Below are 72,089 nucleotides of genomic sequence, written 5' to 3'. Positions count from 1 at the left end.
GATGGCTTGTGATCATCCATCTTCCTCTTTATTATATTCCAGAGGTTTTCAGATTGGTCAAATAAACTCATTATTTAAGTGGTTATTTTTTCAGAGCTGTATATACTGATCAAGCATAACATTATGACCAGCTCCTTGTTTCAACACCTAACATGCATTTTATAGCTAGCTGTAGTAGTCTTCAATGGTCAGGACCCCACCGCACCACTACAAATCTGGCGTGTTTTGTTCTAGTACAGGTGGATCAGAGAGTGGGGTTTTGGCCCTTGAAGAACAGGATGAAAGGCGGATAATAAATATATTACTGGGTATAGAAACAAGTGTTCATAATGTTTTGCTTGATCGGTGTACATCTTTCCACTGTATTCCATCCTTATTATTAAGCCTAGCCTGACGGCAGGTAGGGCAGCGCATTGTGGTAATTGTAGTCCGGACAGACCTTTTGTACCAGCCTGTAGTCCGTGCTGTAGAAGGAGATGTAGATGCAGATGACCCTGAGGGGTCTGGAGCAGATCCATGAGATGTAACTTTGCGTCTGGCCCTGCAAACAGGTCTTTGATGGGTCATAGCTGCACAGTAAGGTGCGCTCGCTGCGCTCCACCTTCTCATAGTCTACACGGCAGGTGAAGGTTTTGGAGTCTTTGGGGTAAACCACGCTTTGACGCTCCAAGTCAAACTCCACCACCTTCCCTGGAGGCACCAAGCTAACCGAGACGTTACCCTGGCCTGTGGAATTGTGACGGAAGTAGACGCTGAACGTTCCATTACTGTGGTCCACAATCTTCCCAGTGATGAGCAGGTTTAGACGTACTGTTTTGATGTTGGAGTAGAAGTCTCCCCAGCCAAACAGCTTTTGGAACTTTTCTGACTTCACCAGGGGCCACCGTTTAACCCAAGCCTGAGCTTTAGCATCTCTGGACTTGGACTCCCACTGTTCCTGCTTGTCATCCTTTAGGAAGCGACTATTGAGCTCCAGTAGGAGGCTGGTGGGAGTCTTCGTGTTGATGGATCGTTTCCTTCTTGGAAAAGCAGCAGCTCCATCTTGGAGCTTAGCGTCCACTGCCTGAGACTGGTCAGGAGACAAGCTGCCTTGGGCATCTGGGTGGCCAAAAACTGACTAAAGTGTGGGAGAAAAAAGAGATAAAGAGATTAGTGCTGCATTGTGGTACCAGAATCATATCAGGATCATCAGTTGTGTTGTTTAAATTGTTGATTTAAACAGACATTTGGCCAATACTTTAAACCAATATTTCTTGTTGTATTTACCTTAATGTTCTATACTTATTTTGCATTTGATTATTTTCTCCATAAGAGAACACCTTTTATAGAGTTCTTTAAAATACTTTTTCGTTACTTATCTTTTCAGATAAAATGCAGAAATAAAGACTAATATTTCTCTGTACTGCTGATGCAGTGAGTATATTTTAGAGTGTGTATAGATCTGCCTTAACAGATAAAAACTCATAAATTACTAGGACAATGGCTTATTCATAGTTTCTTTAGAAATAAAACATAATTCATCCTGTTTTTGGTGAAGTAACTGACTCCACTAACCAGGGAATACTTACTACTGGATTTTGGAGCACTGCTGTGAGAATTTTAACTGCATTCAGCAATAACAGCGTTAGTTTAATCCATTTTAATTCCACAGAAAACAGTAACTCAGCATTAAAGAAAAATTATAAATATATTTATTTACGTATATGTACTATATATCAGTTTGAAATATCAGTAACATTTAAACATCTCTTTATTGATTGTAATGGTCTGAAAACAATTATGTGAATAGTAATATGACTACAAATTTAAAATATGTCTTTTATCATTTAAATTTCAATTAAATGTTTGCATGACACAGAATAAACCTTGGCGCCCCGAATATTATAATATTTTCCCAATAATGTAATAACACCAGATATCCAATTGGACAATACATTTGCAAAAATAATAAAAACACTTCCACTCACAATTACAATTAAATGTTGTCCTTTTGCCCACCTTTGCAACCAATAAGCTGTTGTTAAATTTCTGTCAGATACACCGTGTGGTGTGTGATGGTGATAGATCACTTTAATTATCTGCATTACATCGCTGTCACAAACGGTTCTCCTTCTTAAATCTGTCCCTGGGGATCCCCACACTATTCACATCATTACTCTTTCTCAATGTGTCCTGATCTGGGTTGGAGGAAAATAACTACCGGTATATTGAACTATATATAGTTTTTCTGTATCAGTTAATATTAAAGTGGTCCAACTCAACCTCACATATGGTTCTTATTTTGTTCTAACCATGCAAGTTGCAGTTGGGTTGAAGTAAAAAAAAAAAACATGCTGGACCAGTTTGAGAACCACTGCCTTGAAAAGAAAAGGTCCAAAAGGAAAACTCAAAAGGCATTGTAGTATATGGTAGTTATGGTTGAGGGTTCTTTCAAGAACTGTTGCATTATGTCAATTTATTACCCCTTTATTCCTCATATTCTTCACATATAAAAATATTCTTCAAATATATACATTCAAATAGTTGTTAGGGGAACTAGAGGGGATATTATATGGCCTTGTAAAAAAAGTGAGAAAAGGTGGAAATTTAACACCACCAAAACAACAGCAGTAATGATTTAAAAATGCATCAGTCATGCCTTAAAGCACATTTTCATAATTTTTACAGTTTTAATTTGCTTTTTTAACCCCCTTTAAATATACTTCTACAATGAAGATCACAGATTAATTTGGACATAAATCCCTGTAGTTACTAAATAATATGACATACCCAATTAAACAAATTTTGAATGACTGTTTTTAAGTTGATTCTTTTTTCCCCTTTTTTCCTTTTATTGCAGTGTATGTAATAAGAGTTTAGTGGGCAGTTTTATTTTTAATTAATGATTGGGGGTATAAATGTAGTAAAATAAGTAACAATCTTTGGACATGCCATATTTTTAAAGCTTTATTACCTCCCTATGTGTTAATGATGTGAGTAAACACATTAAAATGCACAGAACTGTATTGTCTGTATATGTACTCATAATTATTTATTTTCATATAATTTGAACTTTGGGGCATAAATGTTTAAATTCTAAATTACATATTTCTATCATATTTTTTAAGATGCTTACAATCCTGTTTTGGCTCCAGCTTGATTTAAATGCTGTATTTCACTGTGCAATAATCATTTTTGATTGTCAGATCCAGGGATGCTCCACAGACCAGCAGAGTCTAGAGGAGAAATCCATGGTCTAATTCAACTCAACCATTCTGCATTTAAAATGTTTCCCTGGTTATCCCTCATGGAAGCAGTTTAAAAAGTCCTCATCAGTAGTAAAATCTTAAACTCTTGTGGCTTGATTTGTCCAGTTGACCCCTTTTGCCCTCAAATCCCTGACTGACCTCTGATTACCTGTGATATCATAGCTCTAATGAGAAGATACTTCAGAAAAGGGCAAAAACCTGGACTGGTGCCCTTTAACTAATGATCTGAGCCCATGTCTCCATCCCACGTGTTAGCATTAATAACTAATGCTTGTTTGAAGATCATGCCTTCCAGCAAGTAGGCTTAGAAAGGTGCCGCTTACCAGACACACTGTCCCACTGAAGAGGAGCAAAGTGAACCCCTCCGGAGAGCGCATCTCCTCCAGCTTCTGCTCACCAACCTCCCTTATTATTCATGCATTGAGTTCAGAGTTCATGTCCATGCCAGGGACTTCAGGGTCAGATGCATGACCGCTGGGGCTCCACAAAGTTGCAAAAAATAAAATAAAAAAGAAAGGAGACCCAAAGAATCCAAGTGCTGGAAAGACCTCATTAAAGAGGTCCCTCAAATGCAGAAAAAGCACTTTCCAGGAAATGGAAAAAAGTTGACAGCTGATAGAGGAGTCTGTGGAGTCTGTGGTGAATGGTGGTAGAAGCTGGTCCTCTTCTGTCTTGGAGGAAGGGAGAGATAGAGAGTGAGAGTGTGTGTGTAAAAGTGTGTGGTGCTGTCAGCCCTTTAACACTGCTTTTCTATGCCTCTACAGGACACCAGGTGGAACTGCAGTGGGGTGTGGTTTACTTGTTCAAAGCCACACCTCCCACAAAGAGGAATGCTTTAAAAATCCATGTAAAATGACATTTTCCTCACTTCTGCTAAATTAAATTTTGCTGAAAAAAGACACAATTTATAGTGAGATTTATACTGGTCTGGTAATGTTTATCTTATCTTATACTTACAGTATTGGTGTTGTACCCTGGCTTTAATATCATCACACATCATCGCTGTCCAATGATGCCATGTGTTAAATACCATTTAAATGCCTTGTAAAAATTTGTAATGTAACTTTGCAGAATTTCTATTGGTCCATTAATCAAGATTTTTTACAGTGTAAAGTATGTGTTTTAAATATGCAGTAAACTAAAAATAGTCAAAAATATTTTTTCATTTGAAAGCAACAGTATATTTCAGTTGAGCCAGATTAAAGGCGTGTCTCAATTGTGTACTAGTTACTAATACTAACTAGTTTGTAGTATGAAAAATTTATTATAGAGTGCTACAGTTAAGTACGCTCTATTATCCCACAATACAATGCAAAACTTACAGGGAGGAGCTACATCTTGTGGACAGGTGGCTGGAGAACCATTGTTTTTTTTATGCAGTATTGGCAATATATAATATGCAATACATCATTTTTAAAGAAAAAAGTGAGGAAAATAATTAAATACATAAATACAAGAAAAGAAAACAGCTGGAGACCACTTCATGCTGGTTTAGTGTGTTAATATCTTGTGTGCAAATCTGCCAAAACCCCACTTAAAAGATTAGTTTAGAGTATATACCTGAAAGTACTAGTGTTTAGTATGCAATTGGGAACCAGATTTAGTATGCCCACAGTTTAAGACTTTCCAAAAAAGGGGGAAAAACTGAAGTACATTCTTAGTGGACAGTCTTGGATTTGGGCCTACATTTTCTGGCCAAGTAAGTTGTTTTTTTGAAACAGCCATTAGAAAAGCAGACTTTCTCAGTTTAACCAGAAAACAAAAGCTCAAAGTTTGAGACTATCCAAAGTCCCACAAATCCTTTTTAATTTTACAGGCTTTAAATGTGGGCATATGTTATCTAGTTAAACTGAGAAACAATTTCTCATTTCAGCCAGATGACCTAAACTTAACTTTTTTTTGTCTCCAAAAATAATCAATCCTGTTTTTTTAAACAGCCATCATAGCTGTATTTCACAAAACATATTTACTTGATTTAGCTATATAATATATGTCCTAAGTTGAGGACTGTGAGTGTCTGTGGATATTTTTCTTTTAGAGGTTTGAACTTTGGTCCTAAAGTATTTGCCTGCTTTCCAGATTTCTTTTTCAGATTAGACAGTTATTCTGTTTTAGCCAGATATATTAATCAAGCCTATCAAAATAAAAGCTGAGGGGCATTGCTTAATGAACAGTGCTGAGCACAATCAAGTTTGTATCAGCTAGTATAAGTTGGTGAGGTTGAACACAGTGGTAGACCAGCTGATGAAGCATCAAACTGAAATGAAAACATACTTGATGTCCATTAATAGCTAAACTGGTCAGGCAGCAGGCTTAGAGGGTAGGTTTTTACTTGGATGACCGGCTTTGTTGAAGGCCAGCTTCTTGAGCAAGAAAATCTACAAAAAATACAATTATTGAAAAGCCTACATCACAGGAAATTGTATTTTTATGGTGTATAGAAAGTAAACTGCAAAAACAGACAGTTTCATTTTTTATTGATTCTTAAGGCACATATGTGAATCACATCTAAAGTACAAAAGCAAATATTTTCCAAACAAACATCTTCCAAGTAAAAAAAAAATATATATATACATTTATCATATAATGGTGCATATTTGTGCCAGAAGTAGTCCAAACACTGCACAGGGTGTATTGGGGGGTGGGGGTGGATGTCGGTGATGACTCAGCAGCCTAATCACACAGCAATTAACCGTTTCCCTTCGCCCAAAAATATAGGTAAATAAAAATCTAATATAAATAAATAATAAAGCTATAAAACCTATTTTATTTTGGTGTGTGATGCATTGTATTGCTACTAAATAAACATAACATTAGTTGTTAAGAGTAATTATGTTTCATTTATAAATTATTTCTGATCAGAAACGTATAAATGAATTAAATAGTTCCAGTCACAGGGCATGAGTTAATTATGCACCAATTTTGCAGAGGGGAAGACTTCACCCAAAAACCAAAAAGCGTTAAAAAAACAGCAGCTTTTGTGCAGGTAAGCTGTATTATTAAAGAATAGTTTTTAAGTATGCTACATTTTTAAAGAAACAACATATTTGTAGCTAGCTGCACGTTTTTACATTATAAAATTGTTAGTTAGCTAACGTTAAATGTCTGAGGTAACACTTAGCTAACGCTAGTGCTAGTGCTAACTAACTAACTAACTAAGTTAGCTACAGGACACAACTGCAGGCAAGAGAAAAGCACACAAACACTTATTTAGAGGAGTACTGTGTAATTTACTGATTAAAAATGTTTTTTTAATTGTTCGTTATTTTGTTTATTATTTAACCATTTTTCTAGTATTTACTCAGCCCTTTACTGAAGGAGAAGGAAAAGAGACACACACACACACACACACACACACAAAGAGATATGGGAAGAGAAAGGGAGAAAATAAATTAAGGAGGAAGATGGGGAGGAGGTGAGTGCGAAGTTGTTCGACACGCAGATAGAGAGGAAGTGACGGTTAATATAGGTTGGAGAGTGGGAGGAGTAAGGGCGTGGATCAAACTCCCACATTTACGTTATAAAACTCTACTTAAAGTAATTTGTTGACACACACATTTCTAATAGACTCCTTGAACACATGCACACAAATGTAATAATTTAAAGTTATGATATGTGCTTTTCCTGATAAAGTGCATGTACTGTTCATTAAAGTCTTATATGTTCATAAATCTGAACTGTATTATGAGTGGTTATAGTTAAAGTAACAAAACCAATACAAATTCAAATGTAGCCTTTCTTAGAGCTTGTTTTCAATTAAGACTATATATTTTGGACCATATCTGCTTTAGGTTTGAAGACGTTTTGGAAAGAAGGTGGGGTGGAACTGGGCCAGTGTCGGTCTAACACTAAATGAGTCTGTGCCACGTTTGGACCAGATATGAAAATGAGTCCTAGATTTGAGCCAAATCTGATTAAATGTAGAGCTGTGCGAAAATTCTTGTCCAGATTTAAATCAGATGTGGTTGTATCTGTGCCAGATTGAACCTGTTATGCAAAAATAAACCAAATTCTTCTGGCAGATTTGTTACAGATATTGTCACTGGACTGGGCCAGAGTAAATTTGCTATCAGGGTTATTACAACCAACAGTAATTTACAGTAATTTTACACGGTTACAGGTTGTGTGTTTTTACCAGGCGGTCTAAAGAGCTGCTGTGTTTATTTCTCTTCGCCAGGTGGCAGTATTGTCTGTGAGATTCTTCAGTGAAGCCGTTCTCAGTGCAAAACAGGGTGAGTCGACGGTTCCTAATAGCTAATTCCGATTTTCAATTTGTCAATGTATTTATTAAATACCTCAGTTTTCAGGAACTTCCCACATGTAAGAAATTAAATATCGAATAATTTCTATGTGAATTGACAAAGTGCAGTGATATTTAGATTTACATTACATTTATTATTTTTTGAAATAAAAAAAATAAACTCAAGACCAGCCCTGATAGTCAATGTATATTAAAGTCTTCATACTTAAATTTTATTTTTTGTGTTGCTTCACTTATTTTTGAGAACAACAACTTTTTATTAACTGAGAAAATGATAATTGGGACAGGTCAGTAAAAACAGTAGATGATAAACACAACTGGAAAAAGGCAACTGGAAAGTAGCAGTCGTAATTACGCTAAACCAGGATTGATTACAGAGGGAAAAAAGTAACAAAGAAATAATTATAATTTAAAAAGAGGAAACCTGTTACAAAAACTTTCAGATATGGTTGAGGATATCTGACCACAAATAAATGTTTTTTACCTGAAGCCCCCTGGAGTCCATAATTGTTTGTGAATTGCAATTGACAGAGTATTGGAAATCCAAGTACAGAATATGTGAAGAGTGGGGTTAAAAGCAAAATGGAGAATAGTTTTCTTTGCAGCTGTAAGAGTGGCAAGAAAGAGTCATCATTAAGGAGAAACAAAGAGGGTGAGAATCTGATTTCAACACCTAGTACATCTGATAAAACACATCAATCAATTGGACTTTTTTTAAACACATACATTGAGGGTGGCCCTTATTTACAGTGTAGCCAAGCCAATACACAGGGAAGGGGATTGTCAAAGAAAAAGAATAAATAAATGCAAAGACCTAGCATGACCTAGCAAGACATATAAGATATTTTAAAATAAGATACAAAACAAATAAGACAAAAATAAAACATTTAGAATCATAAAATCAAAGGTAAGAAAAAATGATAAGAATGCAACAACAGATAAATAAATAAAACTAAGTACATTAAGGAGTAAGAAAATAATAAGCAATAACCAAAAACAATAAATGAAGAAAAAAAGTAAAAGAAAATATAAAAGGAAGGTTAAAAGATTTAAAATAAACCAAAATAAAAAGTTGAAGTGTGACAAAAAACAACTTAAAAACATAACACAAATCATAAAAAAAATAATAAATTAATGAAATTAACTTTAACAGTGGCAGGAAGTGGTTAGAGACTAGGAGTTTAAAGTTATTTTGTGACACAGAAATACAGGAAACAGAAAGTGCTTTAATATAAAAAATTCTCAACAGACAGCAAGAGAAGACCACTCAATTTTTTCTTACAGTAAACAATGATGTGCACTGTACAGGTCACCAGTAATGAGTATTTAAGCCATGTGATACACAGAATCTAGTGGTAGATACTGACAAGATACTCTTAACCAGGGATGTTCATATATCAGGGGTGGGTTTCCCGAAAACGATCAATCTTAGCGAATAACGAACGAACTAACGAATGACGTGAGTAAAGAACGAGCCAGTTCTGCGAGTGTTTCCCAAAGAGCTTCGCAACGTGAAAATTAACGAACGAGGTTAAAGAACATCTGTGTTGACTCCTCCCCCGAAACAGCGCGCTCAATCGATCCACAAATATCGATTCAACACTGCAATATGCAGTATTTATTCACTATTACACCCTAAAAACGTAGAAATGTGTTGTAATTAACAACATTATACTCCTAAAGATACATATGACTAAATAAATACTCGAAAATCTAATCTATTTTAAAACATTAAACTTATTTTTTACATTTTTAAAACTATTATTGTTAATATATATTATATTAATAGATATTATACTAATATTATTAACAGTAATATTGATAGTAATATTAATTTATTATTATTCTAATTTTTAATATTATAAAAATAATATAATAATACATGTTATAATACATGTTCCTGTGTGTGTGTGTGTATATATATATATATATATATATATATATATATATATATTACATTTTAAACCAACAGAAATATGTTTTGTACTTTATACTGTGAAGCTCCAGCTCAACCTAAATCACCATCTCAGTTGGGTTTATGTCAGGGGATTGTCAAAGCCATGCACCTTTTTGTCTACTAATTCCATTTGCGTCAATTAGTTTTCATGGTTTTAATATTAATCGGCAATGTAAAAAAAAAAAAAAACATGGAATGAGACGTGTCCAACTTTTGACTGATATTTGCGAGCTGACACACCCCAGAGTTTGCCCAGATGAACTTGGTGACTTTGCAGCTTTGCTTAGACCGTGAGCATCATCTGCAGGAATTGACTGATTGCATTTCTTGCAGCATTAATGTCAAGACTTCTATCATCGCTAATCTGGATTTAAATAATTTACTCGTGGGTTTGATTGCCCAGTTAGACTACAAGCCACAGTTGGCATTATAATATAATATAATATAATATAACTTATTCACTCATTTACTCACTCGTCAACTCGTCGATGCTTGGTGGCTGGAGTCTATACCAGCTGGCATCGGGCTGAAGGCAGTATACACCCTGGACAGGATGCCAATCCATCACAGGGCAGACAGACACAGACAGACACACAGACACATTCACTCACACCTAAGGGGCAATTTTTATCCGACATCTAATTAGCCTGAACTAATTTCTTTGGACTGTGGGAGGAAACCGGAGCACCCGCAGACACGGGAAATAATATAATATAATATAATATAATATAATAATTATATAATATAATAATAATTATATAGTAATATAATTGATTATAATTAATAGTAATGTAATATAATTGCTTCAAACACGGAAATTATCATTTTTCTTCCTCAAAATTGGCGGTCCCTGGTGTTTATGGTGCTGAACTGCAAGTCGAGATCCCCTAAAGAAGCTCGTTAAAAATAACGACTGGGTGAGAGCACTCGTTAATCTGCGATCGAGTTTACGTAGTACTTTAGTTACGCACGGGTTTGGGAAACACTCTTTAATTAACGATCAATCTTAAGTACGAGTTAACAAAGTTCTTAGCGTTACGAAGCTTTCGGGAAACCCACCCCAGGACAGTTCCAAAACATGTGCAGTTTTGTACCAACTGTATTTTTACTGAATAAATGACAGTTTGGACTCTCAGCACATTTCATTTATTAAAGCAGGGTTTCTCAACCGGGGGGCCGCGGACCATCAGGGGGATGCGAAGCACCCTCTAGGGGTCCGCATGGCTCATCCTCAGAGGGAGACTGTCGATATTTATCGATATTTTGTGGCCCGCGACTTGAAATCCAAATTTAATGTTAGTGCGGCGCCCGCAAGAAAGACGCACTCTCCCCTCCCCCAGCACAGCGCGTCCTGTTCATTTCAATAGAGAGAGCCGCTGCATGAGCGCAGCCCCGCCCTCCGGCAAAAAGTTCAGAGCTGCGACTTTACACACGCATACGAGCCTCTTACACACAGAACAGCAGCCTTTCAACCCCGGAGGAGAAGCTGAAAACTAATTTATAGAACTATAGATCACAGTGAAGTTGATTAAAAATCTTAAACTTTTTACTAAACGATTTACTACACCTGTTGCTTCATTTGAATAAAAAAAACGTCACGATATGCCCACACGGCAAGAGGAGTCATCAGGTGTTCTGTTGAGTTGTGCTACCATGTCAAACCATGCTACCCTTATGTGTATATTTAAAAGTAAAAATACAAAAGAAGCACAATATAAGAGCATGTTTCCAGTAAGAAGTTCATGTACTATATTGGAAAGCATAAATCACCGTTTCAGGGTAAAGTTATGGTAGTAAGAGTTTATTATACTCTGTTTTTTTTTTAGATATTTTATTATTATTATTATTATTATTATTATTATTATTATTATTATTATTATTATTATTATTAGGGGGACCTTGACGCTTTCAAGTTGTAAACAGGTGGGCCGTAAGGTAGAATAGGTTGAGAACCCCTGTGTTAAAGCTTAAAGGGAGTGGCATAAGCTCTTGTGTGAACGTAAAATTTATCAAATGTCTGTGAGCAAAATTTCTTTAGGAGAAAAAAATATTTCCAAATTCTGTCTCGGTCCAAGGTAGTATTCAGCTGCAACTCCCTTTTCTATACTGGAGTCTGCATCAAACTTTAGCCAAGAGTCAAGAGAGGTGGTTCACTGTTTGACTGTGCAGCATTTCTCGCAGGAACGTAATCTTTGTAGAAGAGACATAGAAAGATAGTCTAAAATGCAATCTTGGACAAAAGTCACATTAGGAATGATACAGAACATCTAGAGTCAGAGCAACACATAATGTCGCTGCAAAGTGCTTCTGTATGGAAAAAGCTGATAAAATGCACAATGAGTTTAAGACACTTTGTTATATATCTTCCAGTTAGAGTACATATGCATTGTACAGTCAGAACAGGCTGAAATGCTTAAAAATAACTTTTAAAAATCCCTTTTTGCAACCCCAAATATAAAAAAGTTGTAACATATAAAATGTAAATAAAACATTGACTCAATAAAAATATTAATTCATTTAAAATGTGGTGGCAGTAAAGCATCTAAAAGAATCTGACAAATTAGACCCAGCACTATTAAGCAGCTTGAATGCTAAACCAGACAAAAACAGGACAACATTCCTCTCCTAAAACTCCAGCAATTCATTAACTCACTTGCCAGAGCTTTACAGACTGCTGTTAAAAGTATAGGGATGCTACACATTGGAAGACATGGATCTGACCTAACATTTTAAAGATGCGTTACTGCTATCAAATTCTAAATAAGCTAATGTTGTGCATCAAACGTAATGGTCAACATGTGATAAATTTGCTATTGTGAATGAAAAATGGGTCTATGATGTTTACAAATCATTGCATTTAAATTTATTTATTTAAATGTATTATTTATTTTACACAGTCTTAACTTTTTTGGAACTGGGGTTGAACATTCATGAACAAATTCACGGAAATATCTTTCAAATCTACAATCTGATGTTATAAACGGTTGGTAAAGTTTTGTATAACAAAGAAGAGATGGTTGCTTGTGTTTTTGTTCTGCATTTTTGTTTCCAAACCAAAATATGTTTGCTAAGTGATGCTTTACAAGCATGAACTTTAGTGTCAGATCTTTGTTAAAGAACTGAAAGTAACTTTGCATGACTGCCTACTACACCCACACATGGTTTTGAAAGTATGATGACAAAGCACATATTTTCTGATGTCTTGCATTAACTTTCTGAAATTAAAAGGGCAAAATACACATGATATATATTTCATGTGTGTTTGTGGCAATGAAGGCTAGTTTATTCAATTTTATTTATTTATCAGTAGATCATTGATAATAGTATTCAACCCTTTCAAACTAGTACCTGGTAAAGTCACTTTTTTATATTTTTAAGGAGTTATTCTTACGTTACATTCTTCTTCCTCCATAGAGAAGAAAGATTATTGATTAGACTGATATTTCGAGTTTGCACTGCAAATTCTTTATTGTTAACAAAATACTCAGCCATTGCTCAAGAAATGCATCCTTACAACATGATTCTGTCACTACCATGCTTTACTCAGGCCTCACTGAGGAACAGCATCCCTAAAACAAGATGCTTGCCACCACTATGCTTTACTTAGTCCACACTGAGGAACATCATCCCAACAACATGATACTGAAACTACCATGCTTTACTCAGTCCATGCTGAGGAATAATGTCCCTACAACCTTATGATGCCACCCTTACTATACTAGACAGATATATGTTTGAATTAGGCCAAGCTTGGTTTCTGAGAAACTGAAACTTAAAAAAAAAACATTTGTTCCCCAACTGGTTTGCCTTGTTTAATGGCTACATACTTAAGATTTGCCATTGTGTTGGATACACTGAGACATCATCCTCATCATATTAACTTGACATTTGAATGAGTCACGATAGCACGCACCATTTTAGTTTACTGCATTGAATAATAGTTAAACACATAATGTTGAAATAGAGATAAGGAACATGGGAAATTATATATATGTATATATACGTATATATATATATATACGTATATATACGTATATATATATATACATATATATATACGTATATATACGTATATATATATATACGTATATATATATATATACGTATATATACGTATATATACGTATATATATATGTATATATATATATACGTATATATACATATATATATACGTATATATATATATACATATATATATATTTACCGGTATATATATGTATATATATATATATACATATATATATATTTATGTGTGTGTGTGTGTTGTTAAGAATTAACAAAATTTTGGGATATGAACCATGCCTCAATTTCCCGAGCTCCTCCCCTTGGTCCTATATATACCTTCCAGGTGCTCACCTACGTGACTTTCAACCTTGCACCCGCCTCCACCCCATCACCACCCTCATTTTCATCACTCATTTTAACACAAAATCATCCCATACTTTTCAGCTACAAAATAAATGTTTTAACTGTCTTAAATAGTGGAGCAAATGAATACAGCCATTTCATTTAAGCAGAGCTACCTCTTTCTCGCATAGTTGCTCAATACAACTATGAACTGAACAAACTGGTATGAGTGATTTAAAATTAGACTTAAATGCTTGTTTACTTTATCATACAAACCTGTTTTTTTGTCTAACCAGAGTGCAAATGTGGCTACTGAAGTTCCTCACAAGTTTATTGTCAATGTACTTCAACAATCACTGCTAACACTTGACTTTCTTCTGTTTGTTAAACATGAAATACTGTGAGAGCATTATACATATAACTGATGTAGCATTAAACATTCTTTATTCCAGTAAATTGATGCTGGCAGCATAAAGGAAAATATAGTAGCATTGCCAAGGCCAGTCCAAAGTCCCAGTTAACAACCTTATTAAGAAACGGAAGAGAGTGAAAATGCCTGCTAACGAGCAGTGGTTCTTTCCTAAAATAGGGGCTCAGTTTGGTGAGGACTCGTATCCACATTCCACCCCAACAGCAGGAGGGTAAATGACTTACTACCAGATTTCTAGCAAGATATATCCGTGTCAAATAGATTTGTTGACAGGGGCTTGAGAGACATTTATATTAGTTTGTTTAGTGCAACAAATTTAATTTTAGTAGCTTGTAAACTTGAATACAGGACACTTTTTGTTTTAATATTACAATCGCACTTATGTTCAACTGGTTTATCTGGCTGCTTATCTACCGACAGGACTTTTTAGCAACTGCTACACTCTGCCGTATTCAGTTTCTAGCTCATAGGCTTGGCTTGTAGGATTTTTTTTTATTCATCAGAAAACAAAGACAATATAACAAGACAAGTGCAACAATGACAACAGTAAACCTTATTTTTAAAAACAAAGTTCATACATTTTAAAAGGCACAGCAAAACATACAAATGAAACAGGAATAAAATATTAAGTAGTCAAAAAAAAGATAAGTCTAGTAAAGTAAAGGTATAATGATTGCATTTAAAAAGTGAGAGAAAAAAAAACAAAAAAGGCAAAATAATCACAAAATAATCATAACATCAAATTTCAAAGTAAGGACGTTCTTCTAGTGGTATTTTTTAATCTAATATTTCCTGCTAGTGTATTAAAAAAATACTATTCCTACTAATGTGCACGTATATGTACTTTTCAAAGCACATTGTTTTGACAGGCATTGTTCCTTTTTTACCATGAAGGCATACCTGAACTGGTTTGAGTTCTTTTCTAGTAAGCCATAGTTGAATGTATAAACCCATACAAGAATGTTTTCAGGGGAAACGAAAGCATGATTACTTGCTCAGATTTTCCCACAGAGCATCTAAGCAATGTTTTAGAACACACTGATGAAAGATCCTTGGTGAATGCATAGAATACTAAAGTTAAATAAACAAAGTGAAAATCCAGTATTTTCGTTGGCTCAACAAACATTTTAAAGTTTTCAGGTTAAAGTTCTCTGAACTCATTTTATTGAGTTATACTGGCCAGTAAGTTCACTCAAATTGATAATATTAGTTGATCTAATTAAAACACAGTGCACAGATTGCCTTACACTGCCTAATACAGTTTATTATAAAACGGTATTGCCATCAATTATTACTTGCCAATATTTGTCAATAGTTTTTTTTTCAGTATGACTTTATGCTTGGTTATTTATTATTTTTTTTACTAAGCATGAATGCCAATATTTCAATATTAAAAATAGATATGCCTCTAATTCCTGATCAGTCTCAAATGACTTTATAGTTGGACTGAAAGGAAAACTAAACAGGTCAGACCTCATACTCATGTCAAAAGAACTCTAAAGCTTTCCTGTGATTCTATTGTGCTGCTGAATGTCCCCGTACAGCAGGTTTGGCTTGATTGATAACTGTGTATTACAAATTGGTCATGACAGTGTCATAGGTCCTGATATATATATAAGCACAATCGCTAACACTTTCTTTGTCTTTGCAGAGAGGGAACTGCGCTAGACACAAAACTGGTGGCTTGCGACCTGGTAAGACCTCAGTTATTTAATTGCAATTTGTATTTTAGAATTAGGATAATAAGAGGCAGTTTTCCAGGCAGGGATTAAAGTCAGGTTTTGCACTATACAGCACATTAAAAAAATAGGATAGTATAGTCTATTATTATGCTTAATCCACGTTTGGAGAACAATTTCTTGGATATTTGGTTTGCTTGATGTAGCATCTTTAATATTTTAATAGGACTGGATATTTTACTGCAGTGCAAAGTGATGGATAAATAAGATGAGCATAAATGGGCATAGCATTTTCCTCCACTGACATGAATTATTTCTGTTTTAAATTAAGTTTTTTGTTGTAGTTCTGTATTTATCTTTATTTACTTCATAGATACAGTTTAAGATAAGGCTATTCTTGGACTTGATACTATTGTTACTCAAACTTGATGAACAAGAATGCAGAACTACATAGTTGTGATTTATCGTTTTCTACTTCTTCTGTTTACTTCATATTTTTCTGCTGAATGTTCACAGTTTCTGAGGTATCAACACTTGTCCAACTTTAGATTGGTTGGTCTAATAGTATGATGTGGCTATGCAAAGTTTAGATATGAGCGCTTACACTTATACTATCTATTTATCTAACTGTGCAACCAAACTGCATTTTCTCCAAAATGCACTTGTCTGGATTAAGATAAGATAATCCTTTATTAATCTCACAATGGGGAAATTTACAAGGTTACAGCAGTGCAGAGGAAAGGACAGAGAAACAGATCAAGAAAAAAGGTATAAACAAATAATGATAAATCTATATATACAAACAACTATTGCAAGAAAATATATACAGATACTTAAAAAATTATATATAGTAAGAAAAAAGTATATACATCTAGTGCATAGAGATATGATTATGGTGGGGTGGCCCAGTATTATTGCACAAAGAGTAACAGTGAATAAATATCAAATAAATAGTAGATATAAAAAGGTGAGAAATATATTGCACATTAAACATATTGCACAGGTGGTGGTGATAAGGGGATCACAGTACTTGTAGTGAGATGGATATTGCATACGATAAGCATTACAGCTACACTGAGTAGTATGTAGGTTTGTATGAAGTCCTGAGATGGTAAACTAGTGTTTATTGGGAGCGTGGTGTGTTGTATAGTCTGATGGCATGTGGAAGGAAGGACCTGCGGTATCTCTCCTTCACACAGCGCGGGTGCAGCAGCCGGGTACTGAAGGAGCTGCTCAGTGCTGTCAGAGAGTGGTGCATGGGGTGGGACAGGTTCTTCAGCATGTTCTTAAGCTTATTCCTCATTCTCCTGTCTCCCACCACTATTCTGTTTTGCAACTTTATTTAATATATGCCTTTTCTTTTTTTTAAATATTTTCCCCAATATGCCAAAACACTCAAAACAAATAATTCCTGTTGTTTAGAAATTATTGAATTTCTAAACAAGGTTTAGAAGGTTCCACCGAAGCTTTGAGCACGCTACTCATGCCACCCAACCTATCCCAGCACATTTATGGGATGAATTCTGATTAAGTTTTAGAGATGAAGGCAACATAATCATTACCATGATTTGCTTCTAAAGTTATATTGCCTTAGTTTTACTTAGACTAAATTATTCAATGTTATATTTTGCCACATTTTTGATGAAATGTGATATAATTTATTAATTTACTCATATCCTATGTATATTTAAGGATACAGGATGTACAATTAAATACACATTTATTAAAAACTTTCTTCTTGTTGTTTTTATATTAAAGATAATATGGTCTTGGCTTTGTCTTGACTCACTCTTAACTACTAAAAATCTTGGTCTTGAATACAACACTCCTTTTTAAAGTGAAACCTTTTAATGAACTTTGTCTTAGATGTCTTGTATGAATAGTTATAATAGTATGTATATTAGTGATGTTCTATTGTTTCAAAATTACAGTTTGGGCAGATTTATACACTGATCAGTCGTAATATTACCACAGCCTTCTTGTTTTTATGCTTCACTGACTTTGTATGAGACCTGTGTAGATCTTATTATTAAAGTTTATATTGGCATACCAAATGTCCTGTGACAGAAACTAGTACTGAGTTCTATGATTTTTGCCATGTCCCATGGAAGAAATTCCTGCCAGAGACATTTGCACAGACAGTAATATCCAGACGGCAACGTTCACGATCATTACGACCCGCTACACTGTCCACTGTGAGTGGTAATTCGGTCTACGAATGTTAAATGCTCGCACAACTTCGTAAATGAAATGTCCTATCCATCTGCCACCCACTATTAGGCTTTCTTTGAATTTCAAAGATTCACACTGCCTTGCTATGATTTGCCTGCCATGTTTGCCAGTATTCAACCTCCTGACCATTAAAGAACAGGGTAAAAGTAATGTAAAAAAAATGTAGATATACAGAAGGACTACATTCCTTAGTGAATGTAGAAACAAGGAGGCAGTGTTAATATTATTGACTGATTGGTTTCGTAATTCGTTCTTCCTCAGAAAAAGAACACTTTATTCTCAATGCCTCAAAGCCTAGTACTGCCATTGCATTCATGTTCATGATGAGTGACTGTAAACTTCCAATCTCAGCTATAATCTATTCTGTGCAAATTTCTGTTTATACTCAAGATTTTGTGTAGTTGTGTAGCTTTTGAATGAATAATGTCTTGTAAATTTGATTGAAATGTGTGCATGTATGATAGATTTTGTTTTGTTATGAAAAATAATACAATACTTTTTCATTGTTTCTGTGTTGTAGATTTGATTCTCAGGATGGGGTATCCACCTTCACTGTGTTTGGTTGCCCTGCTCTTCCTGAGTAAGTCCATGTAGTGAATGTTATAGCAAAGGGAACAATACATTTCAATAAGTTTACTTATATGTTTTGCGTATTTAAAAGTGTCAGTTTTAAACTGTAGGTTTATACCTAAACTGTAAGCTTTAAACTCTTGTTTAAAGTGTATACTTGAACTGTAAATTTAACCTGTAAGTTTTATTAGATTATATTTAATCACAATTTAAATGAATCATGAACAAATCATAACCTAGTGGTTACAGAGTCCAAAGAAAAACTCTAGAAGAACTCTAGTAATGTAGACAAGCTTGTTTTTCTGACTTAATTTCATCGCATGTATTAAATTTTTTATTGTTAATAAATAGTTTCAAATGGATTATAATTTGTTACCTATCGATGTCTGGTATAAAAAGATATAAAATTGTAATAGATTTACTGTTCTGCTAAATTAATTTAAATAGCTGAATTTAAAATACTTTTATTGGAAAAAATTATATTTAATTTCGATTCATTTTAATTAATTAATCACAGGGCATGTTATTTTTTGGTTATTTTTTAAATTGCCTGCCAGCACTAATTTAACATACAGTTAAGCTGTAAAGTTTGAGAACCCTTTCATATTTGATATGCTTCTGCATAAATTTGACCTGAATAGATAAAAATTAGGTCTAGATAAAAAGAACCAAATCAACCAAATGCAAGTATTAGACTCGATCAAAAAGTTGGTTCACTGTAACAAACTTGTGTACTGCCCATTAAACGTATCTAACCCCTATTTAATGCTTAAAACCTTAATGCTTAAGACACAATATCACCATATGACAATAGACACATACAAACACAGAACATACACACATGTGTGTCTGATAACTAACCACATTCTTTTTCAGACATAGTCACCACAAATGGACTCCCCGCAACCACAGTTCAAACCACAGATTTGACAGGTAAGTATCTTTTTAACTCATTAAACATGTCACTTGTTAGAAAGCAGTCTCAAAAAGTCACATGATGTTCTGGTTGTCCTCTTTTCTATGCAACCTGAAACCTGAACTGCTGCAAGAACAAATATCATATGATCATGCAGCAGTTAACACTGAGAAACACAGTTAAGACAATTTGTCTGGTGAGCTGCAGAACCCCCTAAGCTCTACTTAATTCTGCTGACAAAGAGAACAATCTAAATGTCTCTCCCTTGCCATCTTGAACTTTAGGCCCCTCTCCATTCTGAAATTTGGCCAAACCATATGGTACTATAAATAATAAAATGAGGAGAATACAAAAACAGAAATACAGAAATTCCACATAACAAATAAACACAATATGGCCATTATGTCTATAGAGGAATACAAACACAGAACACACATACATGTGTCTCTGATAACTGACCACCTTCTTTTTCAGACAATGAACTTCTCACAACCACAGTTGAAACCACAGATTCCATAGGTAAGTACCTTTTAACTCATTAAGCATATCACTTGTTAGAAAGCCGTGACATACATGCATGTGTCTCTTATATCAAAAGTCAGCTGTGGTGTTCTGGTTGCAATCTGAAACCTAAACGATTGCAAGGACAAATACTTTCCAGTCACCCCTGCATTACTGTCCTTCATGTGGCTCGTTCATTGTATCTTACTTAGACTCAACTTTCAACTGACACACAGAACTGGCTTTAGGTCCTTTCTGACAAGTTGGAAGAAGTTAGGACTTACAGTATCAGTTCTGAACAAAACATGTCTTCAAGATCACTGTCTCATATTGTTCTGTTTATGTACAAAACTGCTTGCCATGGTGTAGAAGTGCGCACTCCCACGGGAGTCCCGCGGGACAGAACTGAAATGTTATTGGCGGGAGCAGGAGTGTAATCAAGACAGGCGATGTGGGAGCGATGCAGGAGTTAATGTAGTCCTGCTCCTGCAAATTGATAAATAGTTAAGAAAATTGTAATAATCACGCTATGATTTCAATGCAAGCAACAAAAAACCCTAAAAAAAAATCTCAAAACGGAACATGGACCGGCTCGCACACGCACACACACACGCACACACACACACCAATGGGAGATTTTCAGCATCTCCAATTCAGCTGACGGCATGTGTTTGGACTGTGGTATAAAACGTGACAGAACTATTCAGCACTGAATTGCTGTTTTAATAAATACGTAAGTAAATTTGAAGCACTGAATGTAATTCGTTCAATTCATATTAGGACCGCGTGGCGGGAGCAGCGGAAATGTGTATGTGGTGTGCAGGCGCGGGATTAAAAGAATTTTTGGTGGGAGTGGGGGGTAACGGGACAAAAACACGCGGGAGCGGGCAAGAGCGGGTTTAAAAAAGCAGTCCAGATCAACAGTAAAGTAGTAAAGATCAACAAAAACAACTAAAGCATAATGCCAAACAGAACTAAAGAAAGCAGGCCCAGAAACTGAGCAGCTTGCAGCAAACAAAACAAAAGAAAGGCCTTGACAGCACACCTACACAGGTGTATATATTGATTAGGTCTGTAGCCCCAACCCCTAACATCCATTTAGGGGACTGGCACATCACACTCTTAAACTGTAGGCCCTCTTAAACTTTTGCAATTATACTAAACCATGATAACCATATGCATGAATTAGACATTACCGTATTTTATGTACTATAAAGCGCACAGCATTATAAGGTGCACTATCAGTGAATGGTCTATTTTCAGTGTATTTTCATACATAAGAGGCTTATAAAATACACTGGATTATATAAATTAATATTTAATATAAATTAGTTAATATAATTTAGTTAATATAAAAATGTGATAATAACAGAAAAATAATTATGAAATTGGAAAATACCCAAATAAATTGAACCCAAAATACTAACAAAATTATAATCTAACAAATATTAAAAGATAAATGTGAAAAACTAAACACAACAGTAGACAAATACATAAAAAAATGCAAATATCTGAATTAGCAGCATACCTCCACATTAGTTTCACTTTCACAAAATCTCAAAATCTCCTTTATCTTTAACAATATTGGATTACCTTTACTCATCTTAAGTTATTTAACTGAACTGAGTTTTATATGGTTATCTTTGTCTGAATAAGGCGCATTGGGTTATAAGACACACTGCCGATTTTTTGGAGGAAGTGTGCCATATAGTCTGAAAAATAAAGTACTTAGAATGTGTTTCTCTGTTTTTTCCTCATTCATCGTTTGATAAACGTCTTTGTATATGCAGGGCACTACACCCAGAATATTAGTTTGAAAGTGGTGGATTAACCAATTAGACATAACTGTCAGCATTTTTCCTTTAGATCTGCCAAATCCACTCCTTCCCATGGGACCTGCTGCTGTTCACCATGCTGTCACCAGTGATGGAAGTTATGTACACGTGCAGCTTACCCGGCCTTTCCAGTACTTTGGAAGACAATACTCACATGTTTATGTAAGTAAAATAACTGAATGTTTAAATATGGAGATATTAGAAGTTTATAAGACATCTTCAACATTTTGAAGATTTCACTCATAGCTTGCTATCCATTTATTTGTCCCGTGAAACAGAGATATTCTTTATGTATCCAAGCTAATCAATCAATCAATCAATCAATCAATCAATCAATGGAAGTAAGCAAACTCTACCTTCCATTAGGAGGGTGCAGTATCAGTTCCACTAGGTTTGGGAAATTGACATGGTCTCTATGTCTTTGGTAAACATGATGAAATAGTTTCAAATGATCAGTGTTTAAAGTGACCTCTTAATTTGTGCCTGTTTTCCTCCCAGATGAGTATAGATGGTTTCCTGTCATTTACCCCCTTGTTCTACGATAGCTACGTACAAGTTAACAACACAGACATCATCGCTCCACTGTGGACCGACATTTACACCAGAGGAGAAATCTCCTACGAGCAAGCTACAGACGGTCCTCTTCTAGATGCAGTTTCATCTGAAATGAACAGGATGTATCCTGGCTTCTTTGCTACCTGGGTCTTTGTTGGCACTTGGGATAGGGTGGAGTCCGAGCCGGATACAGGGGTAGGTATCGGAGCATCTTCCTTTCTCCTTTTAAATGCAGTGACCTTCCAAGTTGTCTTGGTCTCTGATAGTAATGGCCGCACTTTCATCCTGATGAACTACGGACCCATTCCTGATAATCCAGAGTCATGGGTGGTAAGAACTTTATGTTACTAATAACATTCCAAAATGATGTAGACAAATTCACTAGTAATGACTCTTGTTTAACTTTATTTCAGTAATTGTAATTTTTTATTTTTTTCAGGCTGGCTATCAAACACAGGAGGACAATAATTATTTCATTTCTGTCCCCAATATCTCTGACTTGTCTACAAGTACTAATGTTGGAATCCCTGGCCGCAGGGCTTTCCAAGTTGACAGTCCATTCTTTGGTAAATTTACAGGGTTTTTTTTTATTCATGTGAATTATATTAAAGTTTTAAAAACAATGATACTTTTGAATAATCTAAAATGATGACACAATGCTACCACACTGTCATTTTAGTTCTACTGAACTTTAAAACCTTTTCTTAACCTCACTTATTTACGTCATTTTAAATTTCAGGACATAACCTTATTGGTACATTCTGTATAAAACAAATTAAAATGTTGTAATAGCAAACAGAACAACAAAACATTCTAAAAATAATTGATTTACTGATAAACACATTTATGTTAAATTTAAATTTAGTTATACTATGTTGCAAAACACAATGTGGTTTTATGACTATATAAAAATACAAACACAGAACATACATACATGTGTCTCTGATAACTAACCACCTTCTTTTTCTGACACAGTCACCACAACTGAACTTCCCACAACCACAGATTGGACAGGTAAGTACCTGTGGCAAACGTTAGATGTTCTGGTTTTCTTTTTTTCTATGCAACCTGAAACCTGAACTGCTGTAAGAAAAAATTCCATATGATCATACAGCAGTAAACACAATTTTGTCACGTGAGCCGCGCTCCATTCTGGAATTTGGCCAAATCATAAAGTTATATAGGGAATAAAATAAGGAGAATATAAAAACAAATCCCACATAAAAAATAAACACAATATGGTTGTTATGACTATATAAAAATAAAAACACAGAACATACATATATGTGTCTCCTATAATTAACCACCTTCTTTTTCTGACACAGACACCACAACTGAACTTCCCACAACCACAGATTGGACAGGTAAGTACCTTTTCAACTCATTAAGCATGTCACTTAAAAATCCATGACAAAAGTCCTGACAAAAAGTCCTGATGGCATTATACCCCTCCTCACAAAACATTGCCAGGGTAGGAGACACCCCCCCAAAAACTGCACCTGGCTAGGTTTACACTTACCCAGCATACCATATTTTTTACACTATAAGGCGCACCATAATATAAAGGGCACTATAAATAAGCATCTACTTTCTGGTCTATTTCCATACATAGGGCGCAGCAGATTTTAAATCGCATTTTATGCAACACTAGTAATAACTACTAACTAGTAGTAGGAACAAGGGTGTCACCATGTTTTGCCACTGAGTGGTGAGACCTGTGAAGTCAAGCTAAGTAAAGTGTAAAATTGTAATTTTTAAAAAACATTTCAGATTATTCAGAAAAGTCAAACAAGCTCTAGATGTAAATCTACACATATTTCTGTCCTGAAAACTGTTAATTTAAGTGAGTAAAGTTTATTTACAGTAAGCTTAGACTTACATGTTTACAAATTTATATATTTCCACTAAAGCTGGAGCATTATCATTAGCAGTTAACTGCTAGTGGTTAGCTGCTAATGCCGCCCAACAGCGCTACACTGAGAAACCCTGAGTGTTCCGGTAAGCCAAGGCGAAATTAGCTAGCGTTTTTTCCCACGTAGCTTGTTTTATCACTGTAAAAATGTAGACTCACCTCTGAACAGCAAAAGAGCTAGCGCTGGGGTTAGCAGCTAATGCTAATGCTGCTCCAGCAATGCTATCTGGGGTTAGCAGTAGGGTACAGGCCGATAATACTCATCTCTGAACGACCAGAAAAGAAATAAATAAAATGAATCACCTGTATAATGCTGCAGTTCAGCGAACTGGCTTTTGTCCCTTTACAACCTGACTGGACTGGTAAAATTCATATATAAGGCGCAATGCTGATTTTTGGGAAAAAATGAAAGGATTTTAAGTGTGCCTTATAATGTAAAAAAAAAGGTATGCTAGTCTCTTGAGCACATTGTCTAGATGTTGCAAGAGCTCATATCATGTCAAACTATATAATACAACATCATCAATGTAGGCTTCTGTACACTGTTTTTTGCCTTACAAGACAGCATCCATAAGCTTTTGTGTCCCTATTAAGCCTTCCAACTCAAAAGGCTTCTTAACAAAATGGTACAATCAGCTTGAGTTTCTCAGCTTTCTTGCTTCAGGGCTAAATTGAACTTACCAGTATCTTTTGCATATGTCCAGTGTGATTAAAATCTAACCTTGCTGAGCTCATCTGCTTGAGGAACTAGGTACGGACAAAATGCAAACAATGTGTCTTAGGAACTCCACACAGGAACATATTGTGCAGTCTTTCTTTGTGACTAAAAGTGAATGGGCTGCATCTTTCACTGTTTAAGGGCTCAATTATCCCTAACTGTAAAAGAGTCTCTACTCCAGTCCCCGTTACCCACACCTGCTAGAGATGAATGTAAAAATAAAGCATATATACATGCATTTCTTATAACCACCTGTATCTATTTCTCTTTTTACAGACACCACAACTGATACCACCACATTAGCACAATTCCCACACTTCACAAGTAAGCATCCTTTAACTCATTAAAAGTGTCTCTTAACTTTTGGTAGGATTAAGAAAGGATGTAGCCTTGGTGAGGAGTAACACCAGTGCATACACACCCCCTTAAGCATGTAATTTGTTTGGGAGCTTTTGTGTGCAACCTGAACAATTGCAAGGACAAATACCCTCCGGTCATCCTAAAAGTTAGAACAGGATAGGACTCAGTATCAGTACTGAACACAAACTGTCTTGAAACACTGGTTTGAAGGTTGGACCTTCTTCAGGAGGTCCATTAGATCTGTGGATAAAAAGTTGGGAATTAATCATCTGTATCATCTCATTAAAGCCAGGAATAAAATCAGACTTCTCTTGGTGGAGGGTAAAGCACATGCTCTGACAACGTTACCCATATCCACCTGAGGGCGTTATACCCCTCCTCCCAAAACATAGCCCCCCCCCCCCCCCCCCCCCCCCCCCCGGACAAATCACACCTGGCTGGGTTCACACTCAGCCCAGCATCTGCCATTCTCTTGCTCACACTGTAGGCTGCTGCAAACTCTTATGTGCCTTGCAAGGCAGTGTCCATGAGCTTTTGAAAGGTTTCTGACTTCAGACTTTAAAAACTTTCTAGCTTCAGGGCTGAATAGAACTTGCCAGCATCCTTTTGCACAAGTCCAATGTGAATAAAAATTTGCTTGCGACATTGGGTGGGAGTCAAGGAAGAGACTGTATATCTTGATACAAAATCACACACAACAAAACATGTAATAATTCCTTGCTCTATTTTTAAGTACATCAATTCATAGTTAGCTGTTAGCTGGCATTCTTGGCAGGTTTGCAATGATCAGTCAAAGTATTGGCTTGGCAAAGTTTCCTGCTTGGCAGTTTTTGCCTGTCTCATATTCCCTTGATTTGCCCGATAGGTTTTAAAATGAGAATACAGACAAAAATTCCACATAACAAACAAGCACAAAATGGCCATATGATTATACACACACACAAATACAGCATACATACTGTACACGTGTCTATTCTAACTAAACAGCTTTATATTTCTCTTTTTACAGCAACCACACCTAATCCCTTCATAACGACACCATTCTGGGGCAATACAGGTAAGTGCCTATTTGACCTATGAAAAGTGTCTCTCAATTTGTTGCTGGAGCATGTGTAATCCTTTAGAACTAAAATTTAAAGATGAAAAATTGAAAATCAAGTTTGAGTGGATGACGTGTTTTATTTAAAGAACAAAGATCTATCAAAATTCTGATCTACACAACATGTTTGTCAAACATGGCATGAACAAAGAAGATTTCTGAGAACTTTAGAGCTGTTGATGCTAACCAGACTGGATGGAGAAGTTTGGACTGCAGTCAGTGGTCAACCAACAAAGATCACAACAAGAGCAAGACCTGTACACAATTTGTTCTTCCAAATTGGATGGTTATAGAAAATAAAGTAAATGTATTGGGATGGCCAAATCAAAATCGTCATTTTGAAATAGAACCAATCCAATCCAAACCAATGTGCAGGAGCAGCAGTTACCATAAATGTTCATTTGCAGTTATTTCTGCACAAGAGGGTCACACCAGAATGCAAAAGTTTACGTACTTGCAGATATGTAATATTCAGTGATGGTATAGTTACTTTGAAAAAGTAATCCGATTACTGATTACTGATTACTCCTTTAAAAAGTAACTTAGTTACTTTATGGATTACTTGATTTTAAAAGTAACTAAGTTACTGTACAAGTTACTTTATTAGTTACTTTCAGCAGCTGCAGACACCACCTCTCGCCGCCTTAACATAAACATTATAACCAGTTTTGCCAATACTCCCTTTATTGGAAAATGCATTTTTAACAGCAACAATTTATCTCTATTAAGTTGAACTATTTCCTAAAAAAATAAGTTTTTTTTTTATAAAAATAAAAAAATTAACTTAACATAAATATTTTTTTATAAAAAATAAAATATGGTCTTTCTTGATTTTACTAAACATAAATATTTGTTTTTATAAAAAATATATAAAATAAAGAAAGTCTTTCTTGACCTGACATATTTAACACTGTAAAACTGAACATTGAACCTGTTGTTCTCTGCAGGGCAGCAAGGAGTGGTTTTATAAAACAGAACCATGTATATGGTCTAGACCAGGGATCACATATTTGCAGACTGCGGTCCGGGTCCGGACCCAGACGTTGTCCAATACGCACCCATACCGGACCCAACTACTGAGAAGGATTTAATTCTGACAGTGTTCATTTAAAGCACCGGAACTTTTATTGTCTTTACGGTATACGCACTCTGCGCCACAGTGAACTTCCAATCACGTGTGGTGTAAAATCTTTAAATGCTCTCCTCTGCCAATTAAATTTGTGGCAGACCGCGGCCCTGGCTAGTGAATTGGGACGCGGCCGCAAAAAAAACTGCCTTTATAAAGAGATAGGGAGCCGAGAACTGGCGAAAAACGAAAACGCGAGAGAGAGAGACAGGGGAGAAAGCGAGACGCGTGTGATTGGGGAAGAGCGGAGGGGGAATGGGTAAGGGAGCGGTGTGTGTGTGTGTGTGTGTGTGTGGAGGAGATGAGGTGGAGAGAGAGAGAGAGTAACGCACAGTGACTTAAAAAAGTAACTTTAATCTGATTACTGAATTGGAAATAGTAACACGTTAGATTACTCGTTACTGAAAAAAAGGGTCAGATTAGAGTAACGCGTTACTAAGTTATGGAACGCGTTACTGACATCACTGGTAATATTGTATTGTTGTTCTCAATAAATAAGTGGTTGAGTCTAATAGTTTTGTCTCATCTGCTTCATTTGGTCCTTCTTATCTTCTTTTATGATTTGTGTAAACACTTGAACACTTGATGAAATTTTAAGTCAAATCTGTGTATACATATTGTTGTATTCTTTTCTTGGTGCTTACTTCTGTCTTCTTAACCACACATTTAGATTTCTCTAAATGGGTCAGTGAAGCAGTGAAGAGAACACTAGATCTTCTTGACGTCTGCTGACGTCTGCTGTTCAACAACGTACCAGTTCTTGTAGATGTAGATTGCAGAAGAAAGGAGTCTCAGAGATCGTTATTGCAGGAAGATTGTAGCTTTATTCGGATAGTTGTTTAAAGCATGGACACTGAGACAAGCATGGTCCAGCCTTAGTACAGCCTTACGGCTGTCCAGCAGCTCTCCCAGCCAGCTCACCTCCAACACCAACGCCGTCTCTCTCTCTAACTCATTCACACACATTGGCTAAATAGTGTTTAGACATGGGGGAGGTGTACCAGAAACAAAGGACCTTCAACCATCAGTCCCAAAAACAGATGTCTTGCTCTGTTAAGGAGTTTTGACCTTTGCCCCATGCTCCTAACCATAGGTTATTATTACCCAGCTTGACACCTGGCACCGCTATGTCTGGTCTAAAGATTGCTTACAGGGTAAACTGACATGCTTACACTGGTAAACTAACACAAGAACTAATTAACAATGATTAAAAAATTATATTCATTACATCAATATTGACAATTTCAAGCACTATTGTAAATAATACTGTATAACTTGTGCATGACTTTGGTTATGTTGTTTATGACATACGTCTTTGTATATGCAGGGCACGACACCCAGAATATTAGTTTTAAATTGGTGAATAAACCAATAAAACAATTAGACATAACTGTCAGCATTTTTCTTTTAGGCCTGATTCCTATGGGACCTGCTGCTGTTCACCATGCTGTCACCAGTGATGCAGGTTCTGTATACGTGCAGCTTACCCAGCCTTTACAGTACTTTGGAAGACAATACTCATATGTTTATGTAAGTAAAATAACTGAATGTTTAAATATGTAGATATTAGAAGTTTATAAGACATCTTCAACATTTTAAAGATTTATTTTGTGGCTTATGACAGTCATTAATTTGGACAGTGAAACAGGGATATTCTTAATTCATCCAAGTATTTAATCAATCAATCACCAGTGGGACACCTAATATCCATAGCATAGACAAGGTCTGTGCCTATAACTAGAAGTCAGAGCTGAAATCACTGTTCAGATGTGACAGAGTGATGGTTTTATCTAAGTCAACCAGAGTACAGGCAGAGTTTCTCTTCACAGTGACCTTGTGCACTGTTCAGACCTAGATCAACCAAGCAAACTCTACCTTCCATTAGGAGGGTGCAGTATCAGTTCCACTGGGTTTGGGAAAATGTAGCCCATGGACTCTATGTCTTTGGTAAACATGATAAAATAGTTTCAAATGATCAGTGTTTAAAGTGACCTCTTACTTTGTGCCTGTTTTCCTCCCAGATGAGTATGGATGGTTTCCTGTCGTTTACCCCCTTGTACCCTGATGGCTACGTACAAATTAGCAACATGGACATCATCGCTCCACTGTGGACCGACGTTGACATTTACACCAGAGGAGAAATCTCCTATGAGCAAGCTACAGACGGTCCTCTTCTAGATGCAGTTTCATCTGAAATGAACAGGATGTATCCTGGCTTCTTTGCTACCTGGGTCTTTGTTGGCACTTGGGATAGTGTGGAGTTCGAGCCGGATACAGGGGTAAGTGTCTATTCTTATCATTTAGATAATAACTTACAATAAATTATTAGAATCATTAGAATACTATAAATTATAAAAATAAATATTGTTAAAATGTGATAGAAATATTATTATATGAATATTATTAAAATTACTAAATTATTCCAAGCAACCAATCACAACATCTTCCTTTCTCCTTTTGAAGGCAGTGACCTTCCAAGTTGTCTTGGTCTCTGATAGTAATGGCCACACTTTCATCCTGATGAACTACGGACCCATTCCTTATGATCCAGAGCCATGGAGGGTAAGAACTGTTTGATATTTTATAACATTCCAAAATGATGCAAATTCACTAGTAATGACTCTTGTTTATTTTTATTTCAGTAATTGTCATTTTTATTTTTTCCAGGCTGGCTATCAAACACGGGAGGACAATAATTATTTCATTTCTGTCCCCAATATCTCTGACTTGTCTGCAAGTACTAATGTTGGAATCCCTGGCCGCTGGGCTTTCCAAGTTGATGGTCCATCCTATGGTAAATTTACAGTTATTTTTTTTGTATTAATGTGAATCTTATTAAAGTTTTAAAAAACAATGATACTTTGGAATTATCTAAAATGATGATAAATTAAAAGAATGCTACCACACTGTCATTTTAGTTATACTGAAATTTAAAACCTTTTCTCAACCTCACTTAATTAGGTTAGTTTAACTTTCAGGACATAACCTTACTGATACATTCTGTATAAAACAAATTAAGATGTTGTACTAGCAAACAGAACAACAAAACATTCTAAAAATAATCGATTTACTGATAAACACATTTACGTCAATTTTATATTTAATTATACTATGTTGCTCTGAATGATGATTTTACCACCTTTGATAAATGAGGTACTGAATAATCTGCATTTTTCCTCCTACCTTAAATGAAATCTTTACCTGCCCACAATGTGTGATCTATAACCTCAATACTTTACTTTAATAATTTTACTAAACATTTACCTTGAAAAAATGACCTTTTGCTGTTTGACTGTTTACCTCAAATATTGAATAGAACTACAATTTAAAAATTTCACAAAAAATTTGAAATAGTGAATAGGAAATATAGATTTACACAATTATTACAAAAGATCTTACACTTTAATTTTATTTTACTCTTGACTTTCATTCCACAAAGCTGATTAATAAAGGAATAAAAATGATTTTTGTTTTTTTGCTCCAGTACTTATCTACTGTGTTTTAAAAAAATGGTTTATGGTTTACGGTTTATGACTTTTCTTCCAGTTCCAACTACTCTGTTTCCGGTTCTGTCTTCGGCTATCAGACCCCCTTTCTATGATGGAGGTAACACTCAGGTCCAGCTTTCCCATCCATTTACCTACTTTGGAAAGGAATACACTTCTCTGTTTGTAAGTAAATAACAAGAACAAGGTGTTTTAAAATGTTTGATTTTGTTACAATACATTCCAGCATTATTCACAGCTTCACTCAAGATCAACTCATGTTGGGTCAGTTAAGGTTTGTGTCAGCATCAGCTGAAGTGATGTAAAGCACAGTGATGTCTAATCTGAGAGACTGAAGGATAAATCTAGATTCTGTGGAGGACACCACTACATAGATAGGTAGACAGACAGACAGACAGACAGACAGATTCTGGACATCCAGTAGCAGCAGGTATACACAGTACACATAAGTTACAAGAAAAGAATAAGATAATATGATACAGATATAAAATACAGTAAAATAATACACTAAAAAGAGTCTTTTAAGACTCTGTGTTATAGAGGTAGTGCAGTTAACACAGTAAAACAACCATGAATACCAGTTGCTGTGCATATTAAAAAGAATGATATCAGCTGTACAGGATGTGCAAGTACGCAGTTATATAATAATTTAGCAGTGCAAATTGTAAAAATGTAAACAGTCGACAATAACAAGTACTACTAGTGCAAAATATGGTAAAACTATAAAACATATTATAAATAGGGCATCTCGAAGCGTGAACTAGATAAACTATATCAAAACTAGATTTTGAGGGTCTAGGGCTGTTTTTTTGTAGAGTTTGGGTTTGGACACTTCTTTAACTTCAACGAACATTTAAAACACTTTTGCACCCTGCATTAATATTGAAAATATTAATAAGTTTAGTCTGCACAGAGCCCTGACCTTAAATCAGCTGAACACCTTAAGGATTAACTGTACAAATCCCCAAAACGTCCTTGGGGCAAAACATCAAAGAAAATGGAGGCTGTTACTTTCCCAAAAGGGAAATTTATTTATTTATTTATTTATTATTTATTTATTTATGTCCATAATTTTAAAGTAGAAATTTCAGTTTGTAAAGGTTTACAAGATGTACAGCCATGATTGTATTGTTAGTTATTTGGGAAAGTAAGAATCCACCATCACTGCAATGTATATTGTAGAATACCAGTATTTTGAGATGTGTCACAGTTAAAGCCTGGGGCTATTTGGCACAACCAGCATTGAGTTTATTAATTCTTGCACTGCTGAACAATGCAGCTGTTTTACAACAACATGGACAGTTCAGCATTACATCATTATTTATGTCATAACAGAACATTCTTGGACCATATATTTGGTTTAAACAAATGTAATTAAAAGAAAAGGTGATAGACAGAATCAAATATGTTTAATTGATAATGTTTTTTTATTGATTTTTCTTTCAGTTCAACATGGATGGTGTCATAATGTTTGAGTCTGTCTGGCTTGATGATTACATCCCAAATCTGCATGTAGACGCCATCGCTCCACTGTGGAGTGACATTGACACTTACACCAGAGGAGTGATTAAGTACGAACAAGCCACAGATGGTCCTCTACTAAGACAGGCTTCACATGAAATTAACCGGGCCTTTCCTGGATCCAACTTCAATGCTTCCTGGGTCTTTGTTGGCACTTGGTTGAAGGTGGAATTTGAACCTGATACGGGGGTAAGTGTCTATCCTTATAATTCAGTATTTTGTAAGGGTAGACCACAAGTTTAATCATCGCTGTCTTCTTTTGTTATTGAAGGAGGTGACTTTCCAGGTTGTCCTTATTGCTGATGATGAGGGTCACAGTTTTGTTCTAATGAACTATGGACCACTTCCTGCAGACCCAGAACCCTGGATGGTGAGATCAGCCTGCCAATGCATGTTTTATAATATAAAAATTCTTCTTAACACCATGAAGGGGAGAAGCTAAATTAAATAGTACAGTATTTACATGTATGATGTATATATATATATATATATATATATATATATATATATATATATATATATATATATATATATATATATTTTTTTTTTTTTTTTTTTTTTTTCTCCAGGCTGGCTATCAGACTAAGGACAACACACATCAGTACATCATTCAGACAGCCAGTACCTCTGACCTGACCACAAGCACCAATGTCGGAATACCCGGTCGCTGGGCATTCAATGTTAATGGTACAATTTGCAGTGAATTTACTGTTATTTTGTCAATGCCCAACAAGGCAATTTTAGAAAACTGTTGTTGGACTAGTGTGAAAGTTAACTGTTTACTACAGTTTTTGAAGACAAGACTTCAACCTTTAAATATAATTCTTTAATAATCAGAGCAACAATCACAACAAAACTAGAGCATTATGTCCTGGAAGGGAAGAACCAGAGTAACGTGATTGTAAAAAGTACAAAATCAAGAAAATATGTGGTTTAAGAAGATTAAAAATAAAGGAACATATTTCATGTTTTTTAGTGTATGTAGGTTTGGGTTTTGTGTAGATTGAGTCGAGGTCTCTAGACTGCTATACCAGTTACCAATTTTGACCAATTCCCAATACTAATATGAACACGTGTTTATTTTTAAAGGTATTTGATTTTACTAGTCCTACTTCCAGTTGCACAGTAGGAAGTTTCAAAAAGCAGGAACTCTGATATGTGGGGGCATTTCAATTTCCTACTGAGAACTTGAAAATTTGAGATTAAATGGAGTTCAAATGGAATGCAGCATTTTTGAGTGTCCAAATAGGTTTAAGACACTCAAAGTTTAATGTTTTCTCTAAAAGATCCACCACAGACACAGCAACTTACAGTTATCAACTTTCTTACAGATCCCTTTCAGCTGTTCTTTCCTATTCCACCCTCTGCTGTTCACCATGCTGTTACCAGTGATGGCTATTATGCAGAGATCCAGCTTGACCATAAATTCTCCTACTTTGGAAAAGATCATGAGAAACTATATGTAAGTAAAAGAACACAACAGAAGTATCGGTAACACTTTACAATAAGAGTACATTAATTGACAGTACTTATAACAGAATGTCCCAACTAACTATTATTATTATTAGCTGACACTATTTGAGACATTGTTATTCATCACAACATTTTATAAATAATGCCCCAATTTTTTTTATTAATTACAACATTCTTAAGCATTAAAATTTAGTAATGTTCTGTGACTAATGTGCATTTCAGATATGCACATTATCCACTCTGTGACAAAGGAGATATATGTTTTCTGGGGTGTAGCACTCCGGAATAAAACTGGAGAAAGAAAACAGCATTGAACAACACAAACTGCATTTCAAAACATACAAAGTGCTTCTTAGAGTTGACTTTAAGTCAAAGCAGCTGTTAAGACAGAAAAAATAATTGGGTTTTGATTTTACAAGACACTGACTGTAAATAAAATTAAGATCAAAATAAAAATTTGAGTAAAATATGTTAAGTACTGACAGAATACTTCCAACATTTTCTGAGCTGCTTCTGTGCAGACTTTAGAGCACAACAATGTTTTAGGAATGCTGCAAAAAATAATTAAAAGAGAATAAATAATTATTACACATTTGTTCTTGAAGTAGTATGACTTTACTCTCAAAGTATTGCAACTTTCATTCTTGAAATACTGTTAAAACTGTTTTTTACAGTGCTCCTAAAACACTGTCATATTAAGGGGATCTAAGATGGTCCTATTTTTTTCTCTTTCAGCTCAGTATGGATGGATTCCTCTCTTTTGAACCTCTCTCCTTTGATGGCTTTGCCCTAAATGTGAACAAAGACATCATCGCTCCGCTGTGGACCGACATTGACACTCACACCAGAGGAGACATTTCCTACACACAAGCCACAAACGGCACTCTTCTTAAACAAGCTTCAGATGAAATAAACCGCATGTTTCCTGGGACAAGGTTCACTGCTTCCTGGGTTTTTGTCGCCACCTGGGAGAAGATGGAGTTTGAACCTGATACAGGGGTTGGTGTCTATCATAATCATTTAGTCGCTGAATCCAGGTTGTCAATGTTTTGACATCTTTTCTTTCTTATCTTGTAGGAGGTAACTTTCCAAGTGGCCCTGGTCTCCGATATTGATAGTGATGTTTCGTTCATCATAATGAACTATGGCAGCATTCCTGATGATCCAGAGTCCTGGATGGTGAGAAGAGCAAGCTTCATAACATTCTAAAGCAAAATAATAATCAAACACTGTTAAACTTGCCTTTCTGTAAATGTTGATATCCCCTGTTAAAATTTATTTTTAGGCTGGATATCAGACAGAGGGCAACAAACATCAATACCGCATTCAGGCTCCCAGTACCTCTCAGCTGTCCAAAACCTCTAATGTTGGAATACCTGGCCGCTGGGCTTTCCGTGTTGATGGTAATTTGGAAAGATGCTTATAATCCTGTTTGGAATTTGTTAAATCTTTAACTGCACATATAAATAATGTCACCATAACAGTAATTTACCATAAACCTTCCTGTGTACATGTACCTGGGTTTAGTGTAGATTTCAAGACCAAACTTTATTAACTGTTCGATTTTACACTCAATATGTGTATGTCAGTTTAAATATTTCTGGGAATTTTGTACAATTTGCCATTTCTTGACCTTTCAAACTGTTTTATAAAAGGTAAATCTGACTGTGCCATTCTGTTTGTTTGTTTCTGTCTCTCTCTCTCTTTATCTCTCTCCAGCCTGTTCAGCTGTGAACTGCACTGCGAGAGAAGAGTGCAAGGCAAGAAGTGGAATTTATGGCTGTGCCTGTGCGAACAACAATCCAAGATTTAATGCTGCCACTTTTGGTAAAAAAATAAAATCCCTTTCCTATGTAATAAAGTTTTTAATTATATCAGAATATGCTTCTGTCTTGTCCAGTACAGTTTTCAGGTTAGCTGTTTCTGCAGGTCACAATGTGGACTAAGAAATGACAGGTCTGGAAGACAGCTCACAAGATTTCTAGGCAAATCAAAAACCTTGTTTTTCTGCAAAAGACCTTCAGGAACATTTAGCATTTAGACTCTGATGGTCCACTCTTCACTAAATTTTTAATGGAAGTCAACAAGATCATTTTTGACCATTTATATTGGTTTGTGGTTATCATGAAGTACAGACAATATAAAGTACATCCATAAAGTTTCATAATTTCTTCTCTTATTTAATATAAAATGCATTTTAAATATTGCCTTTAATAGATAGAGAACAAATGACCTTACATTGTTATTCTTCAGTGGAATTGAACTCTTTTTAGCTTTTGCAATTTTAATTAAGGAAATGTGCACCTTCTCAACAACAAACATCAAGTAAAAATAAAAGTGTCAGCAAATAAACTGAGTATAATTGTAGTTGACTGTAGTGTTTAACTGCAGCCTGTTTAATCTAAATCTGTGTCTCACACTGTTTGCCTTATTTTTCTCAGATGCCTACAACTACTGTAACAGCAGTTCTGGGGTGCTGTCACTCTCTCGCTGTGAGCTCTTCGAGGCTGGATTTCCTTCAGACTTCCTTCACCTCAATGATCCTAGTTGTGGAGGGGATATCCAAGATGACAGAGTGGTGTTCACTTTCGACAACAAGTTCAGGATCTGTGGCACAACAATGCAGGTATTATTATATAGGCTCTATTGTATAGAGTATATACAATTAAATTATTTTCACATTTATCATTTAAAAATATAATAAAATTATTATGGGCCCTGCCCCAGTAACATTACTGCTAACTTTTTACAATAGTAGAATAAATCTCAGCTACATAGTTAAATTAGATCAGGGCTCTCCAAAATTGCTTCTGGAGAGTTACCCTACTGCCTCAACAGTTAATCAATCCCACCTGATTAATATTTATTATACAATTCTGTGATTCTTAGAGTAACTCAACACACTTCATCTACGAGAACACTGTTCGGGTGGCAGGAGGTGTTTCTTCAGGTAGTGTAATCAGTCGTGACAGCTGGCTGGACATGAAATTCTCCTGTGTGTATCCACTCATCCAGAGCATCTCTATGTCCATGTCGATCCACGCCTCGGGAAGGTACCGATATTTAATACACCAGCACAAGACCTTTTTACATTTTTGAGTTCTTTAAATTTTAAATATTAAAATATATATATTTTTTCTTTTACAGTGTTGTGTCCAAAATACTGCCAGGTACTGAGAGCGCATATCAGCTCCGTCTGGTGACCTACTCCGATTCTTCATTCATTACTCCCTATTCCGGAAATATTACAATTGAAGTAAACCAGCAGGTCTTCATAGCTGTGGAGGCTGATGGAATTGACAGTTCACAGTTTGCTACTGTGCTGGACAGCTGCTGGGCCACTCCCTACAACGACATCAACTATCCTGTTCGCTGGGATCTGATCATTAATGAGTAAGAGGAAAATCATACTACTAAAAATCAAACTATTCATAATTCACTCATTGACAAAATAAATGTGTATATTGTAATTGATTGCAACATTAAAGTAAAAGGATACGTTTATTGGGAAAAGCTGTTCAATTAAAAGAAGGCTCTAGTAATCTGTTGGGCTGCCTCTACCCTGGATACAAGATGAGATATGGTCGAATACAAGTTCTGTGTGTTGTAGCTTGACCTGTAGATCCTGCTCCCAGCTGGTCTCATAAATGCTCAACTGACCAGTGAAGGCAAGAAATAGTTTCAATCTGGTGGAGTCATACCTGGGAAACCATTGCTTTATGTGGTCGGGCATTATCCTGCTGTAAAATGCCATTTAATGAAAGGCAGCACATATAGCTGAGCTGTGTCCCTCATATTACTACTAGAGGTGACCAACTGTCATAGATGATGGCCCCCCAGATCATTACAGCGTCAGCTGGGCAGTGTGTGGCTCCACAGTAAAGGCAGCATTAAATGTTATACCGAGAGGACTTTATATTTAAACTCGACCGTTGTTGGATCCCAACCAGAATCTGGATTTCTAGCTGCAGATGATATGGTCCATAATATATCGCAAGCAAAGGCATTGGGGCTGTGAAAAACATCTTCTGAAAGCACTTATCACAAGAGTCATGATAATATATAGTCTTGGATAAGGATTCCATCTCTTTATTTATTTATATTATTGTGCTTTGGATTAAATTTGAAAGGAAAGGTGTTCTAACTCTATAGGACTCATTTCATGCAGGTTAAATAGTATTTAATTAGGCCAGACCCACAATTAACTCTAATTCTTCATTACTTTTTTAGGTGTCCTAATGAGAAAGATGGCACAGTGGAGGTGCTGCAGAATGGAATCTGGACAGCCAGTCACTTCTCTTTCAGGATGTTCACCTTCACTGGCATTTCTAACAACATCTTCCTGCACTGTCAGGTGCACCTGTGCCCGCGGATGAGTGGTCAGTGCTCTCAGGTAAGTTCAGATCTCCTTATCTCTCACTCTATTACTTCAGCAAATTGAATAAGATCAAAATATTATTCATGGAGTTTTTGTGACGTTCACTAAAATAAAATTATTTCTGTGCTTTCTTAGCCATGTAATAAAAATGACGACGATGATCAATTCAGAGGAAGACGTCGCAGATCTGTGGACTTCCACGACAAAGCTTCTATCAGCATGAGCTTCTAACTCTCTGGCCCTTTGAAACCTCTGTTTGTGTAACATGGCCTAGACCAGGGGTCTCAAAGTAGCGGCCCGCGGGCCACATGCGGCCCGCGACGCGGTTTCATACGGCCCCTCACGGGTTAACAAAATAAACATACATCTGGCCCGCAATTCAATTTAATTATTTATGCTTTATTATGTTCGTTTTCATATTTTATCTTAACTTGTATTTTGGTGTGTGTGTGTGTGGTTTTTGTTTTTTTTTTGCTTACGCTGCGTTGCCTGCTTTAGTAGTCTTCAGTAGCCTTCAACAGTCTAACCTTGCAGCCGTGGTGTGTCCACTAAACTCCGTAGTTATAAACATCCTGAGGTTAGCAGCGCGCTAACTGACCTGTTTATAATGTAATCCGAGCAGTGCCTCCGTGACGCTGCTCTAAACTGCTGCTGTTAGCTGCTTGGGCTGAAAGATGAACTGTAGAGAGCTGTATTATCCGGTTAGTGGGGTTATTTTATTTCATACACAGAAGAACTTACAAATTTTTAAAAACGCTCCAGACTGGCTCAGCTGAGCCCTGTAGCCCGTGGCTGGGCTGCAGCTCTGACTAAGCAAAGACTGCGGGCTTGTGGTGCTGCAGCTGCAGCTCCGACTAGTGGTTGGATGAGGAACTGCTAAATCTGAGGAAATGCTAAATCTGTCACAGCTCACAATTTTTGATTTTATATTTATTAAGCCTTATTTCAGTATCAAACGTTTTGATCAAAGTTAATATAACTTATAAATTAAAAGGATTTATGTTAATAGAGCAACAAGCAACCATTTTTCCATGCAACTGTAATATTTGATTGAATAAATAGTATATTGAGAGTTATTTAACATTAAGGAGTAATTACATTCATTTTGTATTACATCTGGTTATATTTTCGTATATTTATAAGTTACATCTGGCCCTCAGAGGACAGCCAATATGCCAATGTGGCCCTCGGCAAAAATGAGTTTGAGACCCCTGGCCTAGACTGTTTATTTTGTATGTAATCTAAGTGCTGTATTTACTAATGAACACAACTATACAACATTTTTCATGATTAAGCTACAGGTGCAGATTAGTTTTTTACAGATTCGCAGAACAAAATTATATTTGTAATGATGAAAAACATTTTGATTGTTTGATTATAGATTATATTTTCACATATTGTCTTCTTTAGTAAAAATAAATCTTCTTAAGCACGTTATTTCACAGATTCAGTGTTTCTTTACTGTATTATCTTATTATTTTATGTCTTAAGTTTGCCGGTTGGGTGCTTCTGTGTGCATAATTTTTGATGGTGTTACTTTTTACTCAGAATTATTAGTTCTATTGTAACAACACAACAAAAAAAATAGGATAGTTTGTAGCAGATTGGGTGGAATGAAGGATGAAAAAAAAAAAACCAATAAATATGCTGATCATTTTGGCTGTGGATTAAAAATTATGAACCTGCTTTAAAGAAGTACATGCAGTTGGATGACTTTCGGGCAAATTAAAAGCAAATTAAAAGCAGTACAAAACAGCAGTAAATTTGTTATAAGGGAGCTTTTCCTTTAACAGTATATCTGACCTGATTTGTTTTGTTTGAGGAGAGCTACAGTAAAGTAGAGGCAGGGTTCTAATCATGGAAAGCTTGAAAAAGCCCTTTATCAATAAAAAGCAAATAAGCTAGGTGAATCAAGGTGTGGATAAAGGAGCACCAGATCAAGATCCTGTGACCTGAACCCCATTAAAAATAAACAAGTTCATATTCTAAGGTCTGAAAGCACTACCTAATTTTTATTTGGAAGATAAAACAACAATGTTGATTTTAACAGATACCTATAAATAGTAAAAACAGAGAAACTGATAATATTGAAGTGGTTTCTATTTTTTCCCAAAGCTGCATTACATCATTATGACACAGCAAAAATCATATATCCCACAAAAATGTTTAAGTAATATACTTAATATGCATCCATTCCATGACAATTGGGCAATGTAATCATTTTTCCATGTGGTTCGATTAGATGTTGCTGAATGACAGTTGTTAATACAGTGCCATCTGAGGGATTGAAGAGCACAATTGTTAGGTTAGGATTGTGTCCTTCATACCATTAACTATATATACGTTAAACAAGTACAAGAGGTCTGCTTGTTTGATTGCGATTTACTAAGAGAAAGTACATGGGACATTTTAGTATGAAGTCCACTATATGAGGCCCCAGGAGGGTGAATAACCTGCAGCTGAAGGTCTCTGATCTCAACTGGCAAAAAAGGAAAATCTAATATACTGGCAAATTTATCCGGAATCATTACTGTGCTGTGTAGGAATATTTTCTTTTCCAGTAAGTTTTCTCATTGCTAAAAATGTATATATATATATTATATATATATATATATATATATATATATATATATATATATATATATATATATATATATATATACACAATTTGTGATTCATCAGAAAACAAAAACAATATAACAAGACAAATACAACTGTAACAACAGTAAACTTTATTTTTAAAAAAGCAGAGCAAAACATACAAATGAAACAGGAAGAAAACATTAGGTAGTCAAAAAAAGATGCTTGGTAAAATAAATGTATAATGACTGCATTTAAAAAGTGACAGAAGAAAAAAGCAAAATAATCACAAAATAATCATAACATCAAATTCCAATGTAAGGATGTTCTTTTAGTGGTATTTTTTTAAATAAAATACTTACTGCTAGTGTATTTGAAAAAAAAAAATACTATTCCTTCTAATGTGCACTTAACGTTATATGTACTTTTCAAAGCACATTGTTTTGACTGGCATTGTTCCCAGTCTTTTTTACCATGAAGGCATACCTGAACTGGTTTGAGTTCTTTTCTAGTAAGCCATAATTGAATGTATAAACCCATACAAGAATGTTTTCAGGGGAAACGAAAGCATGATTACTCACTCAGATTTTCCCACAGAGCATCTAAGCAATGTTTTAGAACACACTGATGAAAGATCCTTGGTGAATGCGTAGAATACTAAAGTTAAATAAACAAAGGGAAAATCCAATATTTTTGTTGGCTCAACAAACATTTTAAAGTTTTCTGGTTAAAGTTCTCTGAACTCATTTTATTGAGTTATACTGGCCAGTAAGTTCACTCAAATTGATAATATTAGTTAATCTAATTAAAACACAGTGCACACATTTAGAGTGCCTTACACTGCCTAATACAGTTTATTATAAAACGGTATTGCCATTAATCATTACTTGGCAATATTTGTCAATAGTATTTTTTTCAGTATGACTTTATGCTTGGTTATTGGAAAAAAATACTAGGCATGTATACCAATATTTCAATATTAAAAATAGATATGCCCCCAATTCCTGACCAGTCTCAAAGGACTTTTCATTATTGGACTGAAAGGAAAATGAAACAGGTCAGACCTCATACTCATGTCAAAAGAATTCTAAAGTTTCTCTTTGAGGTTATTGTGCTGTTGAATGTCCCCGTACAGCAGGTTTGGCTTGATTGATAACAATGTATTACAAATTCGTCATGACAGTGTAGTGGTTTCTGATATATATAAGCATAATCACTAACACTTTTTTCATCTTTGCAGGCAGGGAACTGCACTAGACACAAAACTGGTGGCTTGCAACCTGGTAAGATCTGATTTGTATTTTAGAATTAGGATATTAAGAGGCAGTTTTTAAAGTCAGGATTAAAGTCAGGTTTTGCTCTATACAGCACATTGTTGGAAATGTTTGATAACATAGTCTATTATTAGGCTTAATCCATGTTTGGAAAACTAACTCTTGACATTTGTTTGCTTGATGTGGTATCATTAAAATTTAAATAGGACTGGATATTTTACTGCAGTGCAAAGTGATGGATAAATAAGATCAGCATAACTGGGCATAAACATTTTCCTCCACTGACATGAATTATTTCTGTTTTAAATTAAGTTCTGTTTTTTGTTGTAGTTCTGTATTTATCTTTATTTACTTTATGGATACAGCTTTAAAATAAGGCTATTCTTGGACTTGATACTATTGTTACTCAGACTTGATGAAGTAATGCAGAACTACACAGATGTGATTTATCATTTTCTACTTCTTCTGTTTACTTCATATTTTTCTGCTGAATGTTCACAGTTTCCGAGGTATCAACACTGGTCTAATAGAGTGATGTGGCTATGAAAAGTTTAGATATGTGCGCTTATACCTATACTTAAACTATCCATCTATTTAGCTGTGCAACCAATCCGCATTTCCTCCAAAATACACTTCTATTCTATTAAATTATGATTAACGATTGACTTATGGTATAGCTGCCTGAACCAGATTAGCTTATTCTTCATTATATGCCTTACCTCGAGATTTCTTTAGCTGATATGTAGATAGATCTCACCATAATAGACAACAATGTGCTATTTAACTTTATGGAAATCAGAAATCAGTTAGAACATTTAAAATAAAAAAAGCCAATTATTTTTTGGGATAAAAAAAACATCAGTTCCTTAACCTCAAATCAGACATGAATTTGGAAACAGGCTTCTCACAAAAAGAAGATGTAAAATGCATAAAGCAGATTAGCATTGAGATAATTTTGGAACAAATTATATTCTTTACTCTTTTGACAATGCGTGGATTGTGCTTATTATTTGGGTGTGGGCCAGGAAACCAACAAATTCTATTAAGCTCTATGAATTATGCCAAGAATTGTTGTCAAATAGCCAACAAGAATGTATAATAATACTTATGCATATTGTACACAGCAAGCCTATACTACACAAGGCACAGTGCAGAATAATGCTGGGATCAGGCTGACTTTCCTTTAGCTATCACTGTCTGTGCTATTTCTTTCCTCTAATTCTTTTTGAAGCTTACTTTGTTTGAGAACAGAAGAAAAGAACAGGCTATTATAGTTAGATATGGTAGCTTTGTTTGAATCTCTGTGTAAATCTAAGGCCACGTCATCTACTATGCCTTTCTTTGGTCTCAATATGATTTTAGATAAATGTAGTTAATGGTAGAATGGTGACTGATTAGTGGATCTACATGTTCCTTTGCAGCTGTGGTGAAGGTTCCACTTTAACTTTGAGCACACTACTCATACCACCCAACCTATCCTAGCAAATTCATGTGATCCATTCTGATTAAGTTTTAGAGATAAAGGGAGAGATAATCCTTACCATGATTTGCTTCTAAAGTTATACTGCCTTAGTTTTACTTTACTAAAATGTTCTAATAATTGATAATTATTTAATGTTATATTTTGCCACATTTATCATGAAATGTGATATAATTTATTAATATACACATATATTCTGTATACTTATTGGAACAGGACGTACAGTTAAATTCACATTTATGTAAAAATTGTCTTCTTAATATTTTTATATGAAAAATAATCTGGTCTTGGCTTTTCTTGATCTCTGCAACGCTGGTCTCAGTCTACTAAAAGTCTTGGTCTTGACTACAACACTACTTTTTAATAAACTGAAAAGTCATAGATGGCTTGTATGAATAGTTATGATCTTGTATGTATATTAATGTCGTTCTATGGTTTCAGAGAACCTCAAGCATTCCAATTTGGACAGATTTTTTTTTTCTGCTACAGATGTAAACTGATCAGTCATAATATTACCAGAGCCTTCTTGTTTTTATGCTCTACTGACCTTATAGGAGCACTGTGTAGATCGTATTATTATAATTTATATTGACATACCGAATGACCTACCATTTGGCAAAACCTGAGCAACTTCCTAAGACACGATAGCAACCAGTTGAGATACAATGGAAACTGCATTAAAACCACCAAACACAAACACTAAACAAGCATACCAACTGCCACACATACCAAAGCAATTACCTTGCCACACTGTAGCACCATCTAGTCTCAGCTTGGCAATACCTTAGAAACCATTTATACCAATTAGCATGTAGCAACCATCTAGAAAATACTATAGTAACCAACAGTATCATAGCAAAGATACTGGGATACCATAGTGACACCCTAGCATCACCAGATAAACCACTTTGCAATACTACTTCATATCAACCAACAAAGGTTACCATTGTGTTCATGGTGTCCAACAAACCAACCACCTGAAAAAACAATGCAACCACCAGGTATGTCACAGAAAACACCTGTTAGTGTGTGTTATTACAGCAATGCTAAGAATGACCCACTACCCAAATAATACCTGTGGCGAGCCACAAAAAAATCAGTTGAAGAAAAATGAAGCAGGTTAACCTAAGGAGAAAGGAAAAAATAAATAAATAAACACACCTCTCCTCACGTGGGATTGAACCCGTGTTGTCAAGATTGAGATCCAATACACTACCGCTGCCCCTGCTAGTGAATTGGGATACAGCTGGGAAAAAAGGCCTAATAAGGACATATGGAGCCCAAGAACGGGCGGAAAAACGAGAATAAGTGGAAACTTATGACACGCCAAACGCGACAGAGACGGTGTATAAATGTGCACCATAGAAGCGTTTTATTTTTTTCATTATTGTTTATCATAGTTATATAGTTCTATAACAACCTCACGGGCCAGATGTTTTACGCTTGCGGGGCGCCTATTGTCGACCCCTGTAATACAGTATGCAGATATACAGAAGCACTACATTCCTTAGTGAATGTAGAAACAAGGAGGCAGTGTTAACATTATTGACTGATTGGTGTCATAATTTATTCTTCCTCAGAAAAAGAACAGTTTATTCTTAATGCCTCAAAGCCTAGTATTGCCATTGCATTCATGTTCATGATGAGTGACTGTAAACTTCCAATCACAGCTATAATTTTTCTGTGCAAATTTCTGTTTATACTCTAGATTTTGTCTTGTAAATTTGATTAAAATGTGTGCATGCATGACAGATTTTGTTTTGTAATTTAAAATAATACAATGATTTTTCATTGTTTCTGTGTTGTAGGTTTGATTCTCAGGATGGGGTATCCACCTTCACTGTGTTTGGCTGCCCTGCTCTTCCTGAGTAAGTCCATGTACTTAATGTTATAGCAAAAGGAACAATAAATGTCAATAAGTTTACTTAATGTTTAAAAATGTAAGTTTTAAACTATCCAGTTTACTAGATTAACTGTAACATTTATTAGATTAGAATAAATCACAATTTATATTAATAACAAACAAATTATAATTACAGGTAACACAATCGAAAAAACAAAGTGCCAATTGAACTCTGATAATGTAATGATACATTTTTTTATTGGTAATTATTTGTTTTTTAAATGTGCTATAATTTGTGACATAAAAAGGTCTGATATGTTGTGTACCTGAAATAAAAAAAATATAGAATTAAAAGTTTATATCTATTATCAATTCATATATTTACTATTCTGCTAAGTTAATTTAAACAACTAATTAAAAAAATGATAGAAAAGAAAGTTGTATGTTTAATTTCGATTCATTTTAAGTAATTATTCACAGGGCATGCAATTTATTGGGTTTTTTTTTATTAATTGCCTGGCAGCACTGATTTAATTTATAAAAGCTGGAAAGTTTGAGAACCCTTTCATATTTTATATGCTTCTGCATAAATTTGACCTGAATAGATAACAAATTTAGGTCTAGATAAAAAAAAAACAAATCAACCAAATGCAAGTATTAGACTTGGTCATTCAGACTTGGTTATTTGTTAAGGATGTTGATTCACTAGAGCAAACCCGTGCACTCCCCCTTAAACTTATCTAACCCCTATTTAATCCTTAAAACCTTATCACACAATATCATCATATGACTATAGACACATACAAACACAGAACATACATATTTGTGTCTCTGATAACTTACCGCCTTCTTTTTCAGACATAGTCACCACAAATGGACTCCCCGCAACCACAGTTCAAACCACAAATTTGATGGGTAAGTACCTTTTTAACTCATTAAGCATGTCACTTGTTATAAAGCCATGAAAAAAAGTCTGACTTGATGTTGTGGTTGTCTCCTTTTCTACGCAACCTGAAAACTTAACTGCTGCAAGAACAAATACCATATTAATATACAGTATAGTTAACACTGAGAAACACAATTAAAACAATTTTATCTCGAGCTGCAAAACCCCTCCGAGCTCTACTGAATCCTGCTGACAAAGATAAACTGAAAAATAAAAAACTAAATGTCTCTCTCCCTTGCCCTTTTGGAATTTAGGCTCCTCTTCATTCTGGAATTTGACCAAACCATATGGTGATATAGGGAATAAAAGAAGAAGAATACAAAAACAAATACCACATAACAAATGAACACAATGTGGCCATTATGACTATAGAAAAATACAAACACAGAACATACATACATGTGTCTCCGATAACTTACCACCTTCTTTTTACAGGTACCACCACTGGAAACCGCACAACCACAGTTCAATCCACAGGGTTAACAGGTAAGTACTTTTTTTTAACTCATTAAGCATTTTACTTGTTAGAAATACAGAAAATACAGTAACAAATCCAGCATTACAAATAAACACAATGTGGCCATTAAGACTATACAAAAATACAAACACAGAACATATATACATGTTTCTCTGATAACTTACCGCCTTTTTATCAGGCACCACACCTGGAAGCCCCACAACCACAGTTCCATCCACAGTTTTTACAGGTAAGTACCTTTTTAACTCATTAAGCATGTCACTTGTAAGAACGCCATGACAAAAAAGTCAGCAGCCAATCTCCATTGAGGTGGTCGATGTGGAGTTGGTCAGGTCCTACAAGTACTTAGGGTGCACCTGGACAAAAGGCTGGAGTGGTCAGTGAATACTGAATCCCTCTACAGGAAGGCACAGAGCAGACTGTACTTCCTTAGAAGGCTCAGGTCCTTCAGAATCTGCCAGGAACTCCTGCTGATGTTCTACAATTCTGTGGTAGCCAGCATCCTCTTTTATGCTGTAGTGTGTTGGGGAGGCAGCGTCAGCAAGAGGGATGCTGGACGACTGGAGAGGTTGGTGAGGAAAGCTAAATGAGCTCATAGGAAAGATAAAGAAAAACATCTAAACTAAATGTCTCTCTCTTGCTATCTTGGACTTTAGGTCCCTTCTCCTTTATGGATTTTGGCAAAAAAAATGGCACCATAGAGAATAAAATGAGAATACAGAAACAAATCCCACATAACAAATAAACACAATGTGGCCATTAAGACTATAGAAAAATACAAACACAGAACATACATACATGTTTCTCTGATATTTTATCGCCTTTTTTATCAGGCCCCACAACTGGACGACCCACAACTACAGTTCAATCCACAGGTTTAACAAGTAAGTACCTTTTTAACTAATTAAGCATGTCACTTGATAGAAATACAGAAAATACAGTAACAAATCCCACATAACTAATAATCACACTATATGGCCATTAAGACTATAGAAAGATACAAACACAGAACATATATACATGTTTCTCTGATAACTTACCGCCTTTTTTATCAGGCCCCACAACTGGGCGACCCACAACTACAGTTCAATCCACAGGTTTGACAAGTAAGTATTTTTTAAACTCATTAAGCATGGCACTTGTTAGAAATACAGAAAATACAGTAACAAATCCAGCATTACAAATAAACACAATGTGGCCATTAAGACTATAGAAAAATACAATCACAGAACATACATACATGTTTCTCTGATATTTTACCGCCTTTTTTATCAGGCACCACAACTGGACGCCCCACAACCACAGTTCAATCCACAGGTTTGACAAGTAAGTATCTTTTTAACTAATTAAGCATGTCATTTGTTAGAAATACAGAAAATACAGTAACAAATCCAGCATTACAAATAAACACTATGTGGCCATTAAGACTATAGAAAAATACAAACACAGAACTTACATACATGTTTCTCTGATAACTTACCTTTTTTATCAGGCACCACAACTGGACGACCCACAACTACAGTTCAATCCACAGGTTTGACGAGTAAGTACATTTTTAATTAATTAAGCATGTCACTTGAGAGAAAGCCATGACAGTGTGTCAGGCTGGTTGCTTTGACAACTTAAATAATGAAGACCATAGAGCAACTACTGCTGGACCACATCAGACCTCAGGTCCACCATGCTGAGGACCCACTGCAGCTTGCATACCGTGGGAAGGTGGGAGTGGAAGACACCATCCTCTATCTTTTGCACAGAGCTCACTCTGGACAAGGGGGTGGTGCTGCGAGGGTCCTTTTCTTCGACTTCTCCAGTGCTTTCAACCCCATCCAGTCCCTACTACTGAGAGACAGCTGATGAAAATGGAGGTGGATCTGCATCTGGTCACCTGAATCACTGACTACCTTATTGGGAGACCACAACATGTCAGGATCAGGGATGCTCCTCTGATAATTAAGCATGTCATTTGTTAGAAATACAGAAAATACAGTAACAAATCCAGCATTACAAATAAACACTATATGGCCATTAAGACTATAGAAAGATACAAACACAGAACATATATACATGTTTCTCTGATATTTTACCGCCTTTTTTATCAGGCACCACATCTGGAAGCCCCACAAGCACAGTTCAATCCACAGTTTTTACAGGTAAGTAAAGCATGTCACTTGTTAGAAATACAGAGAATACAGTAACAATCCCACATAACAAATAAACACAATGTTGCCATTAAGACTATAGAAAAATACAAACACAGAACTTACATACATGTTTCTCTGATAACTTACCGCCTTTTTTATCAGGCACCACAACTGGACGCCCCACAACCACAATTCAAACCACAGGTTTGACGAGTAAGTACATTTTTAATTAATTAAGCATGTCACTTGATAGAAAGCCATGACAGGCTGGTTGCTTTGACAACTTACATACTGAAGACCATGGAGCAACTACTGCTAGACCACATCAGACCTCAGGTCCACCATGCTGAGGACCCACTGCAGTTTGCATACCGGGAGAAGGTGGGAGTGGAAGACACCATCCTCTATCTTTTGCACAGAGCTCACTCTCATCTGAACAAGGGGGTGGTGTTGCAAGGCTCTTTTCTTCGACTTCTCCAGTGCCTTCAACCCCATCCAGTCCCTACTACTGAGAGACAGCTGATGAAGATGGAGGTGGATCTGCATCTGGTCACCTGGATCACTGACTACCTTATTGGGAGACCACAACATGTCAGGATCAGGGATGCTCCTCTGATAGTGTGATCAGCAGCACAGGAGAAACACAGGGAACCGTTCTCTCTCCAGTCCCGTTCACCCTGAACACATCGGACTTCAAATACCACTCGGAGTTAAAGAAAAAACTGAAACATCTAAACTAAATGTCTCACGCACTTGCCATCTTGAACTTTAGGCTCCTCTCCATTCTGGAATTTGGCCAAACCATATTGTGCTATAGGGAATAAAAGGAGGACAATACAGAAACAAATCCCACATAACAAATAAACACAATGTGGCCATTAAGACTATAGAAAAATACAAACACAGAACATACATACATGTTTCTCTGATATTTTATCGCCTTTTTTATCAGGCACCACAACTGGGCGACCCACAACTACAGTTCAATCCACTGGTTTGACAAGTAAGTATTTTTTAAACTCATTAAGCATGTCACTTGTTAGAAATACAGAAAATACAGTAACAAATCCAGCATTACAAATAAACACAATGTGGCCATTAAGACTATAGAAAAATACAATCACAGAACATACATACATACATGTGTCTCTGATATTTTACCGCCTTTTTTATCAGGCACCACAACTGGACGCCCCACAACCACAGTTCAATCCACAGGTTTGACAAGTAAGTATCTTTTTAACTAATTAAGCATGTCATTTGCTAGAAATACAGAAAATACAGTAACAAATCCAGCATTACAAATAAACACTATATGGCCATTAAGACTATAGAAAGATACAAACACAGAACATATATACATGTTTCTCTGATATTTTACCGCCTTTTTTATCAGGCACCACATCTGGAAGCCCCACAAGCACAGTTCAATCCACAGTTTTTACAGGTAAGTAAAGCATGTCACTTGTTAGAAATACAGAGAATACAGTAACAATCCCACATAACAAATAAACACAATGTGGCCATTAAGACTATAGAAAAATACAAACACAGAACTTACATACATGTGTCTCTGATAACTTACCGCCTTTTTTATCAGGCACCACAACTGGACGCCCCACAACCACAGTTCAAACCACAGGTTTGACGAGTAAGTACATTTTTAATTAATTAAGCATGTCACTTGAGAGAAAGCCATGACAGTGTGTCAGGCTGGTTGCTTTGACAACTTACATAATGAAGACCATAGAGCAACTACTGCTGGACCACATCAGACCTCAGGTCCACCATGCTGAGGACCCACTGCAGCTTGCATACCGTGAGAAGGTGGGAGTGGAAGACACCATCTTTTGCACAGAGCTCACTCTGGACAAGGGGGTGGTGCTGCGAGGGTCCTTTTCTTCGACTTCTCCAGTGCTTTCAACCCCATCCAGTCCCTACTACTGAGAGACAGCTGATGAAGATGGAGGTGGATATGCATCTGGTCACCTGGATCACTGACTACCTTATTGGGAGACCACAACATGTCAGGATCAGGGATGCTCCTCTGATAGTGTGATCAGCAGCACAGGAGAAACACAGGGAACCTTTCTCTCTCCAGTCCTGTTCACCCTGAACACATTGGACTTCAAATACCACTCGGAGTTAAAGAAAAAATTGAAACATCTAAACTAAATGTCTCACGCACTTGCCACCTCGAACTTTAGGCTCCTCTCCATTCTGGAATTTAGCCAAACCATATGGTGCTATAGGGAATAAAAGGAGGAGAATACAGAAACAAATCCCACATAACAAATAAACACAATGTGGCCATTATGACTATAGAAAAATACAAACACAGAACATACATACATGTTTCTCTGATATTTTACCGCCTTTTTTATCAGGCACCACAACTGGACGCCCCACAACTACAGTTCAATCCACAGGTTTGACAAGTAAGTACCTTTTAAACTCATTAAGCATGTCACTTGATAGAAAGCCATGACAAAAAGTCAGCCATGATGTTCTGGTTGTGGTTTTCTATGCAACCTGAAACCTGAACTGCTGCAAGAACATATACCATATTATTATACAGCAGTAAACACTGAGAAACACAATTAAAACAGGTTTGTCTTGTGAGCTGCAAAACCCCTCCAAGCTCTACTGAATCATGCTGACAAAGATAAAGAAAAACATCTAAACTAAATGTCTCTCTCTATTGCCATCTTTGACTTTAGGTCCCTTCTCCAGTCTGAAATTTGGCCAAAGCAAATGGCACCATAGAGAATACAATGAGAATACAGAAACAAAGCCCACATAACAAATAAACACAATGTGGCCATTATGACTATAGAAAAATACAAAAAACAGAACATACATATGTTTCTCTGATAACTAACCACCTTTTTTTATCAGGCCCGACAACTGGAAGCCCCACAACCACAGTTCAATCCACAGTTTTTACAGGTAAGTACCATTTTAACTAATTAAGCATGGCATTTGTAATAAATACAGATAATACAAAAACAAATCCCACATAACAAAATAAACACAATATGGCCATTATGACTATAGAAAAATACAAACACAGAACATACATACATGTGTTTCTGGTGACTAACCACCTTCTTTTTACAGACACCACAACTGGACGCCCCACAACTACAGATCAATCTACAGTTTTTACAGGTAAGTACCTTTTCAACTCATTAAGCATGTCACTTGTTAGAAAGCCATGAAAAATAGTTGTGATGTTCTGGTTGTCCTCTTTTCTAAGCAACCTGAAACCTGAACTGCTGCAAGAACAAAATACCATATGATCATACAACAATTAACTGTGAAACACAATCTAAAACATTTTCTTTTGAGTTGCAAAACCCCTCCAATCTCTACTGAATCCTGCTGACAAAGATAAACCGAAACAACTAAACTAAATGTATCTCTCCCCTGGCCTCTTGAATTTTAGGCCCCTCTCCATTCTGGAATTTGCGACAACGCACAGCGATGTATTCCATTTATTTTTAATGTCAAGCGCCACCTCCGTCAGATTCAGTCACGCAGTGCATCAGGGGTCCGATGCGTCCAGTGCGGGGGATGCGATGAAAAGTTGAACTTTATGCAAATGAATCCATCCACTGCGTGTAGAAGGGCTGCAGAGATTGTTGGGGTCTCTGGTGTGCTTTAAAAATATTAATAAATATATTAATAATATATGCTGCTCACTAGACAGTGTAATTAAGCTTAATCAAACCTTTATATTTATAAATACACATTTACATTTATTAGTTTATAGGAAATAATAATAGGTTTTATAAAAGCATTTTCTCATCTATTAAAACGATTTAATTGGACGACGCCAGGCACGCCCACATGTAACCAGTTGGAGGGAGGCTGCTCTGCTTAGTTTTGAGTCTTCTCAGCCTCGAAATAAAGCTCTGATTCTGCTCTTCCTCCTGTTATCTCTATATGAGTGTAGAGAAGTAATGTAAAACTGAGGGTGCTGACTTGTCGTTAATATTAGCACCTTGCCTGTGTTTATAGTTGTTTGGACTACAGCTTCTGTCTGGTCGCGTGAGTCACGTCACGCGGTTTCTACCGCGGTACCGCTTGCCGCGAGGTCACAGTTGAACAAAGTTGACCGCGGTGAGCGGTAGCTCGGTAGAGGTGTGGTTGTGGGCGGGGAAACGCACCGCGTTCCGCTCTGCTCCGCGGCTGAGAGGCACCGCTCTACCGCTAGAGAAACAACCCTATGGGGTCAGTGTACCGCGCCGCACCTACCGCGTGCAGTGTGTAAGCACCTTGAGGTAGAGGAGAGGAGAGGTCGTGTGTGTGCGTGTTGGAAAGAGGAGGTTATGTATAATCCGTGTGGTTCGCTTTATAGACATAAATATCTTCACTGAATCTCCCTACATTTTCCATTGTGTAAGTTACATTGAAACATAAATATTAAAAAATTAGAAGAAAAGGGAAATGACTAGCTCTGTAAGTTTAGCTATTTGCTCTCTGTAGTGTGAGCTCGACACAACAGTGTAGTTTTGTTTACTAATGTTTTAAAGTGGCTCTAAAAGCAGGTTGTTCTCGTTTCAACACACTTTTTTTATTCTACTAGTTGATAAGTGACTTACATGTTAACTGCATTAAACGTTAAATAGTTTAGTAAGAACAACTAAATCCGCTTTAATATTTTAGTGTTATGCCAATATTAACCCCCACCCCCCCAAAAAAAATTGGTTGCTCATGATATAGATTATTTTACTGTATGCTGTTTAGTTCTCCTGGTGTGTCTGACAGGTTAACTGTTTGATTTGAAACAATTTCAAGTTACTAATTTGTGTTTTTATATTAGTGTTTTAAGCTGTAATGGCCATCTCTTTCTCTTTCCTTGCAAAGCAGGTTTAGAAATCCCAGCCAACATGTTCACAGACAGCCAGATATCTGCCAAATTACATTATTTAAAAAACGATTTAAAGTTTTAAACTAAAGATTTTATACCATGTTCTTTAATGAAAGTATGAACCACTGTTTACAGGTTAAACATTAGAAATGCTTAGCAGTGTATGGAATCAGCTCAGAGGTAATTCAGTTATATACAATGGAGCTCCCAGGATTTGACACACATTTTATTATTGAAGATTGTCAACATTGCTTAACAAATTCTTTTTTTTAATATTTTTTTTAAGTAAGGTATAGCCATACTATAATAAGGTTTGACTTGGACTTTTAGTTTTATTGTTTATGTCTGCACTAATATTTAAAGAGTGTATGGTCATGAAAATTTGCCACGAAGGCTTGGAAAAGTCATGGAAATTTATTGGTTTAAAAAGTGTATGAACCCTGATATTTGTATGTCAGTTACTTGACCTTTCAAACTGTTTTATATAAGGTAACTCTGACTGTGCCATTCTATTTGTTTCTCTCTCTCTCTCTTTTTATCTCTTTCTAGCCTGTTCAGCTTTGAACTGCACTGCCAGAGAAGAGTGCAAGGCGAGAAGTGGAATTTATGGCTGTGCCTGTGCGAACAACAATCCAAGATTTAATGCTGCCACTTTTGGTAAAAAAAAAAATCCCCTTTTCTATAAAATAAAGTTTTGAATGATATGGGCACTGTGCAGAATGTGTCTCATAGGTGCTTCTATCTTTTCCAGTACCATTTTCAGCTGTTTCTGCAGGTCACAATATGAACTATTTAAGAAATTACAGTTATAAGGAACAGTGAAGGGCAAGCTGAGGTCTGGACGACCAAGAAAAAAAGTACAGCTCACAAGATTTCTAGTCAGATCAAAAAACTTGTTTTTCTGCAAAAGACCTTCAGGAACATTTAGCATTTAGACTCTGATGGTCCACGGTATTTTTCAGTGTCAGTGTGATAATTTTAACATTTATATTGGTTTGTTCATCATGAAGTACATACAATATAAAGTACATTCATTCTTCTCTTATTTTTATATAAAATGTATTTTAAATATTGCCCTTTTTTGATAGAGAGCAATTACCTTTTGAAACCTTTTTAGCCCTTTAACTTTTTCATTAAGTTTCCTTAAGGAAAATGTGCACCTTCTATTCAATAAACATGAAATATCTCATTCACCCAAATATACTCGTGCTACCCCTCCAATTTTTCCAAATACTGCTGTCAAGGGAAAATAAAAGTGTCAGCAAATAAACTGAGTATAATTGTAGTTGACTGTAGTGTTTACCTGGAGCCTGTTTAATCTAAATCTGTGTCTGACACTATTTGCCTTATTTTTCTCAGATGCCTACAACTACTGTAACAGCAGTTCTGGGGTGCTGTCACTCTCTCGCTGTGAGCTCTTCGAGGCTGGATTTCCTTCAGACTTCCTTCACCTCAATGATCCTAGTTGTGGAGGGGATATCCAGGATGACAGAGTGGTGTTCACTTTCGACAACAGGTTTAGGATCTGTGGCACAACAATGAAGGTATTATTATATAGGCTCTGTTGTATAGAGTATATACAATTAAATTATTTTCACATTTGTCATTTAAAATCAATAAATAAAATAGTACATGGGCCCAGCAATAGCTTTGCTGCTAACGTTTTAAAACAGTAAAATAAATCAGACTACATAACAAATAAAAATAAAAGTTAATTATACAATTCTGCAATTCTTAGAGTAACGCAACACACTTAATCTACGAGAACACTGTTCGGATGGCAGAAGGTGTTTATTCAGGTAGTGTGATCAGTCGTGACAGCTGGCTGGACGTGAAATTCTCCTGTGTGTATCCACTCATCCAGAGCATCTCTATGTCCATGTCTATTTACTCCAAGGAAAGGTACTGATACTTAATACACCAGCAGGAGATCTTTTTACATTTTTGAGTTCTCTATATTTTAAAGATAATATTTTTTTTCTTTTACAGTGTTGTGTCCAAAATACTGCCAGGTACTGAGAGCGCATATCAGCTCCGTCTGGTGACCTACCCCAATTCTTCATTCATTACTCCCTATTCCGGAAATATTACGATTGAAGTAAACCAGCAGGTCTTCATAGCTGTGGAGGCTGATGGAATTGACAGTTCACAGTTTGCTACTGTGCTGGACAGCTGCTGGGCCACTCCCTACAACGACATCAACTATCCTGTTCGCTGGGATCTGATCATTAATGAGTAAGAGGAAAATCATACTACTAAAAATCAAACTATTCATAATTCACTCATTGACAAAATAAATGTGTATATTGTAATTGATTGCAACATTAAAGTAAAAGGATACATTTATTGGGGGAAAAACTGTACAATAAAAAGAAGGCTCTAGTAATCTGTTGGGCTGCCTCTACCCTGGATACAAGATGGTTGAGCATGGAGGAATACGAGTTCTGTATGTTGTAGCTTGACCTTCTCTCTGTCCAGTAATGCACCTCCTCTCAAAGTCTGTCAACTGGGAAAAATGTTCTTGTACTTTATTGCTGAGACACATCTAGCAGTCAGTGATCACTCACCAAGAGGAACACTACCCAAAAGAAGCCTCTCTGAGACTCTTTTTGGTATTTTATGGTGCAGTAGGGGAAGTAATTTTACACCCTCTTGTGGCAAGGCCCAGTGTCTAATCAAACCATGTCTGTGATGATTATACTGCATTTTTAATATTGCATGAAACACAGATTCCCACAGTTTTAAGGCCATCTGTGATTATTATTTTTGTCAGTGAGTGTAAAACACATCTTTTGAAAACCCAAAGTTTATCACAAGAGTCATGATAATATATAGTCCCAGATAAGGATTTTTTATGACGTCTCTTTATCTAATATATTGATGTGCTTTGGATTAAAGTTGAAAATAAACATTCTACTAAATTTATTTGTAGCTTTATTGTTAAGCTTAAACTCAAAGTGTTTTAACTCTATAGGCCTCAGTTCATGCAGATTTAATAGTATTTAATTAGGCCCGACCCACACCTAACCCTAATTCTTCATTCCTTTTTCAGGTGTCCCAACGAGAAAGATGGCACAGTGGAGGTGCTGCAGAATGGAATCTGGACAGCCAGTCACTTCTCTTTCAGGATGTTCACCTTCACTAACCTATCTAACAGCATCTTCCTGCACTGTCAGGTGCACCTGTGCCCGCGTATGAGTGGTCAGTGCTCTCAGGTGAGTTCAGATCTCTTATCTCTCACTCTATTACTTCAGCAAATTGAATAAGATCAAAATATTATTTATGGAGTTTTTGTGACGTTCACTAAAATAAAATTATTTCTGTGCTTTTTTAGCCATGTAATAAAAATGATGACGATGATAAATTCAGAGGAAGACGTCGCAGATCTGTGGACTTCCACGACAAAGCTTCTATCAGCATGAGCTTCTAACTCTCTGGCCCTTTGAAACCTCTGTTTGTGTAACATGGCCTAGCCTGTTTATTCTGTATGTAATTAAAGTGCTGTATTTACTAATGAACACAACTATACAATATTTTTCATGATTAAGCTACAGGTGCAGATTAGTTTTTACAGATTAGGCGAACAATGAAAAACATTTAGATTGATTATTGATTATATTTTCACTTATTTTCTTCTTTAGTAAAAATAAATCTTCTTAAGCACTTTATTTCACAGATTCAGTTTTCTTTACTGTATTATCTTATTATTATTTTATGTTTTACTGAAGTTTGCCTTTTGGGTGCTTCTGTTTGCATAATTTTTAATGTTATTACTTTTTACTCAGAATTATTAGCTCTACTGTAACAGCACAGCAAAAAATTGGTTGTGCAGCAGATTGGGTGGAACGGTAGATAAAAAACTATAATTGTGTGCAGATTATTTGGACTGTGGATTATAAATGATGACCCTGCTTTAAAGGAGTATATGCTAGTGATCAACCGATATGTTTTTTTTTTTTCTACTCTTTTTTTTTAAAGCAATTTTTTGTTTTGATACATAGGAATCACAAAAGTAGAGAAAACAAAACAAAAGGCAAAGAAAAGAAAGAACTTCAAAGTACAATCACAAATATGCACACACAAAAAGAAAAGAAAACATGCACAGTGGGGTGACGGTTCCCATAATTATAAGTCTTTTGCATTAGAGTTCTTGTAGAATGTCCATTTCTGCCAGCTCTGCTCAGCCGCATTTTTTTGGATACGCAGAAGGAGTGTCATTTTTTCCATGTTATATATCTCTTCCATTATTTCCATCCATTGTTTTATTTTTGGTGACTCTTTTTTCAACCAGTTCTTTGTAATAACTTTCTTTACTGCCATAATCATTATTGTAAAGATATAAACATCCACTTTTTCAATCGAACCTTCCGGAATCAGGCCAAGATATAAAATCCTTGGATCTCTCGGAACTTCATATTGGAGGACTTCCTCTATTATTTCTAATACTTCCGACCAGAGTGGTTGTAATTTCACACATGACCAAAAAACATGCAGGTGATTGGGATTGATATGGCCACATTCTCTCCAACAAATCTGGTTTCCGATATGGGTTTTTTGATGGCCGATGCCGATATTTAGACAAAAGTAGTGGCCGATACAAAGCCGATAATCCCATTTTTTTTTTTCTGATATCTTTGTAAGTGTTCGAAGTTTGTTCATTTTGTGTTCTTAGTGTTATTCTAGTTATTCAATTTCTTGTTTGTGTAGTCAAGCTTAGTTTTGGTTTTAGTTTTCTTATTTATTAATGTTTGTTTTGTTTTCATTAATCTTGTTTATTAAATAAATTGTAAAATATATATCTGCACTTACGTCCACCCTTCTTATTTGTGACACCTGTTACCTTCAAATATACTAACATCTTTTATGTTTTTAGACTTCAGCAAATTTAAACTTCAGAAAAGTATTATATAATAATACAGGGAGGGAACCAGAATGACCAGAATTTGCACACACAAATATTGGCCTCTTGTGCTCTTATATCGGCCGATGCCAGTTATCTAAAAAATGTCAATAGTTGTCCGGGCGATATATCGGTCGATCACTAGTACTTGCAGTTGGGGTGGCTGTCAGGCAAATAAAAATCTAGGCCTTCACTTTAGATGAAAATTAATCGGAGAAAATCGGAGGAGTGAGGGTCGAAAAAAATGACAAACCTGATGACCTGATTTGTTTGAGAAGAACTACAGTAAATTTGCATGAACATTTGGACTCCTAAAAAAGGGTTTATAATAAAGTTTGTACAAAAACCCTACATTCAACCAAAACGCTGTACACATTCTACATGCTCTCTTGTAACCATCCATCTTGCTCTTGATTACATTCCAGAGGTTTTTAATTGGGTTCAGTTCTGGAGACTGACCGTCAACTTCAAATGTCAGCAACCGCAAGATGACATCAACGGACCTACAGTTGGAAACAGGTTCCTAGAAGCAGGGATCAAGTCATGTAAAGCTTGAAAAAAGCCCTTCCCCAATAAGCAAATATGATTGATATGATATGATGGTGAATCAAGGTGTGGATAAAGTACCACCAGTTCAAGACCATGTCATGGCCAGCCCAGTCTCCCGACCAGAACCCTATTGAAAACCTCTGGAAAATAATTAAAAGTAAAATGACAGTCACAAGCTAACCAAATAAAGCTTAACTGCCTGGATTTTTATGCGAGCAGTGGAATAAGTTCACCCAAAAGCAGTGGGAAAGACTGGTGGAGAGAATGCCAAGACACATAAAAGCTGTGATTACAAATCAGGGTTATTCCACCAAATACTGAAGTCTGAAAAGCATTCTCATTTTTATTTGAAAGAAATGTTGTCAGTAGTGTATAGCTAAAACAAAAATGTTCATTTTAACATATACCTATAAATAGTAAAATCAGAGAAACTGATAATATTGAAGTGGTTTCATTTTTTTTCAGAGCTGCATTACACCACCATAACAAAGCAAAAAAGGCATTAATTTTCCATTAGTTTCAGACTTTTTTTTAGGCTGGCTATCAGATTAAGGACCACACACATCAGTACATCATACAGACAGTCAGTAACTGGCCTCTGACCTGACCACCAGCACTAATGTCGGAAAACCCGTTCGCTGGGCATTCAGTGTTAATGGTACAATCTGTAGTGACTTATTTTGTCTTTTTACATGCAAAACTGGATCTATATCCAATGGATTGTTGACACCTCTCCTCATCAATTCATTACAAATTAAAAAGGTGTTTGTAATAAGTAGTGTTTCAGTTCTCAATATGAACTCTAAGGAGGTGTTAATGCAAGTGAATGAGCAATCCTGAACACAACTGCGCTGCTGAGCTCCATCTTGAATTACTTTTCTCCTTTTCAACATCTGAAGAAATCAACAATTACTCTCTAGAGAGGTCGATCAGGTGCTTGTTTAGTCTCTCTCATTTTAAATGGAGGAAAGAGTAAAATAAAGATCCAAAAGAAAACAACCAAAGAAGAGAAAGCCAAAAACAAACAGAGATCAGAAACCAGACAGACTAAACAGACCGTGAATGCTCAGTACACAACAGGAGGGGTTTGGCAATACTTCACAAAGAGAGAGTAATCAGTCACAAAAGAAACACTTTAATACTAAGAGCATGGGACAGTTCATGGCTGAATGGTCACACGTGATAGAGACCTTCAGAGTAGGAGGTTTGTGGAGATTGTAGTGAAACGGGTGAGAGGTGGATCGAGAACACAGAAACCTGACCTTAAAACTCTCATTCCGACAGGGTGTCCTAACAGGGTCATTTGCTGTTTTCAAATGCTGACTAAAGACCATCTCTTAATAATGCTTAAAGTAGCACTTATAAAACGCTTATGATTGAATTCATCTCCTACGGAGGGCAACAAACATCAATACCGCATTCAGGCTCCCAGTACCTCTCAGCTGTCCAAAACCTCTAATGTTAGAATACATAGCCACTGGGCTTTCTGTGTTGATGGTACTTTGGAAAGATTGCTTAAAATCCCATTTGGAAATGTATAGAATTGCATTTTAATGGCACACCATACACAATTAGCTGGCTGTCATTACAGCTGGCTGACCCAATTGATAGCTTACGTCTTACAGCTTAATTTAAGCAATAACTTAAGGTCGGCCTGGACGTTGTTTAGCATCCCATACAGAAAGTTGATAAATGTCAATAAACTGGTTTCAGAAATAGGTTGCATGTTAGAATATATAGAACAGTGTGACATAGTTACTGACATTACTATAATTACTATGATTACAGTAAATTTACGGCTTTCTAAGTATAACATTTTCTTTTCCTTACACTTTACTCTATTAATCCTAGACTATTTTATCTGTAACAATAAATATCTCTAAAGCATTTAATAGTGGTATCATTTTAAATACCTGGGGAGCATTGGAGGTTTAAGTTGGCCTGACTTATGACTTATTAAAGGGCTATTAAAAATAACTCTAAAAACTTATTCTCAGCAGTCAAATGAGATCAAAGGTATTTATTTTGTTATGGAAGTCGTATATTAAGTTTAGATATAAATTAATATATATAAATTTCAAGGTTGTTTTTTAAGGAAAGATGTAAGTTAAAAAGCCAAAAGTGTAAATAAGTTAGACGTTTTCTAAATATTTTGAAATAGTAAACTATGTTGGGATTACTTAATTAAAAGTTTGACACCCTGCTTTCACACAGCTATTTCCTCCTTGTTGTCTTGATCTTATCTTACCAAGAAAAACATTATAGGTTAATGCCAATGGTTAATGCTGTTATAATTAATGGGTCACAGAGTTTTGAGTGTCCTTTAAATGCTGTTGTACCTGTTTAATAGATGTCAAGGTGTGCTCAGTGACTTGATGAATTGACACAATGTAACCTGAAGGTGTGGAAACTTATTCATGGCAGGTGGTGTATACAATGTTTTTTTTTTTTTGGAAACAGTGTGCCCTTTACCTGTTTTCATTTTCACTGTTGAAGAATAAGAATTTAGTAATTGATGTGACAAACTTTGAACCTCAAACACTGTTGTTTCTACTTCAAAAGATAAAGTAATTTCTTCCAAGTGTCGGTTCCACCTTAAATGCTGAAGCTACACAATCACACTAACACCGTTTTTTTTTTTTTTTTTTTTTTTTTGACATTTTCGTTATATCTTGTAAATTTCAGACATAAAATGAAAATCTGGTGCTTTAAAGCAGTAATTCTGTGAGCCATTTGTGTGCCCCGGAAGTTACTGCAACTGGAGCTCGCCGGTTTTGGATGGAGTTGAGGATGGAAAGTTTTATCTTGTTCAGAGGAACTAAACGCTTGGCTGCGCTGTCTACACTAGAGTGCGCGTCTAAAACCGTGTTTACGGTAGCCGCGTGCACCGCGCACTGGAGGAGTAGAAACTAGTGCAGAAACTAGTTTTACAGCTAAATAAACAGTATTTAACCAGGTCTAATCAACAAATATACACCAGAAAGACTACTGCATATCTGTAGAACAGTGTAACATTTTGGAAATATTTGGAGTGCTATTAAATAAGCAAATCAAATAAATATATCACAGCACTAAATTCTTAAAGATCTCATTCTCATGTATCTCCCAGATATTTGTTTCAAGTAATGTCCATTCGGTTTTGTATAAAGTGCTATAAAACAAACAAAAACAATTATCAAATCAGACCATGAAATTATTGAAGAAGACATTCCATACTACTATTGTCATGCATATAAAGTGATATTACTGTATCTTTTTGGAGTAGTTGGATACCAAACTCAGGAAAAAAATATATTTGATTGTGCAAAACCAGATTTCAGAGTCCTATAAAACCAGCAAATCAAATTGTTATCCAATGACATGAAAAAAAAACTTAAAGAACACATTCCATATTGTGGCGTCTGTGTGTGTGTGTGTGTGCCAGCTTGTAGTGTGCCTGTGGGGGTGGGTTATGGTAATCCGGGGCCAGCGGGGCATTATGGGGGTATGTTTTGGGTGGGTTAAGGGGACCTACCATCTCTGTGTTGGATAGCTGGGTTGGTGGCCTCAGGGCTGTTTGTGCTGTGTTGGCAGTTGCGTTCCGCTCTCCTAGCCTTACTTAAGGCTATAAGTGAGTGGTAAGCCTGTTAATAAAGATCTGTATAGTATTTTCAATGAGTCTCACGAGTCCTCCTTCCTCTTCCACGCCACTATATTATTAATGGCATGAGTAACAAGTGATATTACTGTATCATTTTGGAGTAATTGGATACCAAACTTAAGGGAAAAAAATTTAAAAGACTCCAAAATTTGGTTTATGCACAACCAAAGTTATTTTTCCTAAGTGTGGAATCCAAACTTATCAAAATATACGTAATAATATCATTTGATACGTATGTGATTCATAGTATGGAATGTGTTTTTCAAAGATTTCATGGAGTGAAATTTCATGGTTTATAAAACAGTACAATGTTATTGTCTGATTTAATGTAATTTTGATTTTTTTGGTTTTATAGCACTTTTTTGGTATCCAATTAGTTCAAAATGATACAGTAATATCACTTGAAATATGAATCTTTAATAATTTAGTGCTGTGATATGATGATTATTTGATTTTGCTTATTTAATAGCACTGGTTAAATAGACCTGGTTAAATACTGTTTATTTAGCTGTAAAACTAGTTTCTGTTGCATTTTCAGCTTCTGCAGGAGTGCACATGGCGTGAATGCGGTGATTTTTTTGTGTTGTCATATCGTCTTCTTTTACTGCAACGGGTTTAGTTCCTCACTCATGTTTCTCAGAACAAGATAAATAAAAACTTTCCCCTCTCAACTCCATCCAAAACCTGCGAGCTACAGTTTCAGTAACTTCCGGGGCACACAAATGGGTCAAGTTTAAAAATCAAAATCAAGTTCGGCTGCAAATGCGTTTTTTAATTTTCCCATTTTTATTTGGATCATCAAATGAAAAACAGAAAATACAATTAATACAAAAATACAATATATATATATATATATATATATATATATATATATATATATATACATATATATATATATATATATATATATATATATATACATATATATATATATGTATATATATATATATATATATACATATATATATATATATATATATATATATATATATATGTATGTATATATATATTCAAAAACCAAAAACGTTTTTGAATATATATATGTTCATAAAATGCCTTAGCTAAATAAAACAGAATACTTAGCTTTCTTTCTTTTTTTATTTATTTATTTGACCAAACTCAGGATGACTTTTTTTTAAGTTTTGTCTATAAGCAGTTGGGACTGCGTTTCCATAGTTAACCTGAAAATAAGTCTTCTAGGTTGTTAAAATTGTCATGTTAGTTTGTTTGCACACAACTTGCCACAATTCTATAGTTACAGCATTGCCACTGCATAATGAACACATTCCTACTGTAGAATCTGTATACAGTGTGTTACTGTAGATTTACAAAGCACAGGCTTAATTTCTTTTTCATAAACACAAATAAATGTGCCTGTAAAATTACTTGAGAGATAGAATCTGATGGCCTTTTGGTGCCATCTACAGGAGTGAGTGGGTAATATGCTTTAAAATCAAATTGTTACAGTACTGAAATTATGGGTAGATACAGTACATGAACTAATGTTTGTTGCTGTAAGTTGCTTCTGTTACTGACACAAGTGTAAATGCTATAGACAAGTACTGCCAATAAATAGGACTCCCTGGGGCAAAAAAAACAAACAAAAAAAACATGCACCTACTGGCACTGTAATTAGGAGTGGGCTAAATGTGTGGAACTATGCCATCTGGAAGGATGGTGATGCTCCATCCAGTAATTTTAAGAGAGTTAAGGATGTAAGGAAGTTGAGGATGAAGAGGTGAGATAGTGATCATCCAACATCTCAAGCTTACTACCAATTTTGTCACATAATCTATTAAAATCCTCACAACAGTGCTTCAAAATCTAATAAAAAGCCTTGATTCAAATACAAACAATGAACAAGCAGTTGTTCTAATACTTTTGGTTGTTGATTTAGTGTACAGGGGTCTATTGTCTATAGTAGTTATACACTAGATATATTATATATAAAATATAAGTTTGACATTTTAATAGTGAAGGCTACAAATACTAACGCTATAAAGTTGTTCAGAAAGCTGCAGCTGCTTTTTATTATTAATAATAATAATAATAATAATAATAATAATAAATAATAATAATTAAAAATCAGCATTGTGGATATATGAATGTTACCCTCCCTGCAAAACAACAGTCTGCTCATTTATAAACACATTCAACAGCACTCTGGTACAATATAGCCATGTGTCTTGGCAAGCTGAATAAATGGCTTGAAAACTAAGCTTTAAAATGAAGTGCGGAAAGCACATTAAAAACTAGAACAAATAGTATGTTTGCCTGTAGATGGCACTAATATGTTAGTCACCAATACATTCTCATAGTTAATTACATAATTTCCCCCCCCCCCCCATCATAGAAAGTCCATGTTCCCCCCCCCCCCCCTTATGTCCATAAGGAGGATCTGCAATCTGAACTCCATGTAGAGTAGGGGTGTCCCATGTTATACAGTACAAAATATTGTACCTATGATTTTAGAGATAATAAAAACAAATCCATACAATGATCTTGTTCTGGTATGTGATGAATGTTTACAGCCCAACCTTACTCATACATTCCCATTGTGCAATCTGAGCCACTGAACAAAGAAACTAAAACAAGCTGGTTTAATCCCTGACATCTGATCCAACCAGGTGATCAAAGGAGTATTTATAGTATTTATATATATATATATATATATATATATATATATATATATATATATATATATATATATATATATTTTTTTTTTTTTTTTAAGAAATTTGGGCTTCGTCTGACATCAGGTCTAATGGAAATCCCAGAAGCATATTAAATCTTTATATTGATTTCTTTTTCTAATATCTAGTTATAATAATTAGGTAAGAGATTATTTAACCATTTAATTGTGTTTATAATTTAACCTGTTGATTGTGACCTATTGTAAAGTGTTAAATACTAAACGCATAAGCCTATTTACATTAAAAATATTAACCTAATCCTGAGACAATTTAAAGGAAATGAGTCATTAATTTCATACAAATATTGAAACTAAATAAGCCCGCATTTTAACTAAATTGTTTATTTTATTTTATTTTTCATTTCAGCAAAATTGTTCAAAACCCCCCAAAAATAGTTCACAATGATCACAGAATGAAGAACAATCAGATTATATAATCAGAGTGCTTTATTGTATTGGTATGTTTTCTGGGAAATCTCTGGTTTTGTAACGAAGAGGAGGAGGCCGGATGCAAATGCAAGTTAGTTTTATTTTCCATTTAAACAAGAAAATAAACAAAAGAGCAAAACCCTATGAAATAGTATAAAGAAAAGGTAACTAAAACAAAACACTATGAACTATGAGGATATGAGAAAAAGACTTAAACAAACAAACAAAATAATCAAACAAATAAATAAACTAAAGAAAACAAACCAGAACACTGCAGACAAAAAGGCTCAAAGGCGCAAAAACACAACTAAACAAGATTCTGACAGAGAAACAGGACTAGATCAAACAAAGCACGACACAGAACAAGGAGCACATGGGGTATTATATACAGGCAAACATAAGGGACACCTGTGGGAGCTAACAAGGGGGCGGGGTTACAAATGAGACAAGAGGTTACAGCACTAATGGCTAGGGCAGGGCTAGGGCGGAGACAAGGACAAAAACACAACAATAGCACATGGCTGGGACACATGACAGGAAAACAGAGGGGCAGGAGCACAATAGACCAGGAGAGGGAGACACAACGAGACAGACACGGGCTAAACTGTGACAGGTTTCATTTCAGAGAGCAGTACACTCTGTAGCTGTTGCTTTTGTTTTAGGTTTAAGTTCTGTTTTAAATAGCTTTGTTTCAGATGACACATGAAAACAGGTACATCAGCATTCTAGACAAGAACTACAGCTCATCCTTTTCCAAGCAACTGAATTGTTTCTTCACCTTCAGGCATTAATATCACAATGAAATATGATGAGACCAATTATACTCTATTACAATTATAAAAGTAATATAGGGGTGAGGTAGTTCTAACCTAAGAAAAGTCATGGTAGTGAAACTACTAGACCAATCAGAAAATAAAAATAATAATAAAAAATTAATTTAAAAGTCAAGTGGGGGTTCTAAATAACTGCATTTTAGGGTTGGGTGATGCGGTCCTAAAAATATATAACAATATTTTATGGTATTTGTGCGATAACAATACTCTTGACGATATGACAAAACGCTGAATTAAAAATATAATTTAGAGAATACTACTCGACAAAAAAATGATTTAATTGTAGTATTGCATATGATATGATATGGCACAACCCAAACTGAGAAACTAAAAAATACAACAATTTTATCAGATTTGTAACAGAAATCGCTGATCCAGAATGTCATAATACTAATAATTTACTCTACATATCTCCATATATACAGGATAAGTAAAATAAATGATACTGCACAGATATAATATTCAAAAATGTTAGCGATATTATTGCGTACAATATAATATGGCACATCATCTGCATATTCTTTATTTATTTATTTTTATAAGTAAAGATTGCGGAATATGTATCCAACTGTCCTAAAACTTGATCTAAAAAGTGTTCATCCCATTTTACATTACTGTTGCATTTATTTGTGCATTTTACTACAGACATAATGTCATCTGACTTAATTAAACCGCCATTTTTATTACATATGGCTGCTCCTCTCTCCTGGCTTTGAATGGCTATTGGAACTCACACCTGGTGGGACAAAAGGAGAGTAAAGTAATGAAAGACAGGACACAGTGACTGTGACAAACCAGTCTATTTTATATTACTGTGGTTTACCCATTGTTTTGGTAAAATGTCTCATCTATTCCTTAACTGTTTTTCTGCTTATAAAGTCTGATTTCTTCATATATTGTGTAATTTTGTGGGAGAAAGTAAACCCAATAATTATTAAAGCGTTAATTTAAAGCCTTGGTGTTTTATATTATATGTAATCCTAACAGTACAGTAACTCACAAACCTATATTAAAGCCCAAGTCACGCAATAAATAAATAAATAATAATAAAAATACTGTGATATACAGTGAAACCATCAGAATCTTGTAAAATACCATGATATGCATTTTTGGCCATACTGCCCAGCACTACTTTGTCCATGTTGTATGCTGTGCTGTCACTCATTGTTCCCCGGTAAAAGCATTCAGTATTTAAAAGGTTTGATCAAAGCAACAAGGAAACGAGTCATACGTCAATTGATGTCATATGAGGAGAGGCAGACCTATTATCAAGCTGAAGAAAAGAGTGTACCATGTGCTTCATCAAAACAGAAAGTATTTTCTCCCTGGTGAAGCAGGTTTGTCTTGTTGTCGTGGTAGCATATTTCAGCTGTGCCTTTTCTCACCATATACAGTACATAGACAGTCAATCATAAAAAGACAACCGATGACTATCTTCTTCATTGGTGGACAGTGCACAGAGCAGCTCAGACTCAGCAGCAGGGGCTTGTGATCTGGTAAGACTTTGATTCTTTCGTTCAAAGATTCATTCAAAATTTGATTTGCATATCAGGATATTGTATCAAATATCAAGATGTCATTGAATTCTCCATCCTATGTGGCACTGGGACGTATTACATTAATATATAGAAATTACACATTTTATTATAGTTATTATAATAATAAATAACTCCAGTTAACATTGACAAGAAAATTCCTATTTGTAGAAAATGTAGTATCTGTAGAATCATAGTAAGATCAATGTCAGAGATATTATATAAATTATACATGAATTAATGCATCCTTAATCTCACAGCCTCATATAAATCCTTTTTACACAGTGTTTGATTTAAAATATATATGAAGCATGCTAAATGCATCAAGCTTGCTGATGCTTAATTTTGTGGTAAGAAATGATGGCTGTTCCATTAAAGTAGTATCTTTGCTAAATATACAGATGCAACAAATTACGTATGCAAATAATAAAATATTTAATTTCTATAATTACATTTGTTTTGATGGTAGAAAAAACAATTACTTTGAGAATATTTTTAAAGACAGACAAATGGACGGATGATTGATGGACAGATAGATAGATAGATCGATAGATAGATTAATAGATCTACTTACTACACATGGCTTATATCTAACTGGTTTAATTCAACTCATATAAATGCCTTGACATCTGTGAAAAATATTTCACACTTGTACTTCTACTGATAAAACTCTTGCATCCGGAATGCAATTGAAAAAACAGGAGAACCAGTGAGTTTTTTGGCTTTCTCGGTCATGTGACATTGTGTTTAGTAGCAATTCCACTCGCTGTTGTGTTTACATGGATCCCCGTGGAAATGTGTGCCCAAAGTGTAATTACGGTGCGTGGCAGTGGACAAATAGCTATTTTATTAAACACGAGGTGACGAAACTCAGAAATGTCAATCTGGACAGGACTAAACTTACCGGACCACCGCTGAGTTCAGCGAAAAACAGTAGGTAACTCAGCCTGTAAATGTCTCAGAGGACCTCTGAGAAAAAACACATACATGGTCGTTCCAGACGGGAATAAAATCACAGAGAACCCCTTATAAAAGAGAAAATGACCCCAGAACCCACTGAGAAACTAATCCTGTCCAGATAGGGCTTTAGCAAATCGGAAACCTCTGAATCCAACCTTAAACTCCCACTTTGTCCTGTTACCAGGCCGACTGTCTTATTTTTTTTTTTACACTTTTCTGTGTTGTAGGTGTTTCTCTCAGGATGGGGTATCCTCTCACAGTGTGTGTGGCTGCCCTGCTCATCCTGAGTAAGTAAATGCACTGAGCATTACAGCAGTATAAGTTGGTATAAGATGGTATAAGTGGCTAATGTCATTTATTTAAAGAAGGATTTCAGCATTTTTTGTTTCTTAAATTTAACAGAATTCAGTGATTGAGATGTAAACTGTGTAAACAGTGTTATGTTTGTGATGGTCTGCTTTTTTCTTTTAAATCAAGTTTTTTATTTATAACCTTGATACAAAATACTTGCAGTTAACAGTATTTAAATGGTTAAAAATATTTTCATATATATTTTACATATTTTTTAACATTTTGTTACCAATAATTTGTATTAAGTTTGAATACATATGTCTAATATAAAATTTCACTTTCTCTAAATTTAGGCACAGTGGAACACACACAGCAGGGTAAGTTTTCTGACAGTTTGCATGCATTAATTATATTGATGCTAGATCTGTTATGTTAATTTTGGGGACAGAGAGTCTGACACTGAACAATACACTATTAATAAAGTTCATTTGTTTTACTCACATGAGATATTCAGGTAGACAAATATATAAAGAGGTATATTGATCCTAAAGGAAATGACAGCCAGTAGCAAAAATGCCATGCAGCACATTTAGAACCCACACTACCCTTGCATAAATAGGCATAGACTAATCAGTAACTCAAAAGACCACAGGTTCTTGTGGCAAGACATCCAGTCCATCACAGGCTACAGGTCCCCCCCACCACTCAGTGATCACAACACTAACTTCTCCCACACTCTCAGCACCTAGCCAGTTAGAGGACAAGGCAATCAGTGCAAAAATAATCCTCTCAGTCTGGACCATGAAGTATTTTGTCTAGACCAGACCCAGCAGATGTCTACAGGATCTTATACATCAGAAGTCACTAACAGCCATTGTCCAATGCGAACCCAAACCGATAAACTACTAAGAAGGATTTATTTCTGACAGTGTTTATTTATAGCGGCGGAACTTTTCTTGTCTTTACGGTATACGTAAAGACCAACTCACAGACCAATCACGCGTGATTCACGCTCCTCTTTGCCAATCAGATCTGTGCAGATTCGGGAGCGCAGGGCCACACAGGCGAAGTACACAGTGAGAGGCTAATTCAGATGGTGCGCACCAGAAAAATAAATTAAAATACTACATTTATAAAACATACTAACAGCAATAATAGTAAATAAAATTAAACTGCTGTTTTTAAACTAAGCTGATATTCTAGCCAAATTATTCTGGCCAACATTTCACCATATATTGTAAGATTTGTCAATCATGTAATTATCATGACAGGTAGGCCTTAATCTAATATAATAAAAACCATAAATATAGAATTAATATAGCATTTTGAAACAAAGTTGACATACAGATTCACATTAATAGACTCGATAAGTTAAATTATTGAGGGTGTTTCCATTTATTGTATGAGAGGTCGATAATATAATTATTGTGACAGGCCTATTTAAAACAATAAATATTGTTAAAATATACTGAATAGTATTTGTAATTTGTTTCTCTTTCAGTTGTTGATGACATAAAACACTGACAGAACTATAGGCTTCTTCAGTATACAAGATTAAGCACTGAATCATAACACAAGTTAAAAATGATGACAGTCCAGACCTTGGCCTAACTGGATAGTACTGAACTCTAATTAAATAACCCTGTTATACACGGTCAATCCACAAAAATCTGCAGGTCAGAACAGGGTTTGTAGTAATTCAATTACAACACAAAGTTCTACACTTTGTACAGTGAGATGTTACTTACTTTGTAAATGTAAGTAACATTGTTTTTGTAAAGGTGAAATGAATTTAAACTTCTCACACAGTAAACAAGGTGGCTAATCTAGCTAATCTGTGAACAAAAGAAAGGCAATGTATTAATTGTAAAGCAGATTTTAAGCTTAGATGTACTTTTACTAAGAGAAGCGCAGCATAAATGAAGAAAGTACTTTATGTAGCATTATATATGTTTCATTTGGGGCAAGTTCAAGTGTAAGAATATGAATTTTAGATATCTTTTTAAGTAGTAGT

At 35.5% G+C, this 72,089-nt stretch overlaps 4 protein-coding genes across 47 annotated transcripts in view; 3 read left to right on the top strand and 1 right to left on the bottom strand.

The window, feature by feature from the left end:
* LOC103023844 (neurexophilin-1-like) overlaps positions 1 to 3,943 on the bottom strand; it is a 5,259-nt gene extending 1,316 nt beyond the window's left edge. The window contains exons 1-2 of the mRNA XM_007255131.4: positions 3,572 to 3,943; positions 1 to 1,117 (exon numbers count right to left, since the gene is read on the bottom strand). The exon at positions 1 to 1,117 is cut by the window's left edge and continues 1,316 nt beyond it. Of these exons, the coding sequence (XP_007255193.2) occupies positions 386 to 1,117; positions 3,572 to 3,625 (786 nt within the window). The 5' untranslated portion in view covers positions 3,626 to 3,943 and the 3' untranslated portion in view covers positions 1 to 385. The remainder of the gene's footprint in view (positions 1,118 to 3,571) is intronic.
* Positions 3,944 to 34,988: 31,045 nt separating this feature from the next.
* LOC103033657 (alpha-tectorin-like) lies at positions 34,989 to 38,909 on the top strand. Its single transcript, XM_022669435.2, has 9 exons — positions 34,989 to 35,246; positions 35,325 to 35,426; positions 35,533 to 35,650; positions 35,967 to 36,074; positions 36,689 to 36,873; positions 37,137 to 37,300; positions 37,395 to 37,640; positions 38,478 to 38,640; positions 38,761 to 38,909. Exons 1-9 carry the CDS (start codon positions 34,989 to 34,991, stop codon positions 38,854 to 38,856), a joined length of 1,440 nt encoding a protein of 479 aa, XP_022525156.2. The 3' UTR covers positions 38,857 to 38,909.
* Positions 38,910 to 42,391: 3,482 nt separating this feature from the next.
* On the top strand, positions 42,392 to 57,914 carry LOC103024156 (pancreatic secretory granule membrane major glycoprotein GP2). Of its 43 annotated transcripts, XM_049465088.1 has the most exons (23): positions 42,392 to 42,488; positions 45,768 to 45,827; positions 46,661 to 46,717; positions 47,184 to 47,234; positions 47,405 to 47,455; positions 48,060 to 48,110; positions 48,282 to 48,332; positions 48,502 to 48,552; positions 49,329 to 49,379; positions 49,533 to 49,583; positions 50,323 to 50,373; positions 50,547 to 50,597; positions 50,767 to 50,817; positions 50,971 to 51,021; positions 51,758 to 51,808; positions 52,269 to 52,319; positions 52,491 to 52,541; positions 54,796 to 54,903; positions 55,606 to 55,790; positions 55,985 to 56,148; positions 56,236 to 56,481; positions 57,299 to 57,461; positions 57,581 to 57,914. In XM_049465088.1, exons 2-23 carry the CDS (start codon positions 45,782 to 45,784, stop codon positions 57,674 to 57,676), a joined length of 1,779 nt encoding a protein of 592 aa, XP_049321045.1. In that variant the 5' UTR covers positions 42,392 to 42,488; positions 45,768 to 45,781; the 3' UTR covers positions 57,677 to 57,914. The 43 variants fall into 43 exon arrangements, with proteins under 43 accessions (XP_049321045.1, XP_049321051.1, XP_049321053.1 ...); XM_049465094.1 differs by lacking the exon at positions 47,405 to 47,455; XM_049465096.1 differs by lacking the exon at positions 48,060 to 48,110.
* A 10,708-nt stretch (positions 57,915 to 68,622) lies between these two features.
* Positions 68,623 to 72,089, top strand: part of LOC103025516 (alpha-tectorin) — a 13,805-nt gene continuing 10,338 nt past the window's right edge. Inside the window, exons 1-3 of one of the 2 annotated variants that reach the window (XM_007255138.4) lie at positions 68,623 to 68,785; positions 70,012 to 70,071; positions 70,429 to 70,452. In XM_007255138.4, coding sequence (XP_007255200.2) covers positions 70,026 to 70,071; positions 70,429 to 70,452 — 70 coding nt within the window. In that variant the 5' untranslated portion in view covers positions 68,623 to 68,785; positions 70,012 to 70,025. Of the gene's footprint in view, positions 68,786 to 70,010; positions 70,072 to 70,428; positions 70,453 to 72,089 lie in introns of those variants that run through there. The other variant, XM_049465037.1, reaches the window with a different exon arrangement.

Source organism: Astyanax mexicanus, chromosome 15 (genome assembly GCF_023375975.1).
Source record: "Astyanax mexicanus isolate ESR-SI-001 chromosome 15, AstMex3_surface, whole genome shotgun sequence".
Taxonomy (NCBI): domain Eukaryota; kingdom Metazoa; phylum Chordata; class Actinopteri; order Characiformes; family Acestrorhamphidae; genus Astyanax; species Astyanax mexicanus.
This window is presented reverse-complemented; position numbering and strand designations above follow the sequence as displayed.

Coding starts and splice junctions, on each gene's coding strand:
- LOC103033657 (XM_022669435.2), top strand. CDS start 34,989: ATGGATGGATTCCTCTCTTTTGAACCTCTCTCCTTTGATGGCTTTGCC. Junction 35,247..35,324: donor AGTTTGAACCTGATACAGGG/GTTGGTGTCTAT, acceptor CTTATCTTGTAG/GAGGTAACTTTCCAAGTGGC. Junction 35,651..35,966: donor CTGGGCTTTCCGTGTTGATG/GTAATTTGGAAA, acceptor ATCTCTCTCCAG/CCTGTTCAGCTGTGAACTGC.
- LOC103024156 (XM_049465088.1), top strand. CDS start 45,782: ATGGGGTATCCACCTTCACTGTGTTTGGCTGCCCTGCTCTTCCTGA. Junction 51,809..52,268: donor TCAATCCACAGGTTTGACAA/GTAAGTACCTTT, acceptor TTTTTTTATCAG/GCCCGACAACTGGAAGCCCC. Junction 55,791..55,984: donor TCTGTGGCACAACAATGAAG/GTATTATTATAT, acceptor TGCAATTCTTAG/AGTAACGCAACACACTTAAT.